The sequence below is a fragment of the Corvus moneduloides genome, chromosome 7 (assembly GCF_009650955.1).
Source record: "Corvus moneduloides isolate bCorMon1 chromosome 7, bCorMon1.pri, whole genome shotgun sequence".
Classification (NCBI taxonomy): Eukaryota; Metazoa; Chordata; class Aves; order Passeriformes; family Corvidae; genus Corvus; species Corvus moneduloides.
This window is the reverse complement of record NC_045482.1, coordinates 25673538-25745626: the sequence shown is the minus strand read 5'-3', so window position 1 is coordinate 25745626 and position 72089 is coordinate 25673538. Positions and strand designations below refer to the sequence as shown.

Below are 72089 nucleotides of genomic sequence, written 5' to 3'. Positions count from 1 at the left end.
TTTGCAGAGAGATTCATGTAGCACACATGACAGAGTGTGATCAAGGCAAAGCAAATGATCATATAAGTTGCAGGACTGGGTGTGGGTAGTGGTCATAACAATTCCCTTCGGACACAGAAGGAGCTCCCAGCAGACTTCAGTTAAATGAGAGACCTGAACCCTAACTCTTGAGGTGAATGCCCTGAGCAGGTGGGAAAGGGAAATCTGTACTGGAAAGAGTATTCCCACTTGGCAAACTGATTTACCCCTGCCATGCAACAAAATCAGTGCCCAAGCACAGATCACGCTTTGGGTGACAGCCCGCCTTACGTAACCTTTGATCCAGCTCTGCACACAATGCACAAGGCAGTGCATCCTGTCTGTACGCAAAGCAGTTTAAATTCCAGGTGTCCTGGGCTAACCCATTGATGCCCTTATGACATATTTTAGGAAGTTCTGTCTGGAGAGTACCCCACTTGACACTGTCGATATTCACACATTGCAAAAGCAAATGAGCAATATGTTGGCAGGCACAGAGGAAAAAGAAAACACAGAGGTTTTACTTCTGTGTTCACATTCTTAGCTCAGTGCTGCTCTCCCTAAGATATGCTTAAGCCTGTGTCTAAATAGAGAATTGCAGCTACACAGAGTAGGTGTGAGATAAGTTTGGGGAGGATGGAAGCAGTCAAAGCATGTCTACCACATCACACAATGAATGGAGTATGGGAAAATGTAACTAAGGATTCACAAGCAAAGCCATATGCCCTGTGAAACATCTCTTCTTACACATAATTCATACAAAGTTTGATACAACCCCTTTGCACTCTCTGGGAGAGAAAAAAAGTCCTTGTTGTCAGGGCCTGAACCACTTTTTCTGTGACACACTGAATGAGCTGCCTCATTCCAAAAGTTCACACAGCTGCCCCTGTGGTAACTGTGGGAATAATCCTGTGAAAGTGCTGTGTGTTCCACACCAGTAACTGCACAGATCCTTTCAATCCCTCCACTGGCTTCTGGTTTTTTTAATTGAGGCAGTGCCTCCCAAAATTATTAGAGCAGCACAAGAACACATCTAAGCTGTGAAACCCTGAAATCAAGTGCAGAGGGAAGTAAGGAAGGAAAATGGGTAGGGGGGAAGGGGGAGGGGGGGAGGGGGTGTGTGTGCATTTAACGGGTAAGAGAACTCATCATAAATAAAATGAATAGATTTAAAAATGCAACACCTTAAGTGTAATGTCACCTGTCTGCCTGAGTTGCCCACTTCTCTCAGGGCCACAGTTTCAGTGAGCAGCTGTTTTCCCGTTATAAAAAAAGACCGCTCAAAGAAAAAGCATTCCGTGCAAGAGCAGCATGAGCTGAAGGTTGCTTCCCACCAATGTGTATGATAGAGCAAACATCCAGCCATGTTACAAAGGCTTTTTGCAGTGAGCAAATACGTATGTGTTGGCATGTGTGAAGAATAATAAATGAAGATTCATTTTCTGACTTCATTGATTTTCTACCTGAATATAAATAATTTATGCTACCAGATGGACTCTACCAGTTGACCATAAGCTGAAAGCAGTTTGGGGGTCCCTTTGTTCACTCAGGCGCCTTTTATCATGAATTTCTTTAAATAAGTAGAAAACCAAACTACTTCAGAACAAGCTAAAGCCTTAGCCATAATTACATTAGAGATTGAAGATCTGCTTTTAGTGATCCCAAGGTCTCTATTCCCAACACCTAAAGAGTATAATAGAATAAATGTGTCATCATCACTGAGTTAATTTAATATTTTTATCCAAACAGTATTATCAGGACAATGAACTACATTTTCAGGAAATCAGAATGAGTAGCTCCCACCTTGAAAAGCTTAGATAACAAGGACCAAGGCACATGCAAGGGGGACAGAGATGCCTCAGGCCCATATTCTCTGTAAGAGTGTTGTATGCATTGGGAGATGCCTCATAAAAAAATAGAGTATGAAGCATGAAACTTGCTCAGGGGATAATCGTGGCTAGAAGGAACAAGCCTGGGGAAGATATAAGTGAAGATTAAAGAGACAGGCAGGGGCTGAAGTGTAAGGAGCTTTGCTCTGGGGGACATAGACTATCCTAGCAAAAAGATGAGAGATGCCTTTTCATTTTGAACTAGAACTTACTGCACTTGACAGAGGCATTTTAAGGATTGTTTCATCCTAAGAGAAAACACACCCATGAGGAAAAACTCTTGGAGGAGGTGACAAAGCAGCTAGTAAGAACAGAAAGATTTAAGAATCAGAGGTGATAAAGTAGTAGAAAAGAGGCATTATTCTTCTAGCTCCCTGGATACTTGAAGTTGGGGAACTCATTCAAAATTGAAAACCATTTTATTCATTGAAGACTATCATAATTTCAAAAGCTGCTAAACATGACAATAAGTACAGCACATGTTGAATGAACAGAAAAATTTGCGGTTTATTAAGAGAGCTATTGAACTCCAACATTAATTACTCAACTGGTAAGACTAGGTTCAATAACTTATTAAAAGAATACATGTATTGGGCTGTTCATGCAAGACAAACAGGAGAGAAGTATTACACCAAAAAGGAGAGAAGTGACATGTCTAATACAACTTTACATTTGTAATCTTTTCAATAAATTTTCACTAAAATTTTAGAAAAGCTTGTACTTTGAAATAAATTGAAATGTGATAAAACTACACCATAAAGCAAGTCCCAATTTTTTTTGTTAAAGGAGAAGAATATACTGCGTGAGGTTCCCCAGCAGTCTCACAGCCTGAGTTACGAAGAACCTGGATGATGGAATGAAGAACAGATCTGCAGATAACATCATGCTGGAGGCAGTAGGTTTAGTTTAGATGTTAGGAAGTTACTCTTTACTGTGAGGGTAATGAGGCACTGGCACAGGTTGCCCAAAGAAGCAGTGGATGCCCCACCCCATCCCTGGCAGTGTTCAAGGCCAGGTTGGATGAGGCTATGAGCAACCTGGTGTAGTGGAAAGTGTCCCCGCCCATGGCAGGGGGGTTAGAACTAGATGAAATTTAAGGTCTCTTTCAACCCAAGCCATTTTATGATTATGTGATTCAAAGGGTTATATATCAAGAGCTGGAAATTGCTAGTGGCTTTTTCATGTCTCTGATAATACTGTGCTGACTTGGAGACTCAGTGCATGAGAGGAGTTTGCCTTGTTCTCTTTTGTTTTGTAAATTATTTATTTTAATATATACTTAATTGAAGGGAAAAAATATTTGTTTTGTTTTATTTTGGTTTTGTGGGAGAATAAGATTTTAATTGTATTAGCAAAAATCAAGAATCTTGGTTCTTGAATAAGCAAGGGCAATTATTGAAAATACTGGTATATAATAAGAAGCACATTCATGCCAATGGAGAAATAAACTATCAGCTTACTTTTCACTATAATCATGTATTTTTTTTTTCCCCAGGCCTGTATCTTATTAAAAGATATACGACTGATAGATTAAAGGAGAACTAACAATATTCTGTGATTCTTTTTCACCAAAAAGAATAAAAAAGTGATATGAACCCATTGGCTGAAATCAGGATGGTAATTTACAAAACAATGTTTTTATGATAGTACAGTTTCTGTTTCCTTTTGTTTATTTTAAAAAGAGCCGTCTCTGAGTTGCACTTAAGGGTGATTTCTTTCAAATCAGTGAGATTACAGGCAGCACATTTCATTGATTCTTTCTATTCATTAGGTTTAGATCTGATGAGTGAAGAGGAAATTTTAACTTGCCTACATAGATTTTGGTTCTTTTCATTCTTTTTGTTGAACACAAAAGATTTTCATCAGTTTTTCTTTTTTAACTTAGTACCACAATTGAGACCCTTGAATAAGGGAACTGAGCACTGGCTATGACAGTTCTGAAGTCCTGGATGCTGGATGAACCCCTTGGCCATCTCCTAGCTGCTCACAGTGACAAAATTCCATATGTTTGATTCCCTGGATTCCTCTAGAAGGACATCCCAACATGGGCACAGACAGAACCAGGAGCCAAAGACAAAGACTACCCAAGCTGCATAGTCATGGTCCCCCCATAACTGCCCTGAGTCCCAGCACCACTGAAGCATCTCCACAGTGCTCCAGACAGGAGGGTGATGTTCATCTTTGCCACTCTGAAACACCACCTGGGAACACCCATCACCATAAACACGCCCAAAATATCCATGGCCTTGTGAGGAAGCTCCTGTGGGCACAACCCTCTCCCTGTGACTTTGTACTTCACAGAGGCCACAGGATCAGGTTTGAAAACTTTGTTTATGTTGCTCAGTGTGGTGTCCAAATGTTTGGTACTTGCCAGGAATACTCTCTGCAAACAGCTCTCCAGCCTTCACACTGTGACTTTCTGAACTTTTTCTGTATTTCTTTTCATTTTTCTTTGAAGTGCAATTTACATCACAGACAGCAGTGGGAAGCTAAGAACTCACAGATCCCACAGATTTAATGTTAGTTTGCTTAGGAAAAGGACAGAAGAAAAATTGCCTAAAAACTAAATATGCACCTTCAGATTAATAAATATTAATAGCAAAGCTTTCTGCTTATATAGCAGCTTCCATCTGGAGGTCTTGCCTGGCTTCATAAATATTAACAATCCAGTTCTATCAAAATCTATCAGAATATTTCCACTGGGAGTCTATGAAAATGGATCTTGGTGTTAGGTTTTTATGGCGCTTATAATTTTTTACCACTTCTGATTTAGTAATTCTGTTTCTCCCTGGATTTTGTAAGGCATTGGAGCATGTTCTCTGAAAAGGCCTCAGTTGGAACATGTCTCTTTGATTCAGGAACTTAATTGTCCCTGAAGTGATATTTTTTTCAAGAGGTGGTGGCTCCCTATGTGTCTGTTTTTCCCTTCCTCTACAAGCATGAGGTAAAGCTGTTCAGAAAACTGTTATCAGGAACAAGCATATCTGCCTCAGATGGAAGTACAGGCTACTCCTGAAAAAAGATTCAAAGTCCTTTTATTTCTTGAACTCCCTTTCTCTTAAGTATTTTTCTGCTGCCAGTGGTCCCTGTGCTACAGAAAGGCTCTGATCAGTAGCAGCATTAACATGAATAGGGGGCAGACCTTCATTTAAAAGTGCTCAAAATGAGAAGGTAGAAGGTGGTACAACACCTTGAAAGCAACCATATTTGTCAAAATTGGGGTTTCTTTTCTGAGGGATTTTTTTTTTCTTGACTTTCCCCAACAGCAGCTCTTCTGTGAAGAGTCGAAGCCCTGCACTGTGAGTGCACCTCTGGCACGGTCACAAGATCCTGGATGGTTCCAGAGGCAGAACATCTGCTTCCCATGGCACAAGATGACATTTGAGTTGTGAAGTCACCAAGAGCCCAGAGTTCCCACCTCACACAGAAGCCAAATTTAGTCAAACAACTTTTGTTTTCCCATTAAGGTACATTTTGTTTGCTCATGCAGGTTATTTTCTCGTTTCATTCTCTCTTTCCTTTTTTTCTTGCTTCCTCAAATATTAATTCATTGAATAATTTCTCTGAGGGTATCCACAGTGCCAAAAGAAAGACTAACATAACTCTGTGGAGAGGGAATTTTCTGCAGTCTGGCTTGCTGCTGATGAAGGGTTTGCTTTGTTTTCATTTCATGGACGCAACAACTGCTCTAGACTGTGACACACTGCTGGACACTTTCCTGTTTTTGCAGTTTCCAGTGGAAAGTATCTGGGTTTAAAATATTTTTTCAAGACTTTTGAGGGTTTTGCTACTAATTTTAAACAATTTGGTTCTTTCATGCTTGATTTACTTTATAGCAAAACAAATATTTGAGACTGGATGTTAGCAAGGAAGACTGTGAGACTGTTTTCACTTTTCCCAATTCCTTCATCTCTAAATGAACAAACACATGGTCAAGTAACAATTTCACAGGATGACTTGGCAGTTATTTTGGAAAAGAGGGCAATAATGAACAAAGTAGCATGTTGGTTAAAATGGTTAAATAAATCATGACTTGTGCATTCAAACAGGAATCTAAGAGTCAACACTGATTTAAACAAGCATGCTAAAAAAATGTTCTGAAGTAGTCTGATTCATCATGCTTTTAAAACAGAAAAACACAGAGAAATTTAATAAAATTCTTTTTAAAAAATCTCTTCGGCACCACAAAAGCCAGAATGTTAGTACTGTCTAGGTACTAGACAAGGCATCCAAGTTTGGAATGCGGATCAGAAGCCAATATCCTTGCTAGTAGAGAGGGAGTGTGACAATCATTTGAGTTGCCTTTTACTCAGTGCTTTGTGTTAAGGTTTTGTCCTGAATAAATGGTTTCACAAGTGAGCTGGTGAAGTAAATTGCCTTTAATTGACACAATAAATGGAGAACAAAAGGACCTTCGAAGTTTAAAGGAGAAACATTAAGTTCTGGTCTTTCCTTCTTGTATCTGAAAGCCCTGAATACGTTGTAGAAAAACACACATACAATATAAATGTTGCAGAATCTTTGTTTGCTCAGAGAGTTTGCAAATTGACTCAGTATAAAGTCAATCCATTCTAAGTTAATACTCCAGCTCAGCCCAGTGGGTGAAATCATATGATAACTTTGTAAAGTGCCTTCCATGGCTGAGGCTTACCTTCAAAATCTGAGAATTTTACTATCAATCATCTATCAAAAATGATTCTTATATTTTATGAAGTGGTAGGTAAACCCAAGCCACCTGTAGCTCCCAGAACAGTAACCTGAAGCACAGGATGCTCAAAGAGGAGTTAAAGGATCTGTGCTTGTTTCATGAAGCAAAAATGAGGCTAAGATTCTTGCTGGCAGTGGCTGCTGTCTGCTCTTATGATGCCTGTGCTGTGTCTTTTGAACCAGGGAACAGCAGCACATACTGGGACCAGGGCCTAATCACTCAGGTAAGTGTCAGAGATCCAGAGACACAGACAGCACAACTCAGCCAACCTGACCCCTTTGTTCCTTCTGCTGACTGAAACTGCCAACTTTAATTCACCCCACAGAGCAGTCAGAGCAAGGAGGTCATTGCACATAGACTGGCCATCAGCTGCCAGGCACCAGCAGCACTTGATTCCTACCTGACCCAACTCATTTCCTAGATGTGAAAGAGCTTGCACTTCACTGAATCTTCTGTGGGCAAGCCAGTCCTGCCTTACAAGCCTGCCTAGAAATATAAAAGGCTTTAAAATAACATACTTCTTTTAACTGCTCAGGATTTGACCTCTGACAGGAATAACATGAGAGGCAACCTTTCATGAAAGTCAACAGCCTGAACCTTATTAAGAGGGAATTCAATATTGAAATTTCACTGTCAAGTTTCATACCACAAGAGAAAAAAACCTGTTTATGTACCTCCCTCTGCTCTCAGAAAAACATTTACCTCAACCTACCCAGGTGTCCTGGTCATCTGGTAGGGTTTCCTCCGCAAGGATCACTTTTTTCCTTTTTTTGTTTTCTTCTTTTTCTTCTTCTTTTTCTTTCTTTTTTTTCTTCTTCTTTTTCAGAAGAAAGCAAAGAAAACACAAATTGGCTGAATGGCACTCAGACTCCAGAACCTCTCTTTTAGTCTTCCAGTGGGACATTTATATCCACATTCCTCCCTGCACTCCCTTTTTTTGCATCTTTGAACATTCGTTTAGCCCCAGCCAACACATTCTATCCCAAAGCACAGATTTGCAGTACTTTTGGTGAAGCAGCACTAACATCCACCCCTGGCACTGGGGATAACCTTCCCTCCCAATCAGGATTACCAAGAGCAGAGAGCTGTGGCATTGAACAGTTGTGACAGAAAATGCTCCCAAGCAAGGCGAAGAGGAAAAAGGAGGGTCTCAGAACCAGGTTTTTGTTTGAATGTATTTTCCCTCCTGTAACATATCTCCTTGAGACCAGGGCTTGTGGTGTTCAGTGTTTCACATCCTCTTCCTCTACTGTGTTTATGCACAGACTCAGGTCTGTGGACATAAGAACTGAAATCTCCCCTCACAAGACTTAGTGGTTAGTCACCCACCTACTTAGTGCTTAGATGTGCATCCCTGAAAGTCTGTCTGTCATGCAATACAGAGACAAGTTTCTTTTCTGTTTCTGGCCTTTGGGCTGTGAAGGATATCTTATGCTATGACACAGTGTCAGAGGGACGTGCTTCTCCCAGTGCACTTCTGACTCCTGGGAGGCCAGTCTTTGCCACAGAATCTGAGGGTTTAAGCAATCTCTTTTCCCTTGTTGGTGACCAGAGCTCTTGTTCTTAATGCTGCTTACAGATATTTTCTTATCTTTAATCCATAAAGAACTCTGTTTGAGCTGCACCTGGGAGTTGTGGAGATGAATAGATATTTATCTGAGTCTTCCTCTTTCAGGATGCCTTAGCTCAGAGATAGGAGAAGGATGCTAAGCCTTTTGTTTGTTTTCTAATGTGAAAAAAAGCAGGATCTGGGAGGGGTTGAGAGACTTTAAACAAGAAGTAAGGAGGCTTGAGTAAATGCAAGGAGTTCTTATATTTTTCTTGAAAATAAGAAATCAGAAACTGAAAGAAGGGAAGCAGGGTGAAAAGAGTAAACAGATATGATGGGCAATGGAGAGAAGTAATGAACAAGGCATCAGCTAGGCATAAGGAAAAGGAAAAAGGAATAGTTTTCCAAAATGGACACACAGTTCTACATTCTTCAAGCCATTACCTCTTTCTGAAGAGAAATATTTAAACAGCAAAAAAAACCCAAAGATACTGTGATATCTCCCTTAGGATGTCTTCCAGCAGATGACTGTATGGGGCTTCATCAGTAGTGGGCTGTTGTCCTATATGGACAGGGATTTGGCTGTGCAGGATGCCCAGGGCATCCCTAGGAAGGGAGGGTGACTGTCCATCTCCTCACTCTGGGCTTTTGGCCCTTGGACAGGCTGGGGTACCAAAGCTGCATAGGGAAGAATTTGGAACAACAAAAAGGTAAGGATATTTTTGTCTGTCTGTCTTGCTGGTTATCCAAGCATTGCTCTATCCTTCCTCTTGCTCTTCCTGGAAATCAGGAGCAAAGCAGTGCCTGCCAAAGTCTCCTTCCTGCCTTAGTGATTACAAAGCTCCTCTCAGTGGAATCTAAGAGAGGAAGAAGCCAGTGCAAGTGTTAGGGATCCCAGGACATCATCCTGACCCCTTCCTTTCCTTTCCCATGGAAATGATTCCAGCTGCTGTTATTGTGTTCTAGCTTCAGGGTCTTAGTGTTTGGGCCTCACCATGATAAAATTAGGTCTTCTAGTTCAAGTACAAAGAAGAGAAGGGGAAGATAGTAATACTACTAATAATAGCAATACTAGCAATACTAGTGATACCAATACTAATACTAATAATTTTGAAAATTTATATTGCAGAATTATTCACAGATAAGATAGCTGAAAAAAAGGCAGGAAAATATTCTGGTGTGCTTTTAAATACAAAGGCCTAAGATAATCAGAGTTTTTCCCAGGGAAAAAACTTTCTACTTCAGTTGCATTGTGTTTTCTTCTCAATGCAAATAAAAAACCCCAGAGCTCCTGCTGACATCAAGAAATTCTTCAAAAAAATGCTAATATGATCTTCCTCACCTCCCAGAGACAGGCTTTAATTTTGAACACAGTTTGTGAGTGCTCCCAGTTTCACCCCCTCAAACTCCAGAAGAAACTAATCCAAGTTACAGCCTGGAAAGAGAAATGCCCACTTTAAATTAAGGCTTTAAAATACTCTCCATGAGTACTTAAAAAGAAACAGAGGATTTGTGTTATTGTCATTATTATGACTTGAAACATAGCTGGAGAATCTAATCTAATATGCCACCCTGCCTTGCAATGCTGAAGTCCATTAAACCAAATTAATTAACTAAGGGGAATTAATTAATTCTTTTTGATACTACCAAGTTTGTGAATAAGTGTTTGGAGCTGGTTTTAAACTTTCAAATGGGCAGCTGAGAGAAATTATTGCTTTTAAACAAACATGCAATTGAAAAAATATCCATGCTGAAAATAACGTTTTTTTCTGTATTGATCTAAGACCACTTATGTTTCCTCCTCATGCTGTAATTTTTCCTGTTATTATCTTTTTCCCCTCTCTACTATTCTAGATGTTGGGGTAGAATATAAACATTATTTCATTGCCTTGGCCAGAAGTAAGCCAAGGCAATAAAATGCTTAGAACAGAACTTAGGTATGGAAGCACATATGGAAGCAGTGAACAAAGGAGCCCTTTTCTTCTCCATTAACACTCACTGATATAATACAGGTTCTCACATGACAGAGTGCTGCCATCATCGAGTGACTACCTTTTCCCCATTTCTGTTACTTCTTGTCCTGGCTCTGCAATTATGAAAAACAGCATCTTTCTATATATGTGTATATTTGTGGCTATTTCTGCACTCAGGTGTCTTTTCTTTAGGCCAAGGGCCTAAACAACCAATTTTTTTCTACCAATATTTTATTACAGGTCCTGTTTATTAGAGTAATGATCATTTACTCTATCTCCCCTGAACTCTTCAATTGCTTCACATCTTTTCTACAGTGTAGTGTAGAAAGTTCTGCATTGCAGCTCATGTAAAGCCTTGTCAATGCTCAGATAACTTTCTGTAATTTATGGATACTTCTGCTTATTTTTTTGCTTTTCCCATGACATCATGAATATGACATGACTTGTTCAATTGTTGTAACTCTTCATCTATCTGAAAAACTGTTACTTATTCCTCACCTTGTCTTTGTGCTCTTGATTTTTTCCTTTCTCATTCTGGCATCTCATTCTTTCTTTTTATGTTATGTCATTAGAGATTTTTCCCAACCATGTCTCCAACATACCAGAATTAGTTTGAATTCTTATCTTCATCTCTGGTATCTTTGTAAGTGCCTCTACAGTTTTAATAAACATAGATTCTATTGCACTAGAAAGGTTATTCATGAAAATGTTAAACAATTTGGGTGATAGGCCTGCCGAATTACAGGCAAAATATTATTCTTTTTGAAGATGGAATCACTGAATCACTACTTTTCTCTCAGTTGATATCCACTGGATATCAGTTTCATTATATAAGCCTCCTTCTCTCCCTTCATATTCTTTTACTGTCTCACAAAGTCCCTGTGCGTCTCTTTCCCATTTTCATGGGGTTTTTTTCACAACGGAGGACAGAGGACAGGAACAAGAAAATGCCCTGTGAGATTTGACTGTTCAGTGTTTCTCACTGCCTGCCTGCAAGTCTGCTGGACCCTATGTCTCCTGCTTCTTTGCTTTGCTGCTAAGCTGATACAAAGTGCACAAAGCAGCATCTCATTTTTCCTGGGACCTGGTAAAATGCATTTACTTATTAAAGAACATAAATAGTTTCCTAGTATTGTCCCACCAATGATGAACCCAGTCATTTCCTTCTTCCTGGATGTACAAAAATATTTTTCCAGCCATTCCAGACTCCCCTTGTCTCATCATTCAGAGATTATGGAGAAATGCTACTTGAGGAGGGAAACAAACCAAAAATCTAGTCCAGATATATTAGTAAAACTGAGAACAATAAAGAACTGAAGTCTAGACTATTCCAAGGCACCAAAGGCAGTAAAATCCCTTTTTTATTGTTGTGTGCCATTCACTGTGGTCTTATTGTGACTAATATTTGTATATATATACTTATGAATCCTAGCTAACATTTCCAGACCACATTTAGACCACCTCCTGCAGCACCTAATGCAGATTCACTCTACATTATTATATCTACTGCCAAAGCAAGAAACAATATAAACACGGATAGTAAGAGTCTCATCACAGATGAGATGCACATCATCTAACTTGTAAAGTCTTCAGGGTTAGCATCCAGATCTAAAGCTCTCTAGACTCCCTTCAGAAGCAGTGTACAGAAATAGGAATTTCTCAATGGTTTTGTCACAGCCTAAATCACATGTTTCAAAAGGACTAGATGAATCATGGCTTGCAGACACCTCTTGCTTTCCCTTAGTCATAAAACGAATCCACATAATTGGTATATCCATCAATATTGCACATATTCCAAACTGGAAAAAAATTGCAGCAGAAAGCTTGGAGCTGACACATCTAAGGCAATCCATGAACAGAAACAAAAGTTGTGTACAGGTTATTATCATAGAACCATAAAATCTTTTAGGTTGGAAAAGGCCTTTAATATCACTGAGTCCAACCATTAACCTACCACTGCTAAGTCCACCACAAAGTCACGCCTCTAGCTGCCACATCTACACTTGTTTTGAACACCTTCAGAGACAGGGGCTCCACCACTTTCTGTGACAACCCTTTCTGTGAAGAAATTACTCCTGATATCCAATCTAAACCTCCCCTGGTATGACGTGGGGCCATTTCCTCCTTTTCTGTTGCATATTACTTGGAGAATAGACTGATGCCCACCTGGCTACCATCTTCTTCCAGGGAGTTGTAGAAAGATAAGGTCTGCCCCAAGCCTGCTTTTCTCCAGGCTAAAAAGCCCCATCTCCTCAGCCGCTCCTCACAGGACTTGTGCTCCAGACCCTTCCTCAGCTTCACTGCCCTTCTCTGGACCTGCTCCAACACCTGACTGTCCTCCTGGTAGTGAGGGGCCCAAAACTGAACACAGTATCTGAGTCACATCTTGTCCTACTTTTCTTTGTTCACCTGATGGGAATAAACACAGCCCCTAGAAGTGTCACCATTCCCTGGAGGCTGTATTAAGTGCTCAAGCCCCCTGTCTTTTGTGCTTAATGTCAGCAGAGGGGTGAGACCCAGCTGGACAATGTCAGATAACTCTGACTTTCAAAACTGGGTCGCAGAGGACAAAACATTAATTATAAGTTCATATGACTAACTTTATTGCACGAGGGAGCCTTCTGAATTGTTAACTTAAGTTGGAACAATGTTTTACCAGGAAAAGAAAGCATTTATTGGGCAAGGAACTTTCAGAGTAAATCACTTGAAAATAACATAAAGCATGTCTTTGAAGGCATAATACAGCATCCTTGGAAATTCAGGGGAGTGGATGTGACTTACACAGATTACAGCAGGATTTAATACATCACTGTGCATGGGCAGGTAGTGAATGAGATCAGTGAAGGCAGAGAAAAGGACCAGGGGCTTAGTATGTAGAAATACAAAGATGTAACATTTAAGCATTGCAAGTACATAGAAATCATTGCTGGTAAACACAGCATGAGAATCCGAAGAACTGTTATTTATCCATGCTTTTCTTGGGCTTAATTCTGAACTGGTACAATAAATGGTAGCTCTGGAAAAATGAGATTTGGCCAGGATACACAGGGTCACACTCTCAGTTTGGAGCAGTCAAACCTTAAGTGCACTAGTTGAAATAGTTAAAATATCAAAAAATTGCAAATGGTGTTTACTCGCTGGGGAATAGCAAACTGGTGAGGAGACAGATTTCCAAGATTTGAGAAAGATAAAAAACAAGCCCTCAATTATGAAAAAACTCTCAGTTTCTTTTAAAGAAACCAGTGAGGCTTTGAGTGAGGAATGCAATAACTACATCAATGTATATTACTCAATATTTTTGTGTTACATATATACAGAACCATTAACAGCCTCCAACACAGACCCAGGCCTCAATAACGAACAGGCACCAATAGATGAATAGATAGAAGATGAACAGCCTTATGATCTGAAATGAGGAGAGGCAGACAAAAAGCTCAAGAGAATAAACATGTTGAATTTAGGAAGAAAACTGCCAGGTGATTTCACTGCCATTTCAGATACCTTAAGGGAAAGTGCAGCTCTTTAGAGTGACCCAGCTGGTTTGCCTCAGAGAATCCTCTTAAACATTGGTCCTGCCTTTCATGGATCAACTCCAAAAATAGAAGGGGAAGGAAAGATCTGCTCTTTTTAAACAGGAACAAACAGTGAGATGGTCTTGTACTTCCAAGGAGAACCTGAAAGCAGGCAGCAAGCACTCATCTTACTTTACCAAGTGGACAACACATTAGAGAGTCCAGAAGAGGCACAAAAGAAACTCCTGTCATTTTGGGACATTTTGTTTTGAAACATTTCCTTTCTGACCAGACATTTAACTTTTTTCTATATCAAGTGGCTGCATATTCTGCAGTGCTGAGGGGCACAGAGTCTTCAGCTTCTATAAACTTCAGTGGCTATTAGCATGGTCTAAGGCAGCAAATTGTGTCTAGCATGGTCTAAGTGCAAATGTGTGACTGAAGACATGACTGCTTTGCAGCCAGTCACGTGAGACACGAGTGGGCAGATTACATCAGTGTTCAGCTCTTAGAGGGGTTGAACTGTATGAAATGTGCTGGGAGACGCTGGCTTCTCTTCTTGCCTCTAGATTATGACACCACAAGAGAGAACAACTGTCCCAGAACTGGGACTTGGTCCCGCTGCAAATGTGGTGCATTGGACCTACACATGCAGAGAAGTAGGAGAAATAGGTGGGTGGTTGATGTGCAAATTCCACTATTTTTTGCATGCATTAAGTGTGTAATTACACTCACTTTATTTGCACATTATATCCTAAGTGACTAATGTATCAGCAAACCTCACAGATAAGATGGTGAATTTTAGCCATAATCTTCCCCTCAAAGTTTTCAGTTATTTGGGATCCTGTTATTTATTTCTTTTGCCTTCAGATATTTCTGCACAGACAGGAATTACAGGAATTTCCATGTTTGGTATAGAATTATCTAGACACAAGAGTTTTAAAATGATGAAAAATATTCATCATAAGAAAAAGAGTAATAAAAGACATCTCAAAAGGCAAATTATGATTCAAGCTTTCTGCCAAGACAGTTTTTACTGGTACACTTAGATAAGAAATGCTATATTTATATATGAAAAACTATAGCAGGTTCCTCTGCATAAAGGAATAATAAAATACCTGCCCAGACACCAACAAAGCAGCCTTTTTCTATTGAAAACATCCACCAGCACTAGTCTGGAGAACGAATATTAAGATTCATCATTGATATTGCTGGTTTGGAAGCACCCTTTCTGTCAAAAGGCTTTCAGTGACAGTTCACCAACATTGTTCTCCATCTTTTTCTTCATTGTCTCCCAAGGATATATTCCCTTTTGGGTGAAATGCACACAGACCTTTGAAGTCTACCGGCAAATCATCAACTGCACTATAATACAAGGGGTTTTCCAAGGGGGTAGCATTTTTTTGCAGAGTCTGCAGCCCCATGCCAGGGCACATGGACCCACTTTGGTACAAGTTCCTTCCAGAAACTTTGGTGGAATTGCACATCATATAATTCAAACTGAGGAAATTTAGGGACAGGTGCCCTCAGCTTTGAAAAAAGATGCCTCACAAATAGCATTCAGACATTAGAAAACCCAGGGACTCCAGAGGACTTCACAAAGCATAAAAGAAAGAAACATTAATACATTGTTTGGAGAAATCTGGTGCCAAAAAAAAAAGAGTAGATTTAAAAGCAAACATGAAAAAGAAATAACAGTTGTTTTGAAGAGTTGCTACAGTGCTAAGTGTTGGGGAGCTGTAAAACCTCCTCAGTCATTCTTTTGGCTTCATTTTCCTACATTGTTACTAATATCCAAGCTACTATAGTGATTTAATTTTACTTTATTGCACTGCTTTTCCAGCCCTTATGAGATAAACATTTCCAACAGTGTTGAAAATTGAGGTGACAACAATTTTCAAGACAGACCAGACACAGAGTATGAACTACACAAGTTATAAACAAAAAGGAGGAGGGGAAAAAAGAAGTATATTTTGCATTCCTTGGAGTCAGCCCAAGGAAGAAGGAGTCCAGTTCTCACTGCTGAGAAGTAATTGAGACAGTGAGGAGTTGGCTCAGTGCATGACTATCCATAAATTTGTCTCCAAGACAAAACTGGCTTTCTGATTACATTAAACAAGAGGATGGATGACTTTGTGGTTCATGTCCTTGAATTGGGCTCAAGAGGATGACCAGTCTGAACCTTCTGGTTGACCTTCTACAGGGCACATTGAAAAGGCCTGCTTTGTGTGAGGAGGGTGTGTCATGACAAGCTAGTTTATTCAGTAGAGCTAAAGCCAGAGAGGCTTTCCTTCCCAGAAGAACTCCACATGGTATTGGCACACCTACCCTGCTTCCTGACACCCTGAAGGACAGAAACACACAGATCATGTCATTCAGAGGTAGCTTGGTTTACTTTATTACACTCTTCCACTGAACAGAATAGTCATGATCTCTCTCTAGTCCTCCTTTCTCTGTTTCTAAAAGGATAATTTCTTTCCCACTCCTTTTTCTTCCCCTTTGCATCTTCTTCTGCAATACTACATAATTTCTTATTGTTTACAATATCACATGCTAAAATATTTCAGCTACTATTATTTTTTATCTTGTTACCTTCTACTAAATCATATGATTATCTCCTACTTCTTACTTTCAGGCACCAAACCATCCCTGGCCCCCTCGTTTGCCATATGTTTTGACAGCGTAACATTTGCTGGTAACACCACATCCTTTCAAGAGCATTTTGGGAAAGGAACAACAAGCAGGTTATTTTTGGTAGAGCACATTTTGTCACACCAGGGAAGAAGAGGTTACACTACAAGGACAAATATTTCATGATATTTGGGAATACCAATCTGTTTAGGAGCTGTAACTGCAGGTGCAAAGAGAGCTCATGGCATCATCCACAGCAGGGTAGCAGAGAAACCCTGTAGTGAATGATCCTACGGTGAGAAACTTTGATGACTTGGGCTCAAGCTGAGAAAAGTAGTTGTACTGAAATCATAAAATAAAGTAGAAAACAATATATCCTCCTACACAATTGTTCTCTCTGGGTAGTTTCTAAGTATTCTGAACAGGTCAGAATCTCTTTCATTTGCAAGTGAGTCCCTATTGCTTTACATTAGCAGAGAATTTGGCCCTCTCTTTCACACAGGGATGGGTGATATTAAATCTAACACCTAATATCACTCTTGGGTGCACAGCAATAAATCTGAAGTTACTCTTTTGAGCTCAGAGTACTGAATGCAAATCCAACAGGTTTGTCTCACTTTTACAGGAAGATAATGGAAAATAAGCTGTGCTTTTGTGCATTAAGACCTGAAGTAACATACAGCAAAGTTACTAACTTTGGACATAAATTATTTGGATTATACAAATATAAGAAACTGAAATCTTCAGAGGCAAGGAGAGAAGAGTTAAGACACTGCCTGGAATTGCAATCTATTTTCTTTTCCCAGTAGAAGCTGCCCTAGACCTGATATACCAGCTGCTGTCTGATATATGTCTCCTGCCTCCCCATATGCTTCATGTATATGCTTGCATATCACTTTGCAGTCAGCCAGCAGCTTGAAAATGTCACAATGATACTTTGCTTGGTGACACCCCACACCCTCTGTGCTCATGATTGAATGTGTAGGTCCCAAATCTACTTATATGCACAAAAAAGCAGAACAAAGGGGGTGGTTTACAGCGAAACCCTTGAGCAGTGCTACAACAGTGAGCTCTGGAGTGAGCCAATACAGATGGTTTCGCCTGCCTGTGGCCTGTAGGGACATAAGAGACATCACGATCGTGTTGTCAGATACTCTGCCCTTTACAGGCCATAGATTTTCACTGGCTGATTCATAGATTAATATCTTCAAGGCCACTCAGGCCACAGAATGATATTGAACTAATAACTTATGTTTGACTCATAAATCTTTCAGGAAGGTGTCTGTAAGATTTCAAGAAATAGAAAAATTCATCCTTTTTCTCAGCACTTTCTTCCAAATTTTGAGCGCCAAAAAATTGTCTCTTTTTTATCACTTGCATTGTTACAGAGTAATTGCACAATTGTTAACATTCATTAAAATTTACGAGATTCAAAACCTCTTTTAGTACCTGATTTTTGCTTCCCATTGAGATCCTTGTGAACAATAAACATCTTGCTCCTTGATCTTGCTTCTGGTAAGCTAGATAGAGGTATTTCTGCAGCAAGGCCTTGGCCTTGTATGAATCATGAACCTAATATACTTTAAGATATTTATCTTCCATGCTTTAAAGATGGAGAAGAGAAAGCTCTTCCATGCTGCTGCTTCTTGTTCTTCAAATGTAGACAGGACCACAGAAGTTAGCTCAAACCACCAGTTTCCAGAATAGATGAGGTCAGCCACAAGTTGTTCGTTGCAGACTTTTTACAAAGAACTACAGGTGATGAGAAGTTTTTGTAGAAGTGAAAAGACATATTTAGTTTCAAGGAGTCAAATGGCCTACCCAGGAATTTCAGCCAGTATACGAAAGGGAGCTAAAGTCCTTGTACAGTCAACAGAGGAAAATTAAATGACACCAAAGGCAAGTTAGCAAGCCTCAGAGACGTATTCCCATGCTCTCCTTCAACAGGTAACCTCTGTTTCTCCATGGGGCGATCAGATCCTCTCACATTCAGTGGGTTCCCACATGGAAACAGTGGAGCTCAGGGAAACACTAAATGTGAATCCAAGGAAATCCTGTATAGCAAACATTCTGCCTTCACAATGATTAATGCACTATTCAAAACAGATGCCTGATAGTGGAAAAATCAAAGAGGAACGAGTGCTAACCACAGCACTACGCCATGACCCCAGTGGAAGGTTGACTTCTCAGCTAAGAGTTATCAATATCTATCTGTAGCAAAGACATGAGTTAATGGTAAAGTAGACATGAACTTAATTCTCATTGTGCTTGTGTATATTTTACAAGGAGACAGACCATGTTGATATAATTTTTATACTGACATAAATTTTTTATTTTCTATATGTCAAACTAATGTGACTTCTAAATGGAGAAAAGCCCTTTATAGCTTAATATTGTAGGTGTATTTCTCTTTATAGATAATATTTGCAGTGCAAGATGTTTTTAAATCTTCTTTTCACCAGTGATCAAAAAACTCAGCATTTTCAACCTTTTCTGGCAGTACACTTTAGATGATGTTCTGTTCCTCTAAGGAATCCAAATAATAGGTGTCTGCCAGAAAATGGCAATTTTGCAATATCAGCTCGCTGGCAGAGTACAGAGAATTGTTAGAAACACATAATCAGAGAATCACAGAATAGCTGGGGTTGGAAGGAACCTCTGGAGATCATCCAGTCCAACTCCCCTGCCAAGGCACGGTCACCTAGAGCACCTCATCCGGGTGGATTTTGAATGTCTCCAGAGAGGGAGGCTTCACAACCTCCCTGGGCAGCCTGTGCCAGCACTCTGCCACCCTCAGTGTCAGGAAGTTCTTCCTCGTGTCAAGGTGGAACTTCTTGTGTTTGAGACCATGGCCATTGCTCCTCATCCTCTCACTGGTCACCACTGAAAAGAGTCTGGCACCATTCTCTTGACACCCAATTTTGAGATATTTATATGAGATGAGATATGATGAGATCCTCTCTCAGTCTCTTCTCCAGACTAGACAGGCCCAGCTCCTACAGCCTCTCCTCTGACCCCACACTGGAGCAGAGGAAGGGTGTGAAGACCCCTCCCTCTGAGGAAAAGGAGCAGCAGACACAGCATGTGATGGACTGACCCCTACCACCATCCCCTGTCCCCCTGCACCACTGGTGGGGAAAAGGGAGGGAAAATCAGAAGCGAAGCTGTGCCCTGGGAAGAAGGCAGGTGTGGGTAGGAGATGTTTTAAGATTTGGGTTTCTTTCTTATTATCCTACTCTCATTTGTTTGGCAAGAAATTAATTCTTTTTTCCTAAGCCAGGTCTGTTTTGGCTGTGACAGTAACTGATGAGTGATCCCTCCCTGCCCTTACCTGACTCTCAAATCTTTCGTTATATTTTCTCTCCCCTGTCCAGCTGAGGAGGGGAGGGCTGGATCAGGTTTGCTGAGCACCTGGGGTGGAACTAGGGCTAACCCACCACAGCTGGACATTTCAGAGGACATTTGAGAATTAGTTTTTGAAGTTAAAAAATGAAAAAAGCAGAAGATTGTGGCAGGTGAAATTCCAAATGGTGGAATAGTGATAGAGAGTGTTAATTAACACAGTGTTTATTCATGCTACATAGTGCATGTAATCAGTTACACTTCTAAATGAGGATTTGATTGCCCACTATTCCAAAGCATACCAGCACTTTCCCATCGTAAAGACAGGGAATCTGCCCATTTGTATTTGCTAAGTACAAGCAGAATGGCCTCTGGGAGGAGCATGAAACAGTACCAGAATAGAAATAGGAAATTTAAATATTCATAGAAAAGCTGCAACATCCTTTATGTCTGGATCTCAGCAAAGAAGGGTGTTGGTTTTTTCTTAGGGGGGGAGAGAGAATTATTGAATGTTATGTAGTCCACTGCACCTAATTTTAGCCACAGAATGAATCACCTTCTGGAAACATCTATCTCCTCCTTTGACTCTGCAGGGTATGCAGAAGACTAGGATAGATTATGTGACTAATATCTCAAACATCAAATTTGCATAAAATGACACAAGCCCCTTATCTTTAGAAAGTTTCTTCAGTAGACTGCCTCATCGTAGAGTCTAATTAGGAAATTTAATTTGGGTGATGTTGTAGAGGAAGAGTCCTTATATGAATATTTATAGGAAGCCTTCAGTAATCAGAACAATCTTTCAGCATGCTTTCAACTTGTAACAAGACCTAATCATGTGCTTAATTTTAAAAGGAAACTTTGTGTTTTCTTAAATCTTGGCACCCATAGGGCATTCTTCAGTGCTTCCCCAATAAAAGTTTGAGCTCCCAGAGACAAATCAGCAGTGTAGCACTGCGCTACGCAGCATTACTCCAGCTCCTATTTCAATGTTTGAAAAAATCTGACAAGATCCAGGGATCCTAAAGATTTCTGAGCTAAGTTCTTTCTCAAAACTTCCTGATATAAACCAATTCCATTCCTGAACTCTCCCTGTAACATTTTTTCGGCCTGACTTCACAAGGCAGAATTCATATTTATCTACCTCATAGAGAAAAGATATGTTTAGCTTATTCAGATATTTTCCTTGTAGTTTTGTTTATTGTTCTGGCTTATAACTTCCTGGGCAGCTCTTTGATTTAATAAGGAAGAAAACTATTTCCAAATAAAGCATTGCGTTTTTCATTGTGAAGTATATATATTTATCTCAGTTGAGTTTGGTCGTAGCTCACTTCAAGAAAGGAATAATCTCTATACACTGTCTTCCAGCATCTCACATTTCCCTTGCAGTTTAATGCCTACCATGTCTAACAGGAACACACGGACAATAAAAAGTAGATCTGTGTGAGTGTTGAAGAACTGACAGTTGAAACCTTCAGCCACATTCATACATGTCATTTAAATTGGGTTTGAGGAAGTCCATGACACTGTACCCAGAGGGAAACATTTGGACTCTGCATTAAACCAAAACAAAACTCACTGTGCAATTTCGTCAGCAAAAGCATTCATTGTGTGTCCCAGTGCCTGAGTCGCTGTGAGAGTGAGCTGTTGCAGTTGGGCTTGTTGCCATCCCAGCATGTGAAGTTTGAGATTTTTTTGCTTTGTTTTGTTTCTTGCAGCTGTATATTCTCCTGCCAAGCATCAAAAATCTTGAAGCAGTGCCAATCAGATACAGCTGAATTGCCTTTACTGCAGTAAGAAAAATTATCAGCATGCAATTTATTATTAGAATAGACCATTCTAAATTTTTACTCCCATTGCAGCAGACAGCTATATCCATTTTTGTATAAAAACTCACTCAGCACAAATAAAAGGCCAGCAGATTAGCTGGCTTTAAAACCATATCCTATTTTCAGCTGGACTCACTGAAGAGTGGACTTCAAGGACAGCCATGTCCAGTGCATTTAGTTGCACTTGGGGAACTCTCTCTCTCCCACACCTTGTATAAAACCAGTAAAACAAACTTATCATCAGTGGCTTAGGAACCTCGCTTCAGTGAGATTAATATTTCATTATTTGAGAGAACTACAATCACCCATTTAGCAGGGGTAAGCAGAAAACAAAAAATTAGTTCTATTGTAGCTCTAAGTTTACCCCAGGGCTCTCTGGATCCTATACCAATGGTGTTTCAGGAATTGTTTAAAATAAGATTTAAAAGAAAGCAAAACAAACAAAAAACAGCCACCAACCAAAAAAAAGCAAGACCAATACTATCAACATAAAAGCATTGATGCTCTGCATGCAGGATATGGTAACCACGTGCCACTTTGGGAATTATCTCCAAGAGCCTAAGGATTTGCAAGAGTTACTGTCAGCAATCAGAGGAGAACACACCCTGAGGGACCTTGGGAGGACCAAGGTCTGTTCTAATCTCTTGTAAACCCTTTCTTCCCCCCAGAGTGCCAAGTTATTTCTGGGATTCTAATGAATTCTATTAGGATTGCTGACTGCATCTTCTAGTTGTTTAACTAATCACCTAAGTCTAAGGTTGCTTTAACTAAGCCGCCTAAGTCAGAAAACACAAACATCCTCAGGATAGCTCAAACAAGTTGCAGAATGAAAGAAAAACTTATTGGAGTTTAAGGTTGTTTTAAAATAAAACCAATTCAAGTTACATTACTTATGAGAAAAATGAAGTTCAGGCCTTCCTTGGGCTAATAATTTTGAGGAGTTATTTTTAAAGCAGTGATACGAGCAGTGCTAAACAACAAGGTCTTGGGGTCATCACACACATCCTTATGGAGCCCTAGTTTCATTCAGTGTAACTGTGACTTTACCACATGCCAGGTTTGTGCTCAGATACTGGGTTGAAACACTAAACTGCACTGGAGTATCACAGAAGAGAAGGGAAGCACAAAGATTTTGCTCTTGCACTTATAGAAGAAAGTAATCTTGAACTAATGCCTTTTTCTCTGGAGAGAAAAGTACATGCAAGCTGAAAGAGCAAATTCATCAGTGTTATTATATTTTAGGAAATATCAGCCAATCTTGCTGTGTCTGTTTGGGTAAGTGTTGCTGCAAGGTGGGAAGCAGACTCAGGAATGGATTTTAAGCTTTGTTAGATGTAACCCAGTTACTTCATTGGCTGAAGCATCCACACTGTAATTAGAAAGATCTCTGCTTTGGATATGTCCCCTCTGTGCCTGATGCATCCAGGCTAGAAAAGGGTAGAAAGAGGCTGAAGCCCTTGCTAATGTAGAGGAGATCCAATCTCCCAGAGAGCTCAGGCTGAGACAAGCCCATCATTATGTTACACAAGGACAGGCCAGATGCTGTACTAGCAACCTTTGAGAGGATTTTCATCTGCACTTAAATAACCATGAAAGCAAAATTTAATACGTGGGTAACAAAACACAGCAGGGTCCACAATCATCAGAACTCTTGACTTTCTGGCCACTTTGCAGTTATCACAGAATCACAGAGTATGCTGTGTTGGAAGGATCATTGAGTCCAACTCCTGACCCTGCACAGCACCATCTCCAAGAGTCACACCATGTGCCTGAGAGCATTGTCCAAATGCTTCTTGAACTCTGTCAGGCTGGTGCTCTGACCTCTTCCATGGGGAGCTGTTCCAGGGCCCAACGACCCTCTGGGTGAAGAACCTTTCTTTAATATCCAATCTAAACCTCCCCTGACAGAACTTCAGGCCATTCCCTTGGGTCCTGTCAGTGGTCACCACAGAGAAGACATCAGTGCCTGCCCCTCCTCTTCCCCTCAAGAGGAAGTTGTAACTGCAGTGAGGTCCCCCTCAGTCTCACCCTCTCCAGGCTGAACAGACCAAGTGACCTCAGCCACTCCTCACATGGCTTCCCCTCAAGGCCCTTCACCACCTTTGTTGCCCTCCTTTGGATGTTCTTTGATATGCAGCAATGTTCTTTGATATGCAGCAACTAAAAAAAACAGCTTATTGAAATTATGCTACAGTAACACAGTCCCATCTATGTAAAGAAGAATAAAGGTTTGCAGTTGAACTGACGTTCTAACTACACCAGATCATCCAGGAATTATAACTTCCAGTGTTTAATTCTGCTTTTTGTGAGCAAGTCTTTCCTTTTGTTTTAAATTGCAGAATGATTCACTTTATTTTACTTATCATTCTGTTACCGTGTTATGAGAAGTCCATGTGCCAAAGCCTGCTCTGATTTCTTGAACTCAGCAAGAACTGATAGTATGATTCACCCTCTCCACATCTACCCAGATGACATTACCACTGTTCCAAATATGCACTATCAAACTGCATGTCAACATCCTGTTGGCTGGTCTAGAGTGTTGGACATTAGATTGGAGAGGAGGCAGTGGCTCCAAGACATTCTGCCTGATCTTTGGACATGATGATACTATAGAGTTACAAAGACTCTGCACCACGGTCCACTGAACTCTTGACCTTACACATCTTCCCTCCGTGGTGTCATTAAATGAACCACAGTTCATGGAAAGCCAAGAACCAGGCTACAGGGAAGATGATTTTATTTCCTTTTCACAGAGAGATGGCACGTTTTGAGAAGTATTTGTATTGTAGTGACACTGGATGGTCACCTGAGCACAGACACAAATGGAAAAGAGTTTGGCCCAAATAAACTGACAGATTAAGTGGGGACCTTAAACAGGCACACTACATCCTTTAACTGCAAATGATTGTGCAATAAGGGAAAGCAGGGGATATACATGTTCCAGGGATAGGAATATATCCTGAAGGTTCAAGATGAAGTCAGAGGAGTGGTAAAAATAAAGCAAATGCCTGGGGTACAAAGTAGGAAGGAGAGTTGATCTCTTATCTCCAGGGTAAACCCTTCTCTTTTGGCCTCGTATGAGGGTCAAGAACTTGTTCAGTGTTATGAATGCAGACAGAAAATTCCTTCTCTGTGCTCCAAGGATTTCACAATCTTGTTGCATTTAAAGTCACAGGCTACATAGGCATCACATAAAACATGAGGTATACTAGCATCACAGTCCATCCTGGGCAATAAGTCTATATTGATCCCTTTTGCATCACAAAGGTTTCATTCTCCATGACATTACATCAGACCTGAGATGGTCCACACCGTCTATGGCCAGTATTCCTCACCCTTTCAGCACAAAAGTAAATGTGAAACAGAAAGGAAACAAGTCAGGGGGGAGAACACACCACAGGTTAACAAATAAATAACCTGTTATTCCTCACAGAGATGGAGAGGAAGATAATCAGTAGAAAATAGTATTTCATGGGATATCCAGAGCCAAATGCTTTCCTATAAAGAATCCTTCCTTCAGGATTCAGCCTAGCAGTTAAATCTCTGCTTGTGTTGACCTGCACAAAGTCTTCAAAACCTAGGATTCCACCCAACCACACACAGCTCAGCAGCCTGGCATGTTTAAGACAGCCTGAAGTGTGTAGCCAGCAAAGGAGAGGAGAAAGCCAACACCACCTCTCCCACCAGCTGGCCAGGTGACCATGGCACGCAGCCCAGTGGGACACATCACTGGCTCATCTGAATGTGGCCACCAGTACTGTCATGAGGCCCATGCTGAGCTCACAGCCAGACACAACTGCTGCTACATCCTCTCCTCAAACGTCCAGATGATGGATCCAAACACCTTCTCTGAAGTTTGCAGGCTGTGCAGGGCAGGCAGTGAAGAACATTACTGATAGCTTTCCAGTCAGCCTCTTTCAATCTTGCCACTGCTTTTACAGGATGAGATTACAGATTTTGCATCATGTTTTGCCATGAAAATCCATCACAGAGAGGGATTTCTAGTGTGATGTCCTGTTGTTGTAAGGCATAACTTCCTGAAGAGAGTCTCTTTCCTTTGTTTTATTTATTTATTTTCCTTCGAGTGCAGCCCAAACCCTCCCTTCCTGTTGGGAACAACAGCTGCAGCATGCTGTATCAGCTTGCCAAGCCTGAATGACTGTGAAATATCATTTATCTTGGAGCAAGATAGCATCAAAGAGAACAACCATGTGGGCCTGACCATGCATTCATTACATAGCTGTGCTTAGGAGGAGTAGGATAAATTGCACTATCAGAGGCAAAAGAGGTCCCACTTCTGAGCTAACACTCTTGGACCTGAAAGCACTGTCACATCAGAAAGCACTACTGAGAAAAAAAGGGAATTTTCATTTCCTTACTCAGAAAAACATTCTTTCGAAGGTTGGAGATGCAAAAGTATTCACCAAGGTAGGAAAGCAATACTTCTTCTGTAGGTTAATGGGAACACCATGGCCTCAAGATCAAGTAATCGGCTGATGAAAACCACAGAGCTGACACACACATTTCCTAGCATACCTGTGTTATCCCACAGATGTGGTGAATCCTGTATGAATGCCACAGTCCTTAGACAAAAATTGCTTTCAAATACCCTTCTGTTATTTTCTCCCTTTAACCCTTTTGGGGAGCTTTTGTTTCTTGCCAGAAGCAACTGCTGTTTAAATATTAGGAGAGTTTAGTCAAATTGAAAATTAATGATTAATCACACATTTTCCCCACCGGTGCTCCACTCCCATCTTTTGTTCTGGGTTCCCTTGGTGCCTCCTGTCCCCCAGGACCAGTTGGCTTATGCCGGGATGCTTTTTGTTTAGTGCCCAGTCTCAGGCTCCTCCAGAAGCGTGCTGGGCTGCATGGTGCTTCCCTTATCAACATCACATATTTCCCATTAATGACAAGTGGAAAAGGTCAGGCAGGTCTCTTTAATGGCCTGTTTGAGGGCAAACAACAGCCTTGGGAAATGGCTTTCTGATTTCTGGGAATCCCAGTCTATTCAATAAGCAAAGAAAGAAGTCCCAAGAAGATAACAAGGGGTTAAAGGGGACTTCTCCATGTGGGTTTGGTTCTGCCAGAATCCTCTTATAGAAACTTGGGCAAAACTTCCAGTGATTTTGGTGGTGGGAGAGTAGCTTTAATAAGAACACAGACAGATGCAGGAAGTGTTGCACAGATGCAGAGGGGTTAAGCACCCGGAGCAAATCATGCATGCTGTTTTCAGTAGTTTGCCACAGAATTCTTAAGAAGGTCCAGACAACTGGCTCTAATGTAATAAAGGCATCACTACCACCATGCTTCAGTTCATCTGCAGCAGCTAAGTTCTCAACAGCAGTTCTGAAATTTCTTGGGGATCAAAGGATCATAGAATCATACAATGGTTTGGGTTAGATGACCTTAAAGATCATCTAGTTAACAACCCTCCTGACATCTTCCACTAGACCAGGTTGCTCAAAACCCACTCAACTTGTGCTTGATCAGGATGATGAAAGATTTAAATGTAAAAATATTGCACGACAACAATTCTCATGCCCCAGAACAGAAAGCCCCAATTTTACCTGTGCACATTGTGTTTCTTACACAGAAGAAGCAGTAATCAAAAACATGCCCATCAGTATTTTCATAGAGAAGCTTTTGGGTGTAAATGAATGTCACGCTATAGAGCCGAAGCCAGTGGAGCAACGTCAGGAGTTTTTCCTATTATTTCACTGTCTTTGTTTTGTGCCTTGCTTTGCTCTATCACTAAATGTTCCAGAGCTCTCTACCATGAGCCCAGAGTGTGGAAATGCTGACTGAAGTAGTTTACTGCATCCATGCTCACAAACAAGCTGTTATTTGCCGTTGGCATGTAAATAAGTCACTGTTCTTTCCATCCTATAGCTGTTAAATAAATACTGTGAGCCAAGTTCACAGCACTGATTTCTTGTAGGAGGTCACTGACATGATTTCACAGAAATATCCTGTGACAATTTTGCAAAACAGGATGGTCCCAGCCTGAATTTCATTACTCTGTTTTTTTCCACTTCCATCCTGATGGTTACTGTGTTTTTGCTGTCACAGGCAGGCTGTTAATTCATCCTGACTCCAGAACAGACACCAGGAAAATGGAAACTTTGTCCATTCTTCTTAGTGTTCAAGGCATATGTATTAAAATTACTTGTATTCTGGTATGACCTAGAAATCCTAGTCCATGTCAACTACAGACTCTGTATGCACACTTACAAGAACTTCATGCCACTGACTGCAGTACAGCATGCAGACAGCCAAACAGATAGCTTTAAACGGCAGCTATATAAACAAGGCAGCTGGCAGCCTAGATCAGGCTGAAAAACTTGCAGTGGAGTATGAATAAATTCACCTCTGCAGACCAATAAATACATCTTATTTATAAATAACACCTGCCTGTACATTAAAATAAAAATAACAAGACTAGGGAGACGCCAGGTGTCTCATCTTTATCCTACCAATGGCAAACTGGGGCAGAGATTAAATGTTTTGTCAAAGGTGCCATAGGAAGCCTGAGTCAGAGCCATGACTGGAGCTACCTGTGCCTCAGCCTGTGCTGCAGCCACAGGTTCCTCCTTGTTGAGCAGTGTAGATTCATGGTATATGCTGACATAACTACTCTGACCCAGTAAATGTCATCCTCAATTTTCACCTGTTAAAAGGACAGAATCAGTCAGACTGTGAGTGTTAAGGGGGATGCTGGGCAATGAAAATTGGAAGTCCTACTTTCAGTCTTACGCACTAATGGTAGACATTTTAGGAAAGGGAGTCAGCAGCAAGTTTTGCACTTAACAGGAATAACATCAACAGCAGTGGATAGGGGTTTGGGAAGTGGATTTAATAGGTGAGTCTGGATTTGGCTAAGAATGAAAAGAGCATTTTCTTTCCACTGGTTGCTGGCTAATAAAAGCAAAGGGGTGGAATACATCCAACTTGCAAAACTTGAATACAGTTACTGCTATCTGCAAATGGGTGCCCCTCCCCGCTCATGTGAGCTACACAGGCAAAAGAGAATGACACATGTGCTGTTTCCTTTTCCAGTTGTAAAGGGGTCAGGAGCCAGGCAAGGAGAGCCTGAACAAGAGGAGCATTTTCCTGGGTTCTTCCAGCTGTTCTGCTCAATCCCGCCGTCAGTTCTGAGCAGGGAAGAGAGACTGTCAACACAAATAAGACATTTTTCAAAGGCGTAAATTATGAGTTCCCAAAACAATGCGACATCTCAACCACGTGAGTACCCTTACCCCCCCTCCCCCTTACAGTAAGAGTGGGTTTATCAGTCTGTCGCTGAAGGAAAAGATTGTCTAATGCATTTCATATGGGGGAGAAAAAGAAAAAAAGGAATGCCTGAGACCGATCCTGAAGGAAAGAAGTTGTGAAGAAACTGTTTTCTTTCTTAATTCTTTGTGTTTGTGTGTGCGCGTTTGTGAGTGAAGAACTGAAGCAGGCTCTGCAAACTCCGGTTCCTGAATAGGACCGAGAAAAGTTAGTAACATTTCCGCCTAAACCCCAGCTTAGAAAAGCTTCATTTGAATGTTTTTCCCTCCCCCCGCCTTCAGGAATGAAGTTATAGAGCATTTTGAAAGCGTAGTGACGCTTTTCTAAGAGAGTAATGGTGCTGCTCAACTTGCGTTTAGAGTCTCAAGCTGTCTGTGTGTAACATGAGACGCAAGCCACAAACTGGCAGTCTATATTTAAAGCCACAATGTGTTTCTGCTCCTGGAAATTTAGAAACATGGGCTTAAGGACAAGCAAATTAGTTTTTCAGCAAGAGAGGGTACAGGAGGGCAAGTCCTCTGTTTGCATAACTCCACATATTTCAGTAAATTTTAAGAAAGTCAACAGTCAAGTGAGAGGCTCAGCTGCAGTATGGTAGTGTTCATTTTGGGACAGTATTAAAAAGAAAGGAGAGGGAAAGGGGGTGGATTATGATTTGATAAACTGAAAAAACTCTTGAGTTTTTGGTGCTGCAATATATCTTTTTTATTTTTTTCCGTATGGTTTTGTGTGATCTTTCCTGTTTTAATTCAAGAAAGTACGTTTGTTTTATTTTTAATAAATAAACTGCCAATAGCAGAATTATTTATCATACCATGGTATCAGTAATGAAGGCAGAAAGTACAGACAGCACTGCTGGGAGCAACCTGCAGTCCAGGGTACTTTTTCTGTATGGCTGTAGACATTGACAATGTTTCCCAAGCTTTGAATGAGGCAGGCTGATCCAGCAGAAAAGACACAGCAAGCAGAACCTCTGTAATCTCAACCAGCAGTTTCTAGTTACTCTTTAGTCCTTTTTGCGAGTTCTAACCAACAAGAAAGATTAGATGCTACCTTTATATTTTATTCTACTTCATTCTGCAGTTCAGAATATTATAGCTTGTTTTCAATTGCAGCTTGTTTTCTGCTATAGACAGGAAAGATACAGGCAGGCTAATTCAGGATTCTGAGAGCTTGGGTTTGGAAGAGCTTGAGTAAATTACTGCTATTTCTGCTCTCCAAGCGTGTCCGGGAGGGTGGTCATGACTCACTGAGGTTCTTCTTGTGTATTGTGAAATACCAACAAGGGTCCAGAGCCAATCTTGTTTATTTAGTAACAGGCTTGGCCAAGTGACATATGCAGGATCATCTCTACAGTCCTGAATACATTAAAAACCACTTCTCTGGCAGACCCAGGTTGTCAGACCCCACAGAAGGCCCTAGGGGAAAACCAGATAAGGAGCTAGTGCCCCAAGGGGCCTTTTGTCTGTTCATAATGAAAAAAGGCGGATGCACCAGGTTCTCTTGTTTTTCTCCAAAATGTGGACAGGAATTCTCAACTTGAACTATTTTAAGATCATATGACTCTCTGTGAAAATAAATGGCTTGCAATCCAGCTAGAAGAAGTATTCTGGCTGAAAAATAGTTACAATATATTCTTTTCTTTAGTTGTTGGGGATTTTTGTTGGTTTTTTTTTTTTAATTATATGGATCCAATTTATAGATTAAGAACAAAAGTTAGAGGTGAGTCTGATAATACCATATTTCTGTATAATGCAAGCTTGGTGCATTGATAATGGTTGAGGTTTTGAGGGAAGGTCTTTGGGAAAAGGGTCTTATTGCCTAGTAAAATTCCTGCTCTTTTTGCAGGAAACAAGACAAGAAACAATTGAAAGTTCAGTGTATTGACAGGCACTGCGCAGCATGGACAGCAGATGTTTGCCAGAGAGGCAGAATAATTGGGAAAACAAATTTGCTTCATAGCCACAGTGAAAATCTTTGAGATAGGTGTGAAAATGCATAAAAAAATCATCAAAAACTTCTGACTTTACTGAACATATTAATTCTTTGCTGAATACTTGCAGGTGAGCCCACAGAGCAGCTGCCAACTGACTGAACAGTGTTAAGTTACCTATTGCTCATGTTCTTTGCTTATCTCCTTGTATTCACGCACAGCTGATAAGAAATTTTTATTCATTCTATAAATGCAGTATGATCCTGTCAATCCAGTGGGGACCGGACTACTGTTTCAGATTTTAAGTATTCAACTCTGTGAACACTGTAAATGTATTCTGCCTCCATATGGGGATGCCCCACTGTCTCACCTTGGGCACTTCCCATGCCCAGCTCAGATATCCACCAGATATCTGGGTGGGCTCTCTGTACACATAACAGAGGCCAGGGAGACAGTAACTCTGTGATGCATTTGCTTCCTGCTCAGATTGTACAAGCAGTAGCTGCCTGACTTACTATGAAACCTGAGGAACTCCACAGGTCTGGCAATCTCAATTCAGCTGGCAGTGTTTGCCCTCTTCCTTTTAGACAGCAGTGACCCTATTTTGAGGCAGCGGGACAGCTCAAATGAGGTGAAGGACTAGGACAAGAAACGTCACCAGGTCAAAGGTTCAACCTGGGGAGGCGGTGATCCATGCAAAACCATCTTTATGGGTGAAACGTGTCCATCACCTTGGAGAAGGTGCTCTGCAATTGACAGGATTTAATCTGTACCCAGCAGGCTGGGAATGTTTGTCTGGGGCCTCTTATACTTCAAATGCCAGCTGTCAAAGGAGTTAGTGGTTAAGGAGAGCAGTTTGTGGAGGCTTCTCTTCCTCATCACCCATCAACAAACAAGGTCCTCCTGGGTGGATAGGGAAGCAGTGTGATGTGTTCAGTGAAGAAGACTTGGCCCAAAAACAAACCAAGAAGTAAGGCTGGTCCTCAGGCCATGCCCCAGCTGCAGAGGGAGGAAGAGGGTGAGGAACAGTGTGAAGTAAAGCCAGCCTTCTGAGCTGTGTGCACTCCGTCTGCATTGCCAGCTGTCCTCCAGCAGTAACCCAGGCACTGCCCTGCTCAGGGGAGCAGTCTGGTGCTGCCTCTGTTTTACAAGCAGGAGGTCTCAGCTCCATCAGGCTAAGCTTCTCCACCTGCCCCAATGAAACCTACAGCTTCTGGCAAAATGAGTCATGTGTGGGTGGGCTGTCCCCCAGAGAGGCTGAGACCTTGCAAAGGTGGCCTCAGACAAAGGCAGAGTGACTTATAGTTGTGAATGGGGAGTGTGGTTCTGAGAACAGCCTTGCCCCATCTTAACTCATGATGAGATATATTTCGGTGCTGCAAACTGGTCCTTTACATGTTCCTGGAGCAATACCACTTGCCTTTCACACATGACCTGTGAAAAGTCTTGAATGAACCCTGTAGGCTTTTAATTATATTATTCACACCTTGGCAATATATGTGATTTCATTGCCCTTAATCAACAGAAGTGCTTGCCTGTGACAGTGAGTGATAAACTAAAACAGAGGTATTGATTATGAAAATCTGGTCTTCACTGGTAAACCTGTGAGCATTTATACACAAGGAAACCTACAGATTATAATAACCTCTCATTTTTAGCACAGAAATCTCAAAACATATCCCACAAGCATTTATGTAAATTGAAAGTCTCTGCTTGTATGTTTGTTTCCCACCACTGTGCATATGAATTGGAAAATTTGGCTTTATACCCCAGGGCTATCCTGACACCCTCACCATCTGACATATTTATGTGAAAGCCTGGGAATTGAAAGGCTCAGAATGCACCTGAAATTTCAGTAATTAACAGCAGAAATGTTGGCAAGCCACTGAACTGGAGAGAATAGGGAGGATGTCAACCCAAATAGGAGTCTGCTGGTCTAAAATACTTAATTTTCAGCATTGCTGGGCATCATTTAAAAAAAAAAATTTACACAGTAGATGTTAAAGATCCAGGTTATGGCTAGTTGTGTGCTTAAGCCTGTTAATATTACAGAATTATGCAGTGTCTGCATCTCATTGCTGATACTGCTGCACCTTTCTTTCTAGGCTCTTGTGTAATATACCCTGTAGCCATCACTGCTCAAATGACTGAGTCCAATCAGCAAAGTCTTTTGTGAAACAGGCTTCCAGGACTGCATTCTCTAATGAATGTCTGTTTGTGTGTGTGCTCTGTGCAGTGCCTGTCTCTATTGTCAGGGAGGGATTAGTATTCCTATAGCATAGAGAAATTCACGCCAACAGAGGGATCTGATTGTGCTAGGTGCTGTACAGTCACCTTTTCTTCAAAAGGCTGGTAAAAAGGAGAGATTACAGGTGGGAGAGAAATGACTGCTCTCCATAGACACTGCTGGGGAGTCCGCTTTTAGCTGGGAAAAGCTGGGGAGGTAGGAGTTGGTTTGATTCCAGTAGATCCACTGGGGCAACAGCTCTTTGCTTCCCACTCCCTAATTTTTTAATGCATGCTCAGGAAAAAAAAACATAGCTCAGAAGACATTTAGCAACTGCCCTGTTTGTTTCCCACAGAAAGACCAGAAAACTTTTGAAAACAGCATTTGGCATAAGTAGGAACTTTGTTTACAATTTTTTGTTTCTCATACAAGTTGTGATAGAAAATTCATGAAAAACCCAGATGCCACAGTGACAAAAATATAAGAACACCTTAGGAGGGCAAGTATTGGGGCAGTAGACAATTGTGTTTTACTTACTTAATTTCCTAAATCAGATGCATTTGACAGCATTACCCCAGCAATGAGTCAATGAAAAATTCACCAGCTGCTAAGCATTCTGAAAAACTACTTGGAGAATGGAGAAAAGTGTCACTTGGAGAAATCAGGTTTGGTTTGCCAACAATTTATGGACACGAATGGAGGAAAGGCCTCTCTTCTCTGGGTAATTTATTTGTAACTGATAACTCAACTGCAGCAAGTAACGATACTGCAATGCTATAACAACAGACATGCAGCTCATAATTTGTAGCTGAAATAAGGTCTGGACTCCTTTGTTTCTCCAAGAGTCAGCATGATCTAATTCACACCAGATTCCTATCTCTGCTATGTTAGCATGGAAATCAAACACATTGCCTGTGCTATGCTGTTCCCTTATTGCAGATGTACCTTGCACGTGTAGTTTCACCAATGGGACAGCTGGCTAAGTGATTTTCCTCTTAATTAATCATCTCATATGCAAAGGAAGCCAGTTTCTCATATCTTCTTCTCTTCTGACATATGTTTCACCACAGGGTTCTTCCTGATGAAGCAGAAAACTTCACTTAAAATCTCAATGGGTTAAACTTGTTCTGCTGCATTGGAGTTTTAAAGTGGCTTTTTTTCCTTTCCTCTGCCTCCCTTTTTCATCTTAAGAGGGGAAAAAAAGTCGGTTACTTCATGAGGGTCTCTACCTCTTTCTTCTTCAGATAAGCCCTGAAACAGAGTTAAGCTTTTTATCAGTAAGTTGCAGGGGGGTTTTTGAACACACCCTGAGACAGTTCTTTGTTATTGTGAGTGATAAATGCCTATTTTACTGGGGACTGCATGTTTAAAGTATCTAGTTTTATGAGGCAGTCCACACCATAAAGAACATATGTGACAAGGTCACAGCCATGCAGAATCAGACATCAAATCCTTCCATATGTGTAGGTGTTCAGAGTTGCAAGCAGAGACTCTTTCAGTAATACCAAACCTAGAAAACAAGTTTGAATTCTGTCTGTACACACACATATGCACACCCAAAGTGTATGTGTATACAATATACCAGATATCTGTATGCATACATATACAAGGACACACATATTTATACACACCACCCTTTCCACTACTTTTATGGCTTTATTTGTTCAGATTTATATCCCTCTTCTAGCTCATCTGTGCTGGGAGAATTTGGTAGCTGCATCTTTAGGACAGTTTTCTAGAAACACTGATAAGATTAGTATATTCATACTGAAATTATTCTTTAAAAAAAACTAAACCCCTTTGGAAACACTCATATTATGTAATTCTGTGTCCCACTCAAACAGTTGAGAAGATTCATTTATACTGGAATGGATTTTACAGAATTGTTATTCCAGTTTAACTTTTTTTTTGGTAGGCAAACTTCTTCTCTGCTCTTCAGCTCATTTCCTTTGAAAAGTGTTCTCACTAACACAAAAGCAAGATGCTTCTTGTCTACTAATTGGATGTTTCAAAAATTTCAGTCACTTAAGAAGGAATGAAAAAGTGGGTCTTGATGGCTGACTTTAGATAAACCAAATAATCCTTAAGTAAAACAAATAGCCCACGAATCACTTAACACAAAGTGTTAAATCACAAAACACAAGTGATTGAAGAGTTACCTGTATGAATTAATAGAGGGAAAAAATATTCCTAGTGGATTGTGAAGAGTTACCATAAAAATGTAGTAATCCAAGAGTTCAGGAAACTTGTGTACATATTCAAAAATCCTGATGTTTAAAATGACATGCTGGATTTTTATATTTTATTTCTGTCTTCTAGGATATATTGTTGAATTCTGCTTTCAAGATTTTCATAGCATATATTAGGGCTAGAAATTTACCAGTTTATTATGAAACAGTCCAGTCTTTTATTTCCTGAAACTTCTATAACCAGCACTCATGAGCTAGCTGAGATTGTTCTTCCAACTATCAATGGTTCATTCAAGTGTAATGAGCACAGTTCCAGTCCCATCCAACAAAGCAAGCAGGAAATTAAATCCTTGATGTATCTGTGGCCTCTCTCACACCTGCTCTCTCATGTTGTCTAGTTGAGATATCCTCTGCACCTCCTAATCCCACCTGTCTGTCCCGTTCTCAGCCCACAAGTAAATGGTCATATCTGAACATACAAAAGACACAGGTCCCAGCTGATAAATGCCATTTCCCCACTTCTTTCAAGGACCTTCCACAGTTCTGCCAGTGGGAAGGAAGAAAAGAATAGGACAGGAAGACATAGATCTTTCCCTGTCACCATCTGGGCTGAGGCTTTGTTTCCTCTGGGACTTGCCCCCTCTTCCACTCTCTCCCCCTCTTCTCCATTGATTTCTCTTTGCTCTCTCATCTTCACAGCTTGCTATGAAACAACACCTCCCCTCTCCAGATCTTTCCTCTCATCACATAGCAATTTTTGTTTACAACTGGGACATGCTTTTTACATTCTGGATCACACGACTGGGAGAGATGATTATTGTCTGTCTCTTTTGAATTTCCATAATTACGTCAATGGCCTTTGAGTTTTGGACTCTGTTGCATAAAAATCCAGTTTTGCCTTAATGAAGTCATAGAGAAATTTTTTTTTTAGTTTAGAGAAGCCTATGCTACCAGTTACTAAGGGCAGTTAAGCCCTTGGTGCAAATAGGGGCTATACACAGGATGAGGCTGTATCTCGCTCTACAGAAAACCCTGAATAAAGTGCTGAGTACACCAGGAACCAAATCTCCAGTTGGGAACCCCTTTTCAGCTTCCCCTTTGCTTTGGGGAAAAAACCCTTTGCTTTGGGTTGTTTTTTTTTTTCACTCTTCTACAAAACCACTGTGTGCTCTGAACACTCTGTCACTTTTCCTGTCACTCATCCTATCCCTGCTCCAGTCATGAAGAAGAGTGAACAGCTTCTGCTAACATCACCAAGGCCAAGAAGAACACTACCGGGTCAGGGAGAAGAAGGCCAGGTTGGCTGGGGCTTTGAGCAACATGGTCTAGTGGAAGATGCCACTGACCATGGGGGTGTGGTTTGAAACAGATGATCTTTAAGGTCCCTTCCAACCCAACCCATTCTATGATTATATGATTCAAAGGGTGCTTGGTAGGTCCTTCTCGTGAAGGCTGTGTACCCCTAATGTGAAGAAACAAATTCTTTTGAAACCTTGCTGTGCCTTTGGCACGTTACCATCTCCCACTTAGAGCTGTCTACTCCTCATACCTAGAGCTCAAGCAATGGTTAGTGTGACTGGACCCATGAACATCCTCAAAAAATGAAAAATACCCTTCTATCTCACCTTTTTTATAACTGAATGGATCTGGTTCCTCGAAACACCTTTCCTCAAGTTAACCATCCCACATCCTCACCCAAGAATCCAGATCTGATTTCTACTTGCTGTACAGGGGACAATTTGAACTTATTTCAAATCCAAGCCATTACCACAAGGGTAGTGATGCATGCTAACTTGGCATGGCGAGAGATGGAAAAGATGGTGTTGTTCAGCCCTCAAAAGAAGCTGGGTTTTTTTTCAAAGCCTTGGTTATCTAAGTCTTTCCTCTGTTTCCAGGTCTCCAATTAATGTCTCCTTCCTACTTATGGTTAATAGCAAGCTTTCCTTTCACATCCTTTCCATTTCCTCTTGACAAAATACAGTCTTCATTGCAAAAGTGGATCCTTTTTATTTTGTTTAGTCTGTAAATTTATCAGGACAGAATGATCTCTCCTTCTATCTCCTTTCTAAACAAAAATCACCAAATAATTATTTGACACTTTGGTGCTCATGTGGCACTGACCACATCTGTCTTCTCAAGCTACCTCACCAAGTTGCTGATTCTGGACAGAGATTTCAGCCTCCTGAAGTATGAAGATATAATTCAAAAAACAACCTTCAGTATGACATCAACTGGTAATGCATATCAAGCTGAAAGGATTTAGGGGTTTCTCCTTGAAAATATTTTTCCCCTAAACACATTTTTTTGTATTCTCTGAGATAGTCTCTGGACTGTGGAGATCAAAGCAAGCTGGAAATCCAGCAGAGTTTTTAAGTGCATTAAAGGTACAGTGTTTCAAAGCCACAATGCCTGAACATTTAAGCACCATGGAAGAAATGGAGTAGCAGGTGGTAATACATGTAAACATGATTGTTATAATCTTAATACTTTACAATTTGTCAAAGCCTAACTGTGTGACAAAAAGCCAAAATAAAGGATGCTGTGTGCACATGCAGACACACAGGAGAGCATAAAACCCAAGGACACCAGCCAGCTTTGGGTTTTCCCTTTCAGCCACATTTTTGATCTTGTAAGTCATTTACAGTAATAAGGATGTGGATTTACCAGACTTATGTGGAACCTGGCAAATCTGAGCATGGAGTGAGTGCTTCTTGGGAGATTTGAATACAGAAACATAATTCTCTGCTGCACTTCTTTTTTGCAGAGGTAAAGAGTATAAAATGCCATCCACCATAGAGCAGTGGCATATTGTGAATGTCTGTGTATTGTGAATATATAGAGACACAGTCTATAATGTTCCTCACTTAGCAACTGAGACATTATAGAAATATTTTCAGATGCTTTCACAGAGCCAAAGTGAGACAAAATGAGACTACTTTTCTTTTTATTACTCCTAAAGAAATGAGAAAATATCAAAAAAGGGTGCCCGCCAGATCCAACCCCTTTCCTACCATAAGTTTTGGTACATGTTTTCTGTACAGCTGTAGCTGTAAACAGAAGGCTTCATCACCTGAGATCACCTGAGGTCCTGGCCTGTAAACAAATAGTCAACCATTTCTGTGTCCTTCCCGTTTCTGCATTTTCTTGGGAAATGCCTTCCTTACTGCAAGCTGCCATTACAGTGCTGAAATCAGTGTTGTTGAGGTCCTTGTACCCTGGAACTTGAGATTGCTCATATTGATTTTATTGGACTTTGTATCAGAATTTGCTGATTTCAGACCATAAGTTTTTAATACTGCTCTGCTTCAAATGCCTTGGTTTAGTTCACAGCAGCCTCATCTACTATCAGCACAGATTTTAATGAAGGCAAAGTGATTTATCAATGGTAACTAGAACTCTTGTAGGAAACACTATTGAAGACAGGGGGTAGTGGGAAGCAAATAAAGATAAACTGATCCTGTATGCTCCTAAAGAAAACTTCCTGCTGATTCAAGGTTCTTGCACATTAAGAAAAGATGTGGCTCCTGAGCTCATTCTCCCTGTGGATTAATGATCCGTAAGGGACTCTTTGTACCAAGGAGGAGTAAATCACCCCTCCTGCTTTTGGCAGGCAGGAACGTAACTGGGGAGATAAATGCTTTTACATTTCTCTGAACTTTGCTTTTGCTCCTGGGGTAAAAGATTTCCCCTTCTGGAATCCATTAAAATCTGTGAATCTCAGACAAAGACTCTTCTTCCTCCTCTCATGGTCTGTGTGATATGCTTAATCTCTACATCCTGGGGACATAACCATTTGTGAGCTGGAAACAGAGCATAAGCTGAGCCCTTCTTCTCTTGAGGTACCTCCTCTGGCTTCCTTTGCTTGCAATGAATGAAACCTTTCATTTCAGTGCCTCTGACTTGTGTCAGAAGATTTGTGACTGACTGGAGCAACAATGGGGTGGCAGAGAGGGATGAAACTCTTTAAAATGTGACTTTGCTAAATAAGTAAAGATCAGCTTTAAACACAGGGGAGAAAGCAAGACGAGGTACAGCTGAATGACACTGTTTTAAAGAAAAAAATGCAGCCTGGACTTTTCGTCCCTATTCCTCTCCACGACATGCATTTCCTTTAAGGAAAAGGTCATGCCTTCTTTCCCAGGCTGCTACAAGCCTTCCCCAGACAGGAAGCATATCCTGTGTCCTGTTTTCTCCAGAGTCCAGTAGCAGAGCAGATGGGACCGTAACTTCCACGTTGCTGCTGCCACTCTGCTGTTTTTAAGTGATCTGAGTACCAAATCTCTGGGTGAATCTTCCCCCCTCCCAATTGTGGTGCAGCCCCAGGGCCTTGCAGAGCTGGCAGCTGCTGGAGATGGCCAGAGGGAGAAATACAAGCTCCTCCCTTTGGAGGTCTGGATGGCTATTTTTGTCAGATATGAAACTGCAGCAGTCATTGGGGGGAGATGTGGGAGGGGGAAAAGCACATGTTCTGTATTTAAAGTTTGTATCTGTGATTTATTCCGGAAGAGAGGGGCATATTTTCCTCATTGAATGAGAAAAAGAGATTTGGAAACTGCAACATACAGCAAATGCCATTTTCCACCCAAGCAATTTCCTTCACAGCTCACACCTAAGAAGTTGTCAAACCCTAGGGGATCAACCCTCCCGAGTCACGCCCTGCTGCCTGCAGCACACAGCAATGTCCAGTACTTTTGGGTGGCTGAGGGAAGTCTGCAAGGGAAATACTGATAAATGTGGGTGTTCAGCTTTGCAATTGATTTTGTTTTCCACTATTTGGCACTTTAAGGCACCAGCTTGCTGTCTGTGGACATGAGCATCCATATTCCTAAGAGGATCACTTCCTCCCACTCCCCGCTCCACTGAAAATATCCTGGGTGAGAGGAGATGTAACAAGAAATGCAAATTCTGTCCATTAACAGAAGCAAAGCCATGGCACGCCAGCTGTGGCCAAGGGTCATATGTCTCTCCAGACTCCCACGGCCACACACATCTGTCTTTTCCATTCCCCAGCCTTGCTGGGATATTTCCAATCCATCTTCTAGATAATGGGATTTGGTACCGATTTTCCCCATCCTTTGTTTCACTGCCATTGCACAATGAAGTGATGCTGTGGCATGACCAGAGCTGCCTGTGTGTCTCCCTTGGCCCTCACCAGCTGTTAGGTTACACAAGTATTAAGGCAAAGAGACTTTCTTTCCTGGGGACATTGCCACTTCTACCCACCTGCTACAGAATCCATGACAAATGATGGCCAGTGCAGGTTTGATCCTGATGGTGCTGGGTATTCTTGACTAACCAAGACTTAAAAGCTTTTTCATCTCTGCCCATGAAAGTGCTGCACTGAGCATGGAGCTGATGGTCTGTCTAACCCACTAGAGCCAGTAGCAGATGCTTAATGGAGAGTTAAAGCACAGGGCAACAACCAAGGGATCTGAGGAATGGGAAAGTTTTGAGCCAGAATTAGTAATTCAGTGTTTAAATGGTTGCCTTGGGGTATAAAAGCTTTTGCATTTACCAGAGTTTCTCATACGAAATACTTTAACCTCCTGCTCACATCGACTCAGCGCTTGGCAGGACTGAGCCTTGGCTGCCTCTCTTCTTGAGCGAGCTCTTTTAACTTCTAGCTGAAAGAATTCAACCTTTGAAGCTCAGCATTACTGAATGCACAGCTGGTGGCAGAGAGCAGGGAACTCCTCTGTCCAGTTCTCCCAGGTAACCCCAGTGCCTCCAGGGGCGTGTGACCATGACTTTATTATTTTGTCCCCTCCATCAGCCAGCTGTGCAGCAGCTGTCCACCCCAGCAACAATAAAGACTTTTGTCCGAAGCCAGCTGTGCAACGCAGCACAGTACAAAGGTGCTGGTAAGCCTAGCCCCTGTCTTGCAATGAAGCCAGGACAGGGAATATCTCTGCCACCCCTTCTTCCCTCCCCATTAAGTAGAGCTCCTACTTGTCAGGCAAAAATATACAGGGTAAGGTTTTAAAGAGTTAAAGCCAGATTGCTGTGTATGACCCTTCTTTATAGCGCATGTGCATCTCCTAGGGAGTGCTTCTTGCTGACTGTCTCCTAAAGGGACTCTCAAGAGCAGACAAGCTAGAAAGACAAGCTTTAAAGCTCCTGCCTGTGTGTTTAACACTCGTGGGTGTAGCAGGGCCACAGGGAAAGAAAACCATGTCTCACGAAAGTAGCCTACTGGGTTTGGAAAGGCAGACATTCAGGTCTTGTGGAAGAAGGAATTAAATTGACAGAGAAGCCCTGTAAAGCTCGGGTCCTGTGGCCTGTTTTATCCAGTTAAGTTTTCTCTTTCACCTATACGGACAGAACCAAAAAAATGCAAAAAGGAAGTGGGCTTTACTCCTCTCTGTCTTGTAACAGACACATATTTGTGTCCAAGCCTTGCCATGGCATGAAGTACAGCACAGCTCTCCCTGAAATAAACTGCAGCTCACATATATCTCAGGGTGGAACTTGGCTCTTAAACAAAATTTAATGGGAGTCTGCTCTGGCTGAACTCTACTTATGACTTCATATTTTCCAGGGCTGTGCTACTGCTGTTGGCTTGTTCATTTTTCTTTCTTTCTTTTTTTTTCATTCTCTTTATACTAATAGGTGTTTCAGTGGGATAACTTGACCTTATGAGACTGTTCCAAAGCATACTTCTCTGGAGGCAGTGGTAAATGGTTTTGATACATTATGAAAATTCTTTTGAGAAGTTTGCAGGCTCTCTCATGACTGCTTGAGAAGGCAGACTTTTGCAACCTGTTAGGGAGCATCAACTGGTGAATTAAACTGGGAAGTTAGAAAGCAGAGAAGGTGGGCAGAGGCTATATATTATGTTCCTGGCTTGATTCTATCATATTTCTCATGCTCATAAAATGGAGTTTTCAAAACTTTCACCATTGGCCCGACTGAGCAGGCGGAATGTGTGAGAGAACCAATTTCAAAGGAAGCAGAAGCAGTTTCGCAATGAGAGCCTTTGCAAATTCCACCTTGTCTGTGAACCACTTGGTGTTCCACTCTGTGTGTTGGGACAGTGCCCTGCTTTGAGCCAGCAGGGCCAGCAGTGACTGCTGCTGCTTGGCCTCAGAGTCCTGTCACTGCTGATGCAGCTGTGGAAGAGCAGCACCCCTGAAGGAAGGATGGCACAGCTCTGCCCTAGGGTCCTGATTTTGACAGCTGAGAGAGGCACCTGACTTCTTAGTGCATTCCAATATAACCTCACACAGGGAATACTAAGCCCAACTTTTTCCATGGCCTTCTAGAGCTACTGTAGTTCAAAGGAGTCGCTAGACTGTGAATGTCTGAAGTTCTCTGCTCTGCTCAGAGCAGTCCAGAAAGGAAGTCTCCAGCTTTAACCAGCTGCTTTTCTCTTAATGCTTTTCTTCTGGGGAACTTGTTTTTCCAGCATGTAGGTTTATGATGTATTTCAGCCACCCAAAAGAGCATTCCTGCTTTTTGCCCTCTCTGTCTGCACCTAGCAAACCTCTCCCTGTTAATGGATCAACTGACAGTCTGACTACAGGCTGACTTGGATCAATTTGCCAATAAGTAAATAGCCCTCTAAAGCAAACAGTAAATATGAGTAAATAAGTAAATATTAAATGGGGGAAGGGGCTTTCCTTTTGGTGAGCTGGTTTTCTGCTGGATCAGCTTGGAAGGAAAATGTTTAGGAACAAGAATGCCCTTTGCTGCAGGAATGTAGCAGCCAGCTCAAATCACAACAATTCACTGTCAACTTTCCTGCATGGATATTTCATACACTTAAGAGCAGCCCAAAGGCTTTACAGTAAGTGAAAAATATGTTGGTCAGAGAAGTACCATAGCAAGCATTTGTTGCTATTGAAAACTACTAGACCATATTTCTTTGCTTAATGACACACATTAATCCTCCATTGAAATTTCCAGGGCTGTCCAAGCTGAATCTGGCTTTAAAGGTATAAAATACAGTCCAAACTATAACAATGTAGCATTCTGAACAAAAAAAGGAGCTGGAAAAAAGTACCAGCAATGTTCCTTTGTTTTTTTCTTTTACTGTTTAAACCGCTAAGGATGTCATCTACAAGCTTTGAAATGGTTTCCAAAATATGGCATTTTTTAAATTGGTGACCAAAACATAAATATTATCCAAGTACCCACTGCTACTTCTGTTTTCAGTCCAGTTTCCTAATGAAATGAGTCTTATGTGTTCCTGCTGTCTATCTGTCTGCTTAATCATCTGTTCATCCATCTGCCACTTCTCATCAAGAACTTTTGGATCCACTGACCAGTTTCAACCAGATTTGAAAGAGAAACAAAAGCCTTGGAAATTATTATAATTTTGTAGGTTGCATGAAAGTCAACACTGTCTACAGAGAGCCATTCTAGTGAACAGTAACACAAAAAGGACTCCTTATTAGAAGATTAAACTAAGTTCTTTGCTACTTAGGAATGTAGTAGCATCAAGTTTTGGCAGTATAAATTTCCTTCCATAGACGTGACTCCAGCTTAACAGGCAAAACACAGAGAGCAAGACACCATCTAAACACCTACAGGAGACATCAAGCCCCTCTGACCAGGGCATGTTCAAAGCTCTTCAAAAAAAAAAAAGGTCTCACTACCTCATAGCAAGGTTAAGCCCTCAGAACAAGCTTTGGAAAGGGATGGTTAAGCAGTGCTAACAATAATGTTTGGGATTTATTCTCCCTAATTATAGACTCTAGAAATCTAGGCTTCTTTAAGCTATTGTAAGTTTGCTTATTAGTTTATGGGAAGGAAATTCCCACACCAGACCAGGATTCACCACACTGTGTGGAGGCTGAATAGATCTTCTTGCAAGAGGGCATGTCAGAACAGAACAGAACAGAATAGCTCCAGTTGGAAGAGACACACAGTTATCATCTCGGCCAGCTGCCTGTTAGTATCCTCCTGCAGCACCTGTGGAGACAGCTGAGATCATACAGACTCCTTCCCAGCAGTCAAACATCTCGTCAGGCTGGTTATTAGCCTCCCACCTACATGGTACTTGACATTCGTGTTGCATTAGGAGAGAGGAACATTAGCAATAAACTGTTAATGAATCTCACAACAATATAAGTCTGCACTGAAAAACATTCAGTATATGGCTTCATTGCAGGTCTTCTCATGCTTAGCTCTGTTAATGTGTTCAATATGCTATTTTTCAAATAATGCCAGACAATTGTCCAAAAATAATACACAAATGATCCTTTTTTTCCTTTTTTCCCCAACAATTATTGCACAATCTGTCTGGAATTGCTCAGATGAATAATAGATGGTAAAGAAGTTTTGCTAAAATTCCTCAACTCTGTTCAGACAGCTTGGACTGATACGTAAGTGCTTTTCAGATAATAAAGTAGCCTTTGTCTTTAGAGCAAATATGCAAAAGAAATCTGCATATTCATTAAAGAAACCTTGGGAAATAAGAAATGTTGTTGCCCTGAGCTACTATTTGCCTTGCAAGTTTCTAAGGTGTTCCAATATGTTTTATTTTCTTTGTTTAATATGCTCAATATTCAAAGCATTTGGAAGATTGTTTCCACTACCGATATCTCCATTAATAATATTAATCTCATCTGTGCTCCAGGAAAGATCTCTGTGTCCCTGAAGAGCATATGCTAAACATCCTGACATTTCCACTTGCAATGCACAGTAGACAGTGCCTTAGGCAAGCACTGGTGTATGAGCTGGATGGAGCTGAATACAATTCATATCAAATAAGCCAGGAGACAGAGCACAGAGGACTACCATGTCCAAGAATTATCACCTGTTGGACTGCTTTGCAACAAAATATTGACGATGGGAATGAACATAAAGGAAGAACCCTGCCCATGTTGGGAAAATTATTACACTTTTTTAAGGACAGGAGCGTGTTGCTACATTCTTTGAACTCTTACAATAATATCAGGCTTTCACCAGTTTCCAGGTGATTTCTAGGTGACATCACTTGTACTTTGATCATATCATCTCTAGTTTAAGCACAAGGTCAAGCTTTTTCATCTCAATGAGAAATAGGCATTTGTCAGCCTCAATAGAATAATGGCCGTGTTTCTATCTCAGCATGTCGGTGTTCATTAAAATGAGTTTTCTGCCAGCAACAGAGCCAGTGAAACACTCTTGCTTTTGGATCTGTGTCTCTGGCCCCTAAATCCCACCCCCAGCATACGGAGGCTCCCTCCCTCAGTGGCTCCCCATGGGGAGGGGGAGCTGCAGGTCCTCTGGATCTCTGTGCCTGATGACTGGAAAGCTTGTGGTTACCAGAGAACTGACTCTAAACAGAGCCTAAAAATGCTGAGTCCTCACTGCCTTTCCTTCAGTGCTCCGCTACTCTGGTCTCCTTTTCCTCTCCAGTCTGCAGTTTTCGTGAAAATTGAAGCAGTCCTTATCTTTGCCTGCTTTTCCTTTAAAAACAGTTGGAGCTGAATAATGGAGTCGAAACTTGTGAAGGATAAAAGGACAGTCAGGCAGACAGCAGGAACAGAGAAAATCAGTGCAAAAATGCTGTTGAATGTATTTGATTAAAGTGTTTCAAATTCTAATAGTTCTGACTGTCTTAGTTAAGAGGACTAATTTTAACTAATGTTTGTCTTAGTGCCAAATCCATAAATGCTTAGTGCCATGTCCATAAAAGAAGGTATCTTTCAAATGTAAACCAAAACCTAATCTTCAGGGGTTATTAAGGTCATAAAATCAAGCACAACAACATTAAGAAACAGAGATCACCTTATCCTCTTATGACACGGTCAAAAGGCTTGAGAGGCAGGTCTGAGGGTGGTAGACCTGTTAGGTACAAATTAAAAGCTTGTCTTGGTAAATAATTACAAGCAGTTTAGCAGTTAAGTTGTCTTACTGCTTCATATAACCACTTACACAAGGGATTGGGAAGGAATAATCACATACTCCAAGATCTCTTGGCCTCTGACTTTTTACTAAAAGGTTCTGACTCAAATTTTTATGGTTATGTTTTTAACATAAAAGGTTTAGATCAGTGGGGTATGCTGCTTTCATTAACTGTTTCTAAGAATTATAAGAGAAATATCGGTTACAGGTTGTCAGATGGGCTTTCACTGTGTCCATAGTCAGCGGCTTTGACTACCTATGGTCATCTGCAACACTTGCAATGATTAATCAATTAAGCCAGCAACTAGTGTCTGTTCAGCTTTAACCTCAGTAAAGGAGCAAATGGCTGTTTGTTCCCATTTTCACTCAACAAAAATGAGTAGAACTTAAAAACTGTTGACTTTGGAGGAAAGTCAGTTAGAAATTAGCAAGAATCGTCAGATTCACTGGATATTTAGTGTTTCTTTCAAAACCTTCCCAATTATAAAGCCCTTAAAAGGAGTCCTCTGTTCTGATGAAGAGGGAAGACGTGGGAGGAGGAGAAGACAAAGGCAGGAAAATGACCTGATTGTGGACTGTATGCTCAAGATTGATTCATACTCCATTTGTCACTCCTTCCTTAATGAAACAATTCCAGGTCAATTTATCTTCCCCAGGAAGATGTTGTACATGGGCTGGCTCCGAGGAAAAATGTAAATGATGGCCTGGTTACATTAACCTATTTCCATAGGAAAGTAAGGAAATTTTGCAGTGATATAACTATATACCTGAAGCAGAAAAAACAGGACACAAATTCCAAATTGCCAAATGAAGCATTTTTTTAATAGATTAGACCTTCTTCCAGGTCTTCACACTTCATGCACCTTTGTGTGATAAGGAGGCGACATTTGCTCTTCAGACATTGAGCATCTTTCCCATAGGAGCATGGCAAAAAAACAGTCACCATGCACAAGCAGCAGAGTGCTTCACAGGGTGGTCCTTGGTAGCTCCCACATCCCATCTCTAAAGACGATTTCTACAGCATCCTCTTGTGAGCTTCACTGCCTGCTTGCCAAGGGGCTCCTGTACCAGGGAGGCGGCTCCTCTGCCAGGGGGGCAGCTCCTTTCTCTGTCTGCTCTCTGCTCTGAGCTTCTTCTGCCAGCCCTGAAACATTCTCACCCTTCCTGCTGCAATAAGCAGAGACAGAACTGTCTAAATTTCTCTTCCAATTTTTTACTGTATGTATACATCCTTGTGAGTACACGGGACACATTAAAGTCTGTTACCAGAGGGCACGTGGGCTGACAAAAAGCTGTCTCTCAAGTACTGTGCTGAATGGGAGCTTTAAGGTTGTAACATTTATAGTACACCTAAGGGGGAATTGCCATTGTAATGCTCTTACAGGATGCCCTTAATTGCCATCAGAATTGGTGGTAGGTATTCAGAAACCCTGAGGAAAGGAGCTAAAGTCTCCAGTAACTTCAAACCAAAAAAAAAAAAAAAAAAAAAAGTATGTGGTTCAAACTGTTCAAACTGAAAGGGGAATTTGAGGAAGCTGTCAGTTCTTTCAGGGGATAAACGGAAAAGTTAGTTTAAAAAGAAAAATGTGGGGGTTTTTAGTTTATATAACTTTGTAAAACAAAACTTGCTTCTCTTTTTAAATTCGATATGTGGCTTTTATTTCAAAATATAGAATATCTGTTCACTTTTAAAAAATCTTTACTATTTTTTAACCTGAAATAGTTTCCCAAATTTCATTAATATTTTCTTCTTTCCCCTCTTATCATTAAGGGATATAATATGATTACTTTTTGACAAAATGACTTTTAGTGTATCTCTCCATCTCTGATTTTCCCCAAGACCCAGGGCAATTCAGCTTCACAAAAGAAAGAAACACTGTGCAAGTGAAGCCATTGCTTCCACAAACATTATAAAACATATTTTCTCTTATTTACTTCATCACATTCTAGAATGGTGAAAAAATATTTTGCTAACACTGTGTACCAGAATCAAATGAGAACTTCTAAAATTATGTGACAATCCTAACCTAATTAAACTAATTTGATAATTGCTTTTTGTCCATACTATATTACAAAGTGTCAAAAATCTTAAACAGACCTTTATTTGAATTAAACTGTATACTTTGTCTGCTTAGAATTAATGACGAAGTACTTGTTAGCTGGGATAGCAAGAGAATTGGGCCCAGAGCATTTTATTTTGTAGATATTTTTAATCTGCATGATGTAACTTACATTTGGAACACAGCTTATTTACTTGCTCAAAAGATCATGTGATTGTTGTTGTTATATGACACCATTACTGTCCTTATAATAATTTAGTATACAAGTGGCAGCCAAATTATTCTGTCTCTTTTCCAGATTGACAGATGAGAAACTGTTCCTTAATTTTAAAAGAACAGCCTTGATGTGTTTCATAGTCTAATGGGAGATGGCGATGACTTTTTCAGCCAAATATGTCAAATTGATGGGTTCAGGCTGATGACCCTTCGGGATAAAAGATGCCAGCTCTAGCAGGGCACTGCACACTTACTAGCAAATATTAAAATAGGTAATGACTTTTTTTTAATTCAGAAAGGCCTCACTGTGATGCATCTGATATTGTAACGGGCCAGAGAGCAGCTTGAGCAATTAGCATATTTCTAACATGAAGTTTTCAGAAGTTGGTTCAGCTCATTTTTACAGATGCAGCTGCAGTGAACCAGTTCTAACTATAGCTTGTAAATTAAATCAGTGTGCTAAGGTTAATAGATTAATGATTTTCTCATGAATGCAGTGTGTTGGCTAGGCACAAATATAAACCAAAGGGCAAGGAGGACATACCACTGTTGCATAAACAATGGCAGTGTTAAGACTTCATTAGTTCTTCTATACTAAATGTGTGGTAAGAAAAGTCTTGCTTCAGTAAAGACAACACAGACACATTAGGACCTGCTTTTCCAGTCAAGAGGAACAATGACTGCAGAAGAGCATAAAAAGAACAAAAAGAGCCCCTGGGAAAGGAACAGTTATGATAAATACATTTTTATATACAGAATATTAAAAAAAAATTAAAATTGCAGTAATTATAGTAAAGGTTTTTAACAACTGCAAAAGCTTCCTGGTAGACTCCATATACTCCTCAGTGCTTTCAGAAGTTTATAACGTTTTACGGAACCCAATACAATACCTTAGTATTATCTTGAGTGGAGGCAGTTAGAACCTCACCTAAGGTCTTTACATAAAAAGGCAGTCATCTTTTTAAATTACAGCTCTTTAAAAGTAAGGAAAGATTAGTATGGTATGTTGTGCTAGGCCAATTGATACAAGCCAAATAAAATGAAAGAACAATCAACACTGAGGCAAAACCTTCCTCTGAATTCCCTCTCTATCTGGCCTGAGTCATGAACTGGACATCATTCAGTTTGAACATCTCCCTTGTTTGATTCACTCCCTTGGGTGATTCTGCAAAGCACATCCGTGGATACACTGAGATAAGGTTGGGTTGTTCCTCATCTGGAAAGTCCCATTAGCAGCAGCTTTTCATGAAGCGATTAGGTGAGCCGATTAAAGATGAAATCTTCCTGTGTGTTTCCTAGTCTGCTTGCCTAGGAAAGCCCTGAGAAGGAAATCACTGCCTTGAGGTGTTCAACCCACCATTCACATGGATCGAACAAATTTCAAGCACTTCTTATGCAATGAACGGTACATCAAGAGAGAAAATGGGTTGCCCAAAAAAGCACTTAAAGACCTACTTGAGTGTAATTTAGCAGCCAAGGCTTTGTCTGAGAGTGTAACCTTGCAGTCAGCAACGGACCATTGTGTAAGAGGTGGCTGGGGTTGCTAAGAATCAAAAGCACAAGCTTGTGGGTAGGAAAATCCTGAAAGACACGAGCAGGAGCAGTGCTGCCTAACTGCTGTCGAGTGGCTTTGAAACCTGTGCTGTCAGAGCTGCTTACCACACACAGATATCTGTATACTCACCCAGTCTGACAAACTCCAAAATGCAGGATCACCCACAGCTCCGTGGGAATCATGGCAATGTGAGTTGCAATCTCAGGCTTTTCCTTCTCTGCTCAACACTACCAGCTTTAGTCTGGAACTTTATCTTAGGAAATTGGAGAGGCCTTGAGAAGTTTGGGGTAAGGTCTATGTTAAAGCATCAAATTGCCCTTGTGGAGTGAGCAGTAGGGATTTGGCAGTTCACAACCATAGATTAGATCTATCCTGTAGGTGTGATTCCCATGCACTCCTGTCAAATGTGCCCAATGGGGATCCTTTTGCAGATACAGTTTTCCTTTCATGCCTTTTCCGTGTGTAAATCCATAGCAATCAAACATGTAGGTGCTTAAATTGTCAACTAAGAGTGCTGACTGCAGAACCACCAAGAGTAAAAATACTGGACTTGTCTTCTGGAAACTAATTTAGCAGACAAAAATGATGCCTGAAAATTAGAAAGTTTGATGCTTTCTACAAGTTTCTCCCATCTGCCTCTGATAGTAACCACAGAATCACTTAAAGGTATTGTTTTCTGCAAGTAGCAAGATCTAAACTCTGAGCCTTCTATGCTGAATGGGAGAAAGTATTTGGGGAATTAATATGCCCCTCCCCACCATCATGTAAGTTGAACAGCTTGTCAGTTGGAATGCCTTAACATGGTTTGGCTTCTAAAGTAATTCACTGATAGGTCTTGCATCTTTATCAGGACTCTCCATAATACTTTGTGTTTTCCTTAAAGACCTGTTTTCTGGTGTCACAAAATCATGCCAAAACAGTTTCCACCTACAAAGTACATTTAGTCCTTGGTATTGTAAAGAAGGACTGGAAAGAACTACTTGAATGAAGCTCAGATACAAAAGTGTAAATTTAAAAAAAAATAAATTATTTTAAAGCCAGTGTCAGAATTCTGGGGCAGGAAGTGATTTATGGCTTTTAGTGGTTCAGATTTGCAATTTATAGAAGAAAAGGAACCATTACAGCTGTCAGAGAAGTGCACAGTAAAAGTAGGAGAGTGCTGAATCTCAAGCAAAGATTTTCAGTGCTGGACCTGCCTGCTTCAAACAAGTGTTCCTCAGTCAAAATGGAAGAGGATAGGTTAAAACTGGGGGGGAGGGAAGGAACTACTAAAATTCATAAAAATCGAGTTTTATTGGAAAATAGCACCAGGAGGAGGAAGTTTAACAAATTTACCAACAAATTGAGCAGGAAAAAGTCACCACTGGCCATGTTAACACACAAACCAGTTGTACTGATTTGCCACCTGGGAAGCAAAAAGCCAGAGATCTGCTTGCAGTATTTAAGTCAGGAATATTTCTGAGGCTTTCAGAGGCTGCTGCTTTCTCAGCAGGATGTGACTGATGAGGATGAGACAGGTAGCAATTGTCATTCTATTGCAAAAATCCCTTATCTGTAAGTTTATGAGCAAAATGGGAATTTGATGAATTTCAGGTCACGACACATTTCGCGTCATTCTGGCTTTTAGAAATATACTTTCCAACAACAGACAATTTGATTTGCATGTTCTATTCTTGATTTAGTCAACTCATTCTGATGGCCAGATATTTTATGAAAAACAAGTTTCCCCAAAATCTTTTGATTTCTGCGTGTCATGGTAACCAATGGCAGCATATAACAAGAATGTTTAAACACTTTCAGAACCAGACTGTAGCTGGACAAGGGCAAATAAAACAGAGAGAGAAAGTTTTGCAAGGACAATTTAGCAACAGATAACACAAAATATGTCCTTGAAACAAAGGGAAACAATCAAAACAGGTGCAACAGCAGCTATTGAAACACAGACCTCTGAGCACTCTGCATGTGAAGAAGAGCAGAATGAAGAAGGTACAAGAAGGTCAAAGCCATTGCTGAGCTAAAAATTCCTTCAGTAAACTGGATGTCTTTTCTGCCTCAGAAAGTGAAGATTCAGTCCTACAGTAATGCACTGTATTTCTCATATAGACTGAGTTTAGAGAGGCCATGCTGATGTTCCTGGCCAAGCATGGATTCCCTTCTGGACAGCAACTGCTGTTTCAGTCCTGCTCAGGGAAGAGGGTCTCATTCCATCACACACGCCTTGCGTGCTCCTCAATATTTCAGGAAGGGTGACACTGTTTGAACCTCAAACAACCCCAACACTTTCGCACCTGCCTAGCACTGCTGTGATATTGCCATGAATCACATAGCTATTTTTGGACAAAGGGAAATTTCAGAGACAGTGAAACAGGGATTAAGGGTGTCTCTGTGCTCTCCATCAACATTGCTCCTAAACTGATCTGGGGAGCAGACCTTGGAAATGTCTGGTCATTGGTGGTAGCTGCAATGTTCTGGCACTCTGACTGATGCAGCAAAAGGCTGCCTGGTAGGGCAGCAAGCCTGTTCTGTAGTCAAAAGAGAACACTCAATGGGGTAGTCAGGCCCTGGTGCTCCCAGTGAAATGGGGACTGTGGTGCGGGAAGCCACGTTACGGTGTCAGCTGGTTGCTGAAGGGCACAGCAGTGCCAGCTTAGCAGATCAGTGCCAGCTACACCATAGCTCAAGATGAGTCTGGCATTCTGTAGCAAACTTAGAAAGTACAGCATGGAAATGAAAACTTTTCTGACAATTGATGATACTGTATTCCACTATCAAAAAGCACTGTGATGGCAAGTACTAGAGATAAGGCACCTGCTTGTAATCTGAATCTGAGAGGCACCTGGGAATCCCAGGTAAGAGCAGAGAGTTACTCATAAACGTTTATAATTAAAGGGATAATAATTTGATCTGGAATTAATGCTTGGCAGCAAGCTGTGTGGCTAGGGAAGCACTTTAGAATTCACACCTTCAAGTATTTGATTGCTGTAGAGGAGCCTGCTTTTCTGGCAAGCAGTATGTATTTGGTGTGTAAAGGAATACAGAGCATTTTGACCTTGAGGCAATTAATCTCTTCTGAGCATGTGGGTTTTGAATGGACGTAGACATAATTAGAGTTTTTAAATTACAGAAGGTGTGCTCAATCTTTCCATCAGTATATAGATGGAAGAAAATGCAGGAAGGATCTCTAGGGGAGAGAAAAGCGCTCCTACTTTCTAGAAAAAGCACCTCCCATGCTTGAGAATAAGTGGATCCTTTGAATCTCAGCTCTCCTCAGTTTGTTGCAAACTGATGTTAGAGCAAGGAGAAAACTGCTGGTAGTGTTTTGTCCTTGAATCACATATACAGATATAGCAAAAGGTATCCCATGTATCAACCATAGTGCCACTGTTGAGTTTATAGAAGGATTTGGAGTTAGATTTTCACCTTTTCCAGAGAACTTTTCTATCTACTGCACTTACCAAAGGGAAATTAAAAAAAAAGACCTCACATAAAGCTTTTTGTCTTATTCAAAAACCAGTGTCATTTAGAATTATATAAATAGTACAAAACTAAACAAAGAAAGGAGTGTCCTGTCATTATCCTAGCATAGAAAAACTCGAGGAGTTCATCACCCTCTCAGACATCTACATAACGCAGGACTAGGTGAGCTGATACTACTGGCATGGAATAAGGAGCAGAAAACAATTCAGAATTGTATCCTGATCACCTAAGTGGAAGTTGGTGAAGAAATTCTTGTCTGTATGTGTTTACTTATATTTAAGGTCTATCTCAAACAATAAAGAGAGAAATATCCTCACTGGGTTTTGGGATGTTTTTTCATCTCCTCTTTAAAAAGCTTTGCCTATTCATTAGTTGTTTTGGGTATTCTTATTAAGTGCTATAATTAAGATCAAAGTGTAGTTCAAATTCTAGCTGCTCTTTCTTACAACATCTCAGACCAGTTTCTTACCTCACAAATAAACATGGTCAGGTACTTCTCTTTTACAATTGATTGTAAAGGTTTTTTGGGTTTTTTTATAAATTATAATCTAACAAACAATGTTATTTGATTTATCAACACTGACTCCAGACTTACTCTAAGTGGACACTGTATTTTATGCCACACACGTGAGAGGCTTGCCTTGATTCCAAATGTAAGCTTAAAAGAAAACAAATGCTAAGAAGAAAAACAGGACATTGCATATAAATAAATACTAATTGAAATCAATACATACAGATTAATTTGCATCAAATCAAGATCCAGACCATACTCTGAAGAGCCATAAATGGGAAAATAAATAGACATCAACCTTTTTTTCCCAAAACTACCTCTCTGAGAGTAATCACAGTACCTAAATGCTCTTAATTTAATCATTCACTGGAGGATGTTACAGGTAAGTGCTCATAATAAACAGTAGGTGTTGCCCTGAGGGCCACGATAGTTTGCATAATGTGCTAGCTATTTATTTTCCAGTGTTATGGTGGCAGAAAACTGTTACAGTATGGCTAACTCTAATGTGAAGTTTCATAAATGTCTTTTGCTAACAAGAGATATTGATCAAGGTCTGAGTTTCACAGGTTAAAATAATACAGCACCGCCAGTACAGGCACTGCTGCTCTATATGATCCAATTCCTTTTTTATAATTAACTTTTGTATGTTCTATTCTATTTATAGATGGAGAAGTGGAGAGCCCCACAGCTGGAGCAGATGTGGCTGTTATTGGAGGTGAGTACCAGACCGTACTAAGCAGCACAATAAGAATTAAAACAGCAGGTTTGTTGATTTCTTGCATTTTGCAAATCCCCTACTTTGCTGACAAGACAACAGGAGCGGCACAATTAGAGTTAATTAGGCCAGTGGGAAATCTGCTCCCAGAGGGGCTATTGCAAGATAACGAGATGAGATAATGAGCATAAGCCATATACTGAGCAGTAACACCCCCATCCATTCCCCATTTCAGGACAAACAAATACCAAACAGTCCTGATTTCCTTCAGTATTCACTGGGTCAAGCTTCAGTACAGAACTGGTGTAGCACTTTTGATTTGAGCAATGTTAGCTTACACCAGCTGACCCTTTATTGTTACAGAATTCACCACACTATATTTCCTGGTGCTCCATTAAAGCTCTCTCATGCATTTAAACTAAATACAGTTGTCAGAATAAATGAGCAAAGCTATGTTCACGGAGTGAACCTGTCTTTTTATTTTTATTGTGTTTGTTCATTTCCATGCTAACACACTAATTTCAGTCATTCACAAGGGGCTATACCAATCATTAGTGCAAATTGGTGAGGTTCTGCTATATTTCCCTCAGGTCCCATCTCCTGTAACTTTAATTTCGGCTTTCTATGAACAAGTAGCAGGTAAATTGATTTGTACTTAGTCCCTTAGGCTTATTAATATTGTGCTACATCTAAAGCCTGTTAGAGCCTCTTGTGTCAAGGGATAGCAGCGAGGTCCTAAAAATTGATGAAGCCCACACTGTAACCATGATATTATTTTAAATCTGGAGTTCTTTGTATAAGGAATTTCATTTCTGCTAGCAGTAACTTCACATTCCAGAACCAGACACCATGAAATCTGGGGGATAATGTTAAGGAGTATGTTTTAAGGCAGAGTTATAATCTTTATTTACTCTGCTAATATTCTTTCTATTCCTATGTTTTCACACCAGTAGGATATCCCCACTCAGTTTACTGATACTGATAAATCTAAAGCTTTGAAGATACTCACTCTCGCCGCTTATCTTGACTATAAGATGCAGAAAAGAGATACTCTCTACCTTCCCCTCATTGTCTCTGCAGAGTAGCAGGCATTTCCAGAGAGCAGTTCTGAGAAAATGTAGAGTTCACTTCTGGAAGACAAAAACAGACACACTCTTCACTGACAACAGAGGAAGCCCTAGGAATGTTCCATTCTAGTTCTTTTCATTGTGTGTTTCTTTAATGTTTGGTTTATTAATAAGAATATAGAATCACCTCAGTATCATGTACTTTTACAGAATCACAGCAAAAGCATTTATAAGCACATCCTGGATCCATGCAAAAAAACATGTTTAAAAATTACAAAAGTCATGCGACTTGAATAAACTTCAAAACAATTTATTTTCAGGATTTTTAAGTCAAAAATTTGAGCTAGGAGGAAAGGGTTAGAGTTTGTAGGTTTTTTAACAATGGACTTGTCATGGACTTGTCATTCCTTGGACTTGTCAGGACTTGTCTCTTTTATGGACTTCTACCTTTCACAGTAGAAAAGGATCTTGAATTTACTTTCTTTCACTAGGAGTGCTTCCATTCACCATTTGGTCCTATGCACACTGGGTTCATCCATAGAAATTTTTGTCCAGTCAACACATAGCTGGAAATTAGCCTTAGTGCAGGAGACAAGAAGGATCTACCCAGAATCCCTTCCTTCTGCCAGGTGTCACTTCCACATTCATTACAATCAGACTTTCTTAATTAGAGCACAGCATGAAATGGCAGCTTGAAAAGACAGAGCAGTTCCAGAGCCACACAGCTCCTGCTATTTGTTTAATGTCTTCGTGGAAATACTCTGCCCTGAACATTTCCTGAAATTGAGAACACTCAAGAAGGCAGGGTTGGGTTGCCTGCAACACCGGGTATATGTTACCAGAAGGAGGAAGGAAACCTATTGGTTTTCCTTTATGTTCTCTTATTTCTCCTCATTTTGCAGTGACCTTTTAGCTCCAATGTGTTCAATCAAACCAAGCCACTGATTTGAAAGAAAGCTAGTGAGAATTTGTCCTGTATTCCTGCAGTATCTATACCCTATCTTGGTTTTCCCAGTGTGTTCTGACTCTGGCCACTGCACCATGCAAACATCTTACAACACATGGGCTTTTCCCCACCGAGCGATTCAAGTCATGATGTCTGGCTGTGAGTTTATTACTGGTGATACATTTAAGTGGTCTCTTTCCAGGTGTGATTGCTGCCGTGGTATTCGTCCTCATTTGCCTGCTGGTGGTGATGGTCCGGTACATGTACAGGCACAAGGGCACCTACCACACCAACGAGGCCAAAGGAACTGAGTTTGCCGAAAGCGCAGATGCCGCTTTGAAAAATGACCCCGCTCTCCAGGAAGCAGTGGATGAGAGCAAAAAGGAATATTTCATCTGAGAGGCAAGGATTTCCATGGAGACTTCCCCAAGGGAATCAGTCAGAAATATAACATCAACAGAAGTACTAAGAGGTGGATAATATGAGGATACAGGCGAGCATCCTAATTGAAAAGTATCTCTTTACTTTTTTTTGTCACTGGGTTGTTTCTTTTCCTCTAGCAGTGAAGAACTAAATGCCAGATACTTGCCTGTTGATTTTATTAGCAACACAGCTGGTCACAGTTGAAATCAATATCAGATAAGAAACAAAATCTCAGTATGAGTGATACACCAAAACCAGATAAAGATAGCAAATGTCAAGCCTTGACATTTGGTGAAAATAGCAGATGCCAAATGAAAACATCCTCTTAGAGTTAATGATGCATCCTATTCTGATATGATGAAGAACTACCTGAAATTGAATTTCAAATGGTAACAGAACAAACATTAAACTAGATAAAGCTGATCTAGCTCAAAACAAAAATAAATCTATAGTCCAGATACACCCCATGCCCTTAAATGCGCATTTTTATTGGAACAGGGGAGTTTATTTTGTTTGTTTGGGGATTTACACTGGGATTTTTTTTTTTAAATTTTTGAATTTTATATCTATAAAAAAATCAAAGACACTTCAAAGAAATAAAACTCTTGGAAAACATGGAAAAAGTAAGAATGAAGGATTTATTACTGACTTTCTCTGCATGGCAGCTTGAGAACTGCAAAATGCTGGAATTTACAATGTAGTATATAATAGCCAGTGGATGTACAAATATGATTCCAATTAGTCAGCAGGTTCTTGGCACACATGCATAGATAGATATTAAAAGGTAAAGCATCCTGGTTTGAGCAGACCGCTTGAAACAATGGAGCTCAGCTACATTTTTTCATGCAAGATATTTTTGCCTGAGTATTTATTTATTTATTTTGCATTTGAAAATCCTCTGAGTGCCCACCAGCAGGATTGTGGATTTTTGCAGGGAGAGGAATTCAGTTCTGGTGCAGATACCAATACATTATTCACAAATGCAACCATATGACTGTCACTATAAAGAAGCTTGTTCAGATTAACTGCATCCCTCTGGCTTTGTTTCTCACTCTGTAGGGCTTCTGTATATCCTTTGCAGTGTGCTAGACCAGAGAATTACACTGACCATCAATGCTTTATTACAAATAAATAAATAAATAAATAGACAGATAGATTATTCATGGTGGGCTGCATGAAAAGATCTTATTCCTCACCTAAGAATCAACGGTGATGAGTTTCTTTACCCCAGTAAGTTGGCTTCCTAAATGAAGCCCACAGTTTGCTCCAGAAATAGGATAATTGTTCTCTGCACCTGCTCATCCACAGCTGTCATGGTGCCCTGGACTACTGAAAATAGAGGTGGAGAAATACAAGATAACAAATAAGATACTGATGAGCTCTGCTCAACTTGATGTATTTTTTCCTGTGCTTTGATCTATATATGTGTGTACATATATATAAAGTCATCTACAGCTGCGCTTTGAAGACACTGTTGCTGATCACTTGTGCTCACTTCTTGGCACCAAAGCTCAGAAAGCTCCTGGACTCCAGTGTCGATTACTGACATTGGTCACAAAAATGCTGTAAGAGATCTGAGCAAGACAAGACTCTGAGGACCCCAACTGAAAAAAACAAGATATTTTTGTCTTTCAATCACAATCTCAGTCCTTCCTCAGTACTCGAAGAAGATGGACTCCGAAGTATTTTTAGAATTCCAATACCTTTGCTTTTGGATCTTAAATCCGTGTGCGTTAGCATTTTAACCAAAGAATATGAAACTCGTGCCAAATGTATTAAATGCTTAAGATACTTTTTGTAACATACCATTGGACAGCCACATTGTATTCTGTGGCTACTGCAGTAAAAAAATGCACAAAACATAGCACTGGCAGAGCCCAAATTATTTTGATATTATGCACCTGTCTCCTTCTAAGACACATTAATATTTTAATCTTTTTACTACTTTTGAAATAGGAGGTATTTTATTTCTCTAGGACAAGTGTTAGAAAAAAATCACTGATCTTAACTGTGAGACTGAGTTTATAAAACTGAAGACCCCTGGCCCTCCAGTTCGATGAAAATGTAAATATTTCCTCTGAGAAAAGTATAACTGGGGTGACTTGAGATTTGCTGCACCTCCCACATAAAGTGTGGGAACACCAAAGAACTTTCTTCCAGCCCTAGCAGGACCTATAGAGGACTACCAGCCTTTTGTCCCCTTTCATGTATTCAGAACGTGTAACATTATTATAACTGTTAAAGAAAATTGACTTTAGAGGAAATTTTGATAGACATAGGAAATAAATTCCTGCCTCTCTCCCCAGTCATAAAATTCTGGCTTTTGCAAGTTGAGCGTGCAGATTTTAATTAGACACCTGTGTCATACCTGTTACACACAGGAACCTGACTTAGTGTCTCTTTTGGTGTGGGTGTGAGTATTTTAAATTATGTGGTAGGCTTAGACAAAGTGCCACACTGGAATTATAGAGGCCAGATTTTCTGGTGGTACAGCATGGGTTCAGAGTACCTCAGCCAATTCTTACCAGTTCAGACAACTTCAGACTTTGTGTCATTGCCTCCCCTAAATCTGAACTGAATGCAACTTTTGGTCTCTGACTACATCTCTTCTTAGTAGCTTAATTAACAATCTTTATCCCATTTTCCCTATTTATCTAGGCTGACAAACACTCCAAGCATTCAGGAACAGCTTCCCTGTTGGTAACGAGCCACTTTGAATAGTTGGTCAGCAGCAATTCTGGCACGAGCTATGGTTTCAGTGAGGTTATTTATTTACTGTGTCCTTCTGGGTTTCAGGGCTTTGTGTATTTAGAAATTACTCAAGCACACTCAACAGAGAGAATAAATGGTTTGTGGAGATTGTCTGTTTCTTTGTTTTCTTCAGGAAAAACTTTGCTTTGCAATGAAGAAAGCTCATGATATGTGGTGACTTGGCAGACTCTAATGGCCCCATCCTCTGTTTTTCGCTCATACAATAACTCTACTGTCTTGAGTCATTCAATTTAGTTGTAAAAAGAGTGCATTGTGAACTTCCTATAACTTTCAAAACTAATTAGCAAAACATCCTTCTGCAAGCAGCATGCTGTGCTAAAACAAACATGTACAGTGCTGAGACATCTCAGTTGGCAGCCATAGCATTTCATCACTGATGGTTAAATGATTTTTGCAATTTGCTGCCTGAATAGAATAATTAATGAAACAGATTCTTCTTTCCCCCCCCCCATACTTTTATGTAGGGTCCCTCTAATGCTGTGGCCTGTTGTCCTACAGCTCTTTGGTGCCCCATCTCCTCAGCTGTGACTGCTGTTCTTGTTTGCAGTCCCCCAGCTCCCATCTGGATCTCTACTGCCTTCTCTATGGTAAGGGATTAGCCATTTACTTATGTATTTATTTATCTATTTTTATCAATGAAGGTGTTCTGCCCTTCTCTGCTAGCCAGTAAACATTTTCATAAAGGTTTTAATTTTGGATTGCCAATCCTATGTCAAATTTGAGCAAATTTGACCAACCTGATCTGAGACGGATTTACAGAGTGATCACATATGGCACATTTTTACAGAAAACATGTTTGTTAAAAATGGCACTGCAAGTTCTGTATTTGTTAAATTTAGTGCTATAAACCTCCAGTGCTCATTAAACAAGGGAGCATTATGATGATCCCTCTGTCGTCATGCCTTAATGCCCTGTGAAAACTTGTTGAATCCCACTTTGCATGGGAAGTCATAGGTCCACACTTACAGGCGTAAGTAAGCCATCTTTCAATGATGTATGGGAAAGCAATGCTCCAAAATGACCAATATTTGCTGAAGTTGGAAGACAGAAAATAAATATGATCCTGTAGGAACACAGGACATTTTTTTATGATATATGAAAATGAAAGAGATTAAACACAGTATTTCTGGTGATATTGGTGAGCTTTAAGAGTGGGTGCATGAAGCTTTCAAATTCTCTCACTGATAAAAATAATCCCTTGCAAAGGGGAATTAATCTCCTTTTAAGTCATTTCTTTTTGTCACTCCTTGAAAAGAGTTTTCACAGATTCAATATTCTGACATTCTGACTTAACAACTGAAACTCAATTTTTTCTAATTTTATGAGCATAACTGACAGTCCTCCCCTGCACCCATCTCAGCCCCTGAAGCATTATTACAGCTCAGCAGAGTAATTCTGTCCGAAAGAAGTCAGTCCCAAATGTGTATCTGGCCAACCAGACCATGGACCTGGTATGCATTTTTTCTGGGGCTTGGCCTCTATTGTTCCAGGTTTTCCCCAGGTCCAATGTGCCATTGCACATTAACACAGGCCTGAGGAGCATTTAGTCAGCCCCTTGTCGAGGAAACAAGACATATATAGACATACATATATGTAATTTTTTTCTTTTTAGAATACCAAGACCAAATAATTTTGTAACCCTATTAAAAATAGGACTATGGGATTTCTCAGTATCAAGCTTTCTCTTAAATCGAATCTAGGGATCACTGTGGTGCATCAGTACAGGGAAATAAAAAGGACTATTGTCTTTCAACAAGGAATGCAGACAAAGTGCTGAAACATTTACAGTTCAGGGATAAGCAGGAAAGTACTGCACTGCTAAAGCCTGCAAGAATCCCTCATAGAACAGAGGAAACCCTGAGACAAGATGCAGAGAAAATCATTAAAAAGGTGCAGAGCAAGAGAAGGTAATCAGATGCCAATAGGGATGGAGAGAAGCTTTTCATCAAAAAAAATAGATATTGCTGTTTGGAGAAATCAAAGTGTATTTGCTCAGTGTAACTGCTGACAACAAATTTCTTTGAATTATATGAGAGGTTTTCTTTGAATAAAATGAGATGTTTGGATTCCTTGTGTGTTCAAGTCCAATCAAAAAATGATGGTACATACACACCAAAAGAATACTCACATTAAAAGGTATTTATTGCATTTTCTAAAATCCCCCAGTTCTTCACATAAGAAAGCTTTGTATGTTTAGAAAGTGCAGAAGCCTCACAGCAGCTATTCATTCAGGACAGAAAATTAAAGAATCCCTGAACAATCAACGGACCCACATCTGATGTCTGGAAATTTGGGTAAATAAAGGAAGTTAATAATATAAAAATAAAACATAGATGGTGAGCAAAAATTCCAACCATATATTACAAAGAAGTTAAATAGTTGTTGTAGTAGAGATCCTTCTATAATTCAAGACAGTGGTATTGTCAGTGACTGGAAATAAGGAATCCTTATTCTACATGTCTATTTCCTGTGTGTTTGGGACAAAATCCCACTGAATTCAGTGGGACAAGCATTTCACTGACTGTATTTACCCTTCCTGCAAAAAAAATTGTATTTCCACCCATGTCAGAAAGAAACACATTAAAGTACAATCTTTATAAGTGCTGATCTTTCAGCATAACTTCTTGCCTTCACACCTCTTCTGTTGTTGCAAACTGTATGTATGATGGAAAGTATCTGATATGTTGTACCAAAGTCTATTTGGATTGCAGCATTGCTATGACAAGAATAGAGGAAAACAGCATCCAAAGCCTACTGCTGATTTTATGTTAAAGCTGACTATGATGTTTGTATTTACAAAAGCTATTAATACACTGATGGTGTAAATCTACTATATTTTGAATTGAAAAAAAAAAATGAAAATAAAAGAAATTAATAACTTTATAATTAAAGTTGTAATTTTCAGCATTTAAAAGGCTCTTCTCATATTTTTCTTCTTTTTCAAGATACCATGAACTTTTAGAATTGCCAATTATGTTGCTTTCATAAGAATGTAGATCAAAAAGGAATAGTCAGCTAGAATTTTTCTTAGTAGAGCATACAAACCCTAAAAGATATACTACTGGTGTTTGCATTAAAAAGCAAACAAAGAGAAGCTTTTGATAGATCTAAGAAGGAGTCAATCTTCAAATGAGAAATCAAACAATTATTCTCTCTGAAGAAACATTACCCTGTGGATGCTGCTGTGGACCTGTGCACCACTCTATGATCTAAGGCATGGTATTCTTAAAAATTCTGGGCAGATTATAAACATCTAATGGCTATTTGCTGTTGGATGACCTGCCTTCCACCCAGCTGGTACCAAATGTGAATACTTCTGCTTTGTTCTTCATACAATTTTTATTTTATCTTAACATATCCCTGGGTAAAGAGTATTGAGAGGATATGCCTGGTATAACAAGTATTGTAATAGAATCATGGAATCGTTAAGGTTGAAGAAAACCTGCAGGATCATCAAGTCCAACAATCTTGCCACTGCCACTCCTTTTTTTCAAAGATCACTCCTGTCAGTGAGAAAAGGTCTTCAGGTGATACGTTATTAGGTCAAAATGACACCTCAAAATGGCAAAACCTGGAGGGTACCAGAAGGACAGTGGATCCCCTAAGTTTTGATAGCTGTAGAGAAGCTGTTCCAAGGGGCCTTTCGTGGGCCATAGGACTTTGATGTGTAGGACTGTTTGGAGGCCAGCAGCAGCCTAATGGCTCATTAGCAATGTTCCAATGATGAAGCAAAGATAAGCAAAGAGGAAAGGCTACTGAACACTGTAAACTGGATCCTTTGTTGTTAGCCAGCAATTGTGGAAATTGGACCTGGTCTTCGTACCACCTGAGACAACAGGATTCAGTGTTACTGGAGGTGCTTCCAATTTAGCAGCCCAAATCTGTGATGGCTTTTACTGTTACCAGTGGCACTGCATGGCAATTCCACAGATGCTGCCCACAGGCTCATTGCCAAGGAATAATTAAGGTGTGTTCACACCAAATGAATCTTTTATGGATGGCCAGTATTTGACAAGCTTAGGGCAGAAACAAAGAGATGAGTAAAGAAAAAATTAGCAAATAAAGGGTAGTACATGAAAATAAGAGCTTTCAGAATGAAGTGCCCTCACATAACATCACCTTACACATACATATGATTCATTTCATACCTATTCTATCAACCTAAAGCCTCGGTACAAGATATTTTGACTACACTGAGAAATAAAAGGGTCCAGACCTTGCAGTAATAAACCTGCTTCCCAGAAAATATTTTGATCAACATTTCTATTTCAGCTTAAAAAAAACAAAACCCAACAGGTTTAATGCCTTAACAACCAGGCTTGCTAGGACTATGTATAGAGATGCTTCTTAATTTCTGATGTTCGCTTAGTGACCAGGAAGACCTGAATGGCAAATCAGTTTCCAGTACCTTGAAAAGAAAGTATTTAATCTTCCTGAGGGATTGCTACCAAATTCATTTGGAAGGACTTCTCAGTGTGACATATGGATACGTTGATAAAATGCAACTCAGTGTCACATTCTTTCTTACTGGGAACAATCACCTTTATTCATTCTAATACCTAATGGAGTGATGATAGCATTTTAATAAAGCCCCCTGTAATTCATATTTAACATAAATAAGATTTTATATTGTATTTCAATTAAATTACACTTTCTGCCATTCTTTACTGTCAATTTTTGCTTTCTTCTCCATTCATAAGTTTTTGTCCCACAAATGCATGTGAGACCCTCAGGGCTCTCCATACCTTTTCTCATATTCCTGTAATGTACTGCATAAATAGAGCCTTGTGCTCAGAATTTCTTCCATAGAGCTGAAATATCTCAATTCCCTTCTGTTCAGCAGCAGCACAACTTACCTACCAGAACAAAAGTTGAAGAATCAGAGATTATTACATCTCTCAGTTTTCTGGTAAAGGGATAAAGACCATTGTTCCATGCAGGGAGCTGAGGACTCTCTCATTCTTTCTTCATGCATGACATGAGTGATGCTTCTGACACGAGGATGCAAGAAAGAAAAATGAAAAATGGAAGGCAGAGCACAGAATCAGGAACAAGCTGATTCCCCTGAACAGCAAGATGCTGAAAACTTGCCAAAAGCCCCCACAGAACTATTTTTCTTTGTCTTCTCATTCAATACCTCTCTCACCTTCTTCCCTGCAAAGAAACATCTGGCAGCTGTGTTTAACTTTAACCAGATCTCTCATCTCTGCAACTTCACTGCCTGCAATGAAAAATGGATTACAGGCACAAGGATAAGACCAAATAGTTCAGGAACAGATTGCTTCAAACCTTATCAGACCCACCAAGTCAGCTTGCTCCTTGCCCCACTCACAGGTATAAGTTACATGGGCTTTGAAAGCCTGTCCCCATTTTTTCATTTTGTCCCAGGCCTCAAGTCCTATTTTCATCCTCTCCTGCTGTAGGATTGGGAATTTTCTTATTAGACTCTGGCTGACCTTTTCATGGTTAGAGTCTTCAGGGGAGAGAGGAGACTTGTTGCTTTGGTTGTGCTTGTTTTTTCCCCATGCAAAAAAAAAATTAAAACTTGACAAAACTGGAGTTTTGTTAAACTCCAGTCGGTCAGGCTTTTTGGTAAGGAAGATAATGGAATAGTTGTGAGTGAAGGTCACATTCCCAAAGAAGATCAGCCTCCCTCCCCAAAGTACAGGGGCATTGAAGATTTAAAAGAAAACAGTACCAGAATACTGTTCTGACAGGGATCAAACAATACCTTTTCTATAAACCAAATTCTTGGCCAAAGTTGAATTGTTTTTGAAAAAATAAAATCTGTGAACTCCTCATAATTGTCTCCTCTCTGAAATAAAGAGTAAATAAATAATCAGTCTGAAGAAAAAGCATTTTTAATCAGAGGAGTAAGAGGTCATTATCCACTGAAACAATTTTTTTCCAGCAGTTCTGTGTTGTACAGTAAAATTTGATACACTACAAAAAGACGGAGTAACATTTTGTTTCATCTTCCCTCTGCAGGTACATTCATGAAATGTGTTTGTGTCACTTTAGCTAATAAATGCCGTGGTGCCATCCGGCTAGCACGCTGTCCTGGCACCGGGCAACCTTCTGCCTGCTCCAAACAGGGAGGACGGAGACTGATTGCAGCGCAGCAGGGCAGGCGAAGCGCAGCACCCGCTCGGGTTCCCCTTGTCCACCGATGGCGAGGACGCGCGAAGGAGGTGGGAAAGAAGCAGAGGGACTTCTTCGTGGGGGAAGAGGGTTTACTGGAGAGGAAAATCCACAGGGAAAGCTGAAGAAACGTGGCTTGCATGGGGTCTTGTACCCCACCATATGGGTGTGGGAAACACACAGTAACCAATGGAACATCAGCCAGGGGGTGTTACCAAATTACAGCAAATGGGAGAGGGGGTAGGCGGGGAGGAGTAACAAGGGCCAATTAGCTACCGAGAGACATAGAACTCTCTGGAAAGACAACCAAATATGAGAAATAAGGGGAGGGGAGGGCTGCGGCCAATGGTTTATATATTTTTCACAACCTTTTGCATGCTCAAGGCTTTTGGGCTGTGGAAGCATCAAACCAACGGACCTTTTGGTCCACTTAATTTGGGTGATCATGGCTCACCACAACAAATAAATACTCTTTTGTGCAGTGTCTTCCAGGTGTTGGGGAAGATGAAACAGGAAAGCCTTATAAATATGATTGCTTGACAAAAGATTTTGGGAATATGAAAACCACAGGCAACATCGAAATGAAAGCCACTTTTGAAATACCAAGTCTTAGTTACTGAACAACTAGAAAACAATGGTATGGCCAACTGAAGGTAATCCCCTCTTGATGGAACAATACCCTCTGCTTGCAGGCAGGTCCAAGGGTCAGAGCAGACCCTACTAGCTCAGCAGAAGGGGTCCAAAGAGTAGTTTTTAGAAGTTAAGATGTAACACTCTCTGGTAATATAAGAACTCTTATAGGCTGTATGTAAATGCTATAGGATTTGTATCTTGTATTAGATTGGTTAGTGACAATTAGAATATTCAGTACAGAAGATGATTTATTGTATTGTAACCAGGACTTCAGACCATTCCACTCTTGCTCTTACTTCCACTCTTGCTCTTACACTCTCTCTCTCTCTCTCACCCGCTTACTCTCTTGCTCTCTTGGGCCTGCTCAGAGCTGAGTCTGGCAGCTCTGAGCAGTGCCCCTATACCCACGCCCTTTGCAATAAACCGCCTGTGTCCCAAGATCTGCTTATAGAGATCTCTCGTCTCCGTCACCGTCCGTCTACGCCCGGTCCAGACTGAACCCAGTAACCTACATCCAGGGTCTTGCCCTCTCCCTCTATGTGAATTGTATTTAAGGTGGAGCTGGAAAAATATGTATAATCTTTCGTTGTCTAGCTCGGAGTCCAGGCAAAAGTTCCCATCTTCCAAGGGCTCTTTTTCATTTTATTGATATTATTATGGCAAATTAAACTGCTGAGAAAATGCTATAAAGTTTCCTAAAATGGTATATTTAGGCTGTATCTCTCTCAAGGTGGAATTCCCAGCCAAAAAGACAACAGTCTACAATGAGCTGGAAAAGCAGGAATGAGAGACTCCGTTCCTTCCATGAGGAACACGTCTGAGTGTGCCCTGGTTTGCCCTGGGATTTTAATAAATGGGGGGTTATGGGGCTTTTGCTTGTTTCTTTGTTGGTGTTTGGAGGTTTTTTCTAACGGCAGTATAGCCCAGCTGGCAAAATTCCTGATAAGATAAAATAAAATAACCTCTTTAAAGATACAAAGCCTCCTATTCCAGCTGCTGGGATGTGGAACGTACATATATCCATTCCTTTTGCATGTCAGTGACTGCTCTGGCTGCTAAACTAGTCTAGTCCAAATAGTATTTGGACCTATAGGCAACACCTGAGCGTAAAAGAACGGCAGTAAAGAGTTCTCCATACCTTGGGAGTTTGCCAGTCTCTGACTATGTGATTCTGCCTATGTTTTCTGGGTTCTTGCTGACAGTGAGTGAAACAGCAACACGTCTCACATGTGTACTCTGACCAGCACCTGTAGTTACACAGCACTTTGCTGAAATAACCTTGTGTAATACAGGACTTCACATTCCAGCTAACAGGACGAGATAGCAATACAAATCATATTTCTTCATTCTAATGCTAAGCCCATATAGAGAAAATTAAGCTTTGTTCCACTGTACTCATTAACACCATTCTGAACAAGATCAGGGAGTTATTTTTATCCCCAGATGTGTATGCCCTAATTTTGGATCATTTGAGAGACAGAAGCTCTATAACAGAGCAGCTGCTTCATCCCACTGCTATCACAAGGAACTCTGATGGCTCATGTCTCAGCAATCAATAACCTCCACACCAACATCTGCCACCAATTTGTGAGGGCCATCAGCTACTGACAGAATAGTTTCCAGAGGGTCTTATCACCTGCAATTGGAACAGCAAAGATGGACTCTGCATTAACTTTGACAACAGCCACAGATGCTGGACAGAGGCCATAACTTGAAGGAGCAATTGGATCAGGTGCAGTAAAACCAGAGCAACCTATGATCTTGAAATGCTGTGTTGGTGGGTGAACACACAAACACATGGGCCTGGAGAGGCAGTGAATGGTCCCCTGGTACCTTAGGAATGGTGAAAAGTGAATTCATACTGCCTAGCCAGTAAACACAGCTATATACTTGTATTCAAGAGCAGCATGACCACAAAGACAGGCTGAATTAACCCAGCCCCACCTATCTGTGGTTGTTCAAACTCAGCTACAACAAAGTCAAAGAGAAATCTCTTCTGACAGCTGAGTCAGAAAGCAGCAGGAATTGATGGTAGTCACTCGCTGTGAAGATCAAGCTGTGGTTCTCACAAATATTTTATCACCATATAGCACAAAAAACCTCTCCATGAAATTCTCTGCACCTGCACACTGACAGGCAAGGTCCAAGCAGGACCTCCCTGTAAAAGCTGCTTTCTTGTTTGTATCCAGGAGTTTTACTCAGCCCACAAGCAGCTGGTATAAACTAACACAGATCCCTTCACTTCAGTGCCATTCACTTCAGCTACTTTGACTCAAAAAAAAAACCCAAAACCCACAAACAACAAAACCAAGAACAAAAAACCAAAAAACCTTAGCAGTGTAAATTTGTCAAGGACCAATGAACACATTGAAAAATGAGATCTGGATGAAGAGAAGTTATGAAAAGGCTTGAATCCAACACTTAGGACTGAGTGTACTTTTTGTTAGGCTTCCAAGAAAAATTAATATTGCAATAGGTAAACTGGAGAATGAAAATGACCTTAAACACAGCAAAAAAACAGCATATTTTAAAGCAGAGGGTTGTGATCCTTTCTAAATTATGTTGGCAGAGTCTTAATTTTGCAGAACTGATGGCTTTTATCTCCTCAGCACAGTTAATCTGACAATGTGCTACTGTAATTATAAGCCAAGGCAAACTTGCATGCATTATTGAGAGAATATCAGGGAAAAAAAAAGGAAGAAATATGCTATTGTGCATTAATGACTTCATTAAACAAAATTTTCAGGATTTTGTGATGGAGGACTGAAATGATGGGCAAGAATTATCTTCTTCGAACATCTGGGAGCAGAGCACAGCTGGCTCTCTATTGGAGCTTGGCACTCAGCGTGCTATGAGACATACTTCAGTACATAAGAGAGACTCTTATAAAGCTGAATCATTTGGGCAATTAACACTCAAAGCAATTTTCACACAAGCCCTTGATATATGAAATTTGAGTTTTCCATAAGTGACAGGCTGCTGCTGTATGCAGACAGCACCAGCTTTGCTGTAGCACTTCAAGGTTTATGAGGGGGAAAATGCGTTCAAAGATGGAAGGTGCTTTAAACAAGTTTTTCTGCTCTTTTGGAAAGGAAGACTTACTGACAATGTTTTACTATTATGGGCCTGTCTAAAGTTAGTTACCTCACAGGAATATTCACATCAAGGGGAAAATCTTGAAAGTTTTACGTCACAAGAGTGTAACGTCTTGGAGGACCAAAAAAATAATTTTTATTGATTTTTCACCTCTTGCCCAAAATCTTCTTTGGGTGTAAGCTAGAGAGTCTCTCTTAAGAAGGCAATTGTTCCCGTTTTCTGTGGAGAGCAACAGCATGGCAAGAAATTGAAACAGATGAGAAAAAATATGGATTTTACAAGTGCAATTTCTTTTGATCAAAATTCGTGGAAAGTCATTGATTTAGAAAAAATACATTTTAAAAAGCCAACTATATTTAAGTTTCCTATTACTGTTAAAAAGCTACGTACAGTATAGTTTCTGACTCAGAATTCCCAGCGATCTGGGAGTTGACTGATGGAACTATCATGCTTCAAATGGTTAATCTTGTTCATATGGCAGTCAGGAACTACTGCAGGAAAGGAAAGGAGGGTAAAACTTGGAGTTAGTCACAGACAAGACTAGAAATGAAAAATAAAATTTGTTCTATCATACATAACCCAAGAATTTTGCAAAGTAAACATATCATCCTTAAATTTAAAGCATAAAATAAATAAAAATAAGAGGAATAAAATAAGAGGAAAATAAATAATAAAATAAGAGGAAAATCAACATTCTTCTCCCCTGTCTTCCAATCTGTGAACTGCAGGTGACGGTCCAAGGTTGTTTAATTTTGAATGATTAGGGGGGTTTTTTTGTTGTTTGGTTTGGGTTTTTTCTCTTTAATGAAGTGCAGGACTGAGTGAAATAGAATCCAGAAGAATACTCTAAATTTTGCTGCTCTTTTGGTTCTGCAGAGTAGTGATTGCAGGTACTCTTTGAACTGGAATATAGTGGTTTAGTAGCAGTACAAGGAAGGTTATTTAGAAGACAAAGCTACACAGAGCAGTTGCTGCCCACCGTTCTGCCCTTAAACTATCAGCTGGTTTTGATAAAGCTGCTCAATTTCCCCAGAGATAACTGAGGACAGAATCTGCCTGAAGCCCCCTGACTTGATTAGAATTTTTAAGTCATAGTTGAACCCTATCTTCAGAAGCAGCCCTCCTATCAGTAGCAGCTTCAAAGTAAGCTATAGAGATACACAGCTGGATCCTTTAGACCTAACAGAAAATTGAACAGAGGTACATTTGAGAGGTAAACCTCTGCACCTGAGGTATCTCAGAAAGCCTGGATTTACTGACCAGCAGGGTCAATACCGAAGACTTTATTTATGCATTGCTGCTAAGACTGACAATAGCACTTTGCCATTAAGTGCCTCAAACTCATTTCGCCTAAACTCATATTCCACCAAAGCTATTTTAGGCTTCAATGACCAGAAGCATTTTATCAATGACTCAGAACTCCCAGCACACTTTGCTTCTTAGCACCGACTCAATTGCTGCACACCTGCACTTCATTCCCCAAAATACTGCTATTATCCAAGAGTCATGAATCCTACCAGTCACCTAGGGTTTGCAATCTAACACAGCAACTAGGTGTAGTTAACTTTCTGTGCTTGCTTCCACTAGGGAGTAAATCCTCTCTTATTTAGCAAATAGTCACAGCTGGGAAAAAGATTTTATAAGGAAGTTTTTCAGTCATCCTCTGATTTGACTAGAGGGGTGCAAATCAGCATGGTGTTCATTTGGGTTTCAGAATGTACTTGTAGCCAAAGATGAAATATGGAGAAAAGTTTCAAGGAAGAAAAACTGCAGTGTGAAAATACAGTGATGTTTGGTGAAGAGGACCTAAAAATCTCTCTTCTTGGAGAACAGGGTACTCTGAACTAAAAGAGCAGGTCCATATTTCTGTATAATTTTCTGTGGCTTTTTTTTGTAAGGCTGTTTTCCTGGCAGACCACGATACTTAGAGGGGGAGCAATTTTTTCCACCCTCCTTTTCTTTCCCTGCTCACCTCATCCAGTGTGGAGTGGACTTTTCAGTCAGATCTCAGCATTGCACCATTCCCCTTGAGGAATGAGCCACACCAGGCACAGCTCACACACCCGGCTCTTCTGGGCAGTGCCTCTTCTACCCCCCTCTCTTGTTGTTACCCTGCTACCAACATGTTGATTTTTTCCAGCCCTTGTTTCTTTGCTACTAGAGTGGTTGCTTCCCACCAGTGAACACCAAGTCTGCTTCCCTGTGTGGTGAGCTTTTCTTTCAGCTTATTTTGTCTCTAGTTGATTCAGACCAACAAATCTCTCTCACCTTCCTTGTAGTGACATCCCAGTAAACTTCAGAAGCAGTTAGAGGCTGACTCTGGTGATGTAGGGAATGTGTGTAGCTCTGTAAGAAGGTAAGAGTAATATAAAAGAACTGTAGTGGAACAGAGAAAGATCCATGTAACTTGGTACCTCATCTCCAAATCTTTACTGATAGCAGGTGTATAAGGGAAGACTACAAGAACAGAGGAACCTTGCAGTGTAATTTCTCTAAAATATACTCTGAATATTTATGATTTGGAGATTTCTCATATCAGAGGAAGGCTGTATTC

At 40.4% G+C, this 72089-nt stretch overlaps 1 protein-coding gene across 1 annotated transcript; it reads left to right on the top strand.

Annotated features, from left to right (window-relative positions):
* Window positions 1-28470: 28470 nt before the first annotated feature.
* On the top strand, window positions 28471-61610 carry GYPC (glycophorin C (Gerbich blood group)). The gene is made up of 3 exons (XM_032113777.1): window positions 28471-28693; window positions 54407-54457; window positions 56673-61610. The coding sequence occupies exons 1-3, from the start codon at window positions 28660-28662 to the stop codon at window positions 56867-56869; spliced, it is 282 nt and encodes a 93-aa protein (XP_031969668.1). The 5' UTR covers window positions 28471-28659; the 3' UTR covers window positions 56870-61610.
* The last annotated feature ends 10479 nt before the right edge of the window (window positions 61611-72089 follow it).

What these genes read in the sequence shown, in the direction of transcription:
- GYPC (XM_032113777.1), top strand. Translation starts at nt 28,660, where the DNA reads ATGAGTTCCCAAAACAATGCGACATCTCAACCAC. An exon ending in CAATGCGACATCTCAACCAC is followed by an intron (nt 28,694 to 54,406) that starts GTGAGTACCCTT and finishes TTCTATTTATAG; the next exon opens with ATGGAGAAGTGGAGAGCCCC. An exon ending in AGATGTGGCTGTTATTGGAG is followed by an intron (nt 54,458 to 56,672) that starts GTGAGTACCAGA and finishes GTCTCTTTCCAG; the next exon opens with GTGTGATTGCTGCCGTGGTA.